This window comes from Cryptomeria japonica, chromosome 10, assembly GCF_030272615.1.
Source record: "Cryptomeria japonica chromosome 10, Sugi_1.0, whole genome shotgun sequence".
Taxonomy (NCBI): domain Eukaryota; kingdom Viridiplantae; phylum Streptophyta; class Pinopsida; order Cupressales; family Cupressaceae; genus Cryptomeria; species Cryptomeria japonica.
Genome location: NC_081414.1, coordinates 802,343,526 through 802,415,614, shown reverse-complemented (window position 1 = coordinate 802,415,614; position 72,089 = coordinate 802,343,526). Strand labels below are relative to the sequence as shown.

Here is a 72,089-nt window from a genome sequence, read left to right as displayed (position 1 = left end):
TTGGATGTACACAAGGATGTAAGGTCAAATATTGCCTACTATATAACTTTCATCTTATTTTTCTATATGAAAGGAGCAAGGTACATGGAAATTGTTCCTACACCAATCTAATGAGAGGAGATAGTGTAATCTTTTCTTAAACCTTTAACAATTACATTAATGAGATGCACGATAGCAATAGATAACATGCAACAAAGCATTATACTATAACACTGAATGTGTCATGGGAAAGCCATTTTGGAATAAAAACCCCACATTTCAAAAGTGTGCTCAATGTATTAGGATAAACAATGGTTTTACAATCACTTGCAAAACAAGTCTTCTTCACAAGAGTTTACAGTGTCACTATTTGGAGCTATTCTAATAACATAACATTACCTGCAAATTACAACATACTAAATCCTCTACAAGGAATCCAATATGTATATAAATGTTGAATATTTGGACAACTAAGAGGGGGGGTGAATCAGTTGACAACTTAAAACAATTACTTTTATCATTTTCACATCTGAATCCAAACCAACAGAATTAAGTAACATAGATATAGCATGAAACAGAAACATACAACAGATCACACAATGAACACCATATATGACATGAAAAACACAAGAAGGGAAGAACCACGGAGAATGTTAGTTCTTAATATAAACACCAATTAAGGTGATTTTAACAAAGGGTGGCTCGCTGCCAGAATGCTCATTGCAAGTGGGCTCACTGCCGAAGAAAGAGAGAAAGAAAGAAAGAATCTACCACAGAAACACAATCTGCACAGACCGGATTGCTTCCAGTACCTCCAAACCAACACACTCGCTAACATCACCAACAACCAGATCATCTTTCCTTTCCAATCTCGCATATCTTCAAAACAATATCACACACTTTTTTTATATCTAACACAATCAAATCATCCTCGTATATACATTGTCTTCCAGGAAGCATAATCTTCCAAGTCGGCCAAAACAAGGATCTAAAATAGGTCAACACTAAACATTCTGATGGTGGGAAGGAATTATTAGTAGACCACACCACAACACACATCAACAATCATATCAACACATTACAATCATTACAAATTCCAAATCCAAAAACTGTGATACATACGCTACACCACAAGCCATTGCTCATCCTTGAATTTTGGACTTAATCTGGACCCAAACACCATCACCCAAAGCAATTTAAAAGATAATAATAGAACCAAGATACACATGAATATCATCGATCAACACCATATCCAATAACTTGAAATATCTAGATAACCAACACATCTTCCAGAGCACCAAAGATTTCAGGAACACCTATTCTAGATCACCAACAGCAAGAACAATAGAGACATCAATGCCAACCAATATGTTGACATCAATGGGAACCACTTAACATCATCACCATCACAACCACAACAATCTCCCCCTTTGTCATTGATGGCAACATCCATCAACAACAAACACAAAACAATCTATGCAACTGAATAACCCGAAACTCAACTAAGAACTCTCAAGATCTCTCCCCCTTTGACAACAATGACAAAGGCAGGCTTAACTCGCCCTATGAAACTTACTCCTTCTCCCCCTAAGAGGAAGCATCCAAGCATTAGTCCAAATTAAAATATGCAATCTGCTCACTGAACCAATGCACATCCAAATGCACATTAGTTCAAACTAGAAAGGGGTAATACCCCTAACTTCTGTCAAAGATACTCAAAAGTATCTTTACACAACGCCTTCATGAAGATATTTGTAATATGTTCCTTTGTAGGTACATACTCAAGCTTTACTTTATTATCCAACACCTTTTCCCTCAAGAAGTAATACCAAATAGATATATGCTTTGTTCTGGATTGTTGTACCGAATTCTTAGAAATGTTTATTGCACTAGTGTTATCACACATAATAGAGATAGGTTCATTGAATGTTACACCAATATCCTTCAAAGTCTACTTCATCCGTATAGTTTGTGTGCAACATGAAGATGTTGCAATATATTTTTCTTTAGCTGTAGATAAAGAGACAGAATCCTACTTCTTACTTGACCAAGCCATTATCCGAGAGCCTAGAAATAATGCTCCACCACTTGTAATTTTCCTATCATCAATACTTCCGGCCCAATTTGCATCAGTATAAGTTGTTAGAATAAAATCTGAACTTCTGCGTACCACAAACCAAATTCCTCTATTCCTTTTAGATATCTAAAAATTCTTTTCACCGCCACAACATGAGACTCTTTCGGCTCTTACTGCAATCTAGCTGCCAAACAAACTGCGTACATGATATCTCATTTGGTAGCAATCAAATATAACAGTCATCTAATCATTGATCTGTACTAAGTTGCATCTTTTGTCAATTTGCATTTGGTGGTCATAGGTGTACACACCAGTTTGGATTTATCTAAGGGTATGTGCACCAAGTTGTGGTACCAAAAGGGGGTCTTAAGATGCCACTTTTTTTTTCTGAAATCAGCAAAGTCTGAACTTCAACGAAAAATTGAAGATAGTTACACTCCAAATTTGAAGATGCAACAAGAACAAGAGTCAGAGTGCTTCGAGTCTACTTTCTAAACTACTTTTTTTTTTTTAAATGGTGGAGATTAAGGGCTTCAAAAAGGGGGGCCACAAAAAGTGGTCCTGTTTTTATGCAAAAAACATAACATAGCGTCTATTGTGGCCCCCCTAAAATGTTAACTTTTTTTTTTGAATTTTTAAAATTGCTTCAGTGAGAAATTAGCTAACACCTTGTAGTTTATGCTAGAATTTTCAGCTAATTTTTTAATGAGTATATGATTTTTTACTAATTTTTGAAGTGGACACATCCTAAAAAACAAAAATTTGAGCGTGCTCCCCCCTAAAATCATTGAAAACAAATCAAAAATCAAAACTTTTTTTTTAAATTGTGTAGAATGGGGTCTAGTTTCTAAAAATGTAATTTTTTCAAAATCTAATGAACGTGTAAAAATCTATACCCAAAATAGTGCATGTTGGTTTTTGACAAAAAAATGGACACACTAACAAAAGAAATTATAGATGAAAGACTTAACGAAATCAAAATTTGAAATAAATTACATTTTTGGATAGCTAAGAAGGAGCTCCAGTTTACCACGGTATTTTTTTTAACTTCATTGAAACACGTGCAAACCTGACAGAGAGCACGACCAAAAATATGTCAAAATTTTCAATGTTCTGACAAAAACATGTCTCTAGCCTGAAATGGTCATCCAAACCTTTGGATTGGATCCCCAAGACAAATCCAAACCATAGGTTTGGTGTTTCCCAAAGCGGGCCATTTGGCACTCGCCAAATATGGCGAGTGCCCTATTTGGCGTGTGCCAAATGTGATGAATGGATATTCCATTTGGCGCGCACCAAATGTGGTCCATATTCCACATTTGGCGCGCTCCAAATAAGGATGAAGGGGGAGATAGCTTGAGGGATAGCAAAATAAGGGAATTGTGAGAGCTAGAAAGGGGAGGGACAAAGGAGAGTATGTATCTATAAGAATGAAGAGCCCGAGAAGAGGTAAGGGGAGAGAGAGAATATGAGATCTAGTTCATAGAGAGAGATGGAACTACGAGGGAAGGGAGATAAAGAAGGGAGAGGTGAGATGGGGGTTTCTATGTACACATTTGGCACTCTCCTTATTTAGCACGTGCCAAATGTGGAATAGATACAAACTCTTATTTGTCCCTCCCCTCTCTAGCTCTCACAATTCCCTTATTCTCCTATCCCTAGAGCTATCTCTCTCTTCATCCTTACACCCATCTAATTCCCTCTCTCACCTCTTTCCCTCAGTTTTTTCCTCACTCCCTCCTCTCTCTAGGTCCTAAGGGGTCATAGGACACCACATGACCCCTTAGGACACAAAATGACCCCTAACGACACCTAAGGGGTCATATGGTGTCCTAAGGGGTCATGGGACACCATATGACCTCTTAGATTACCATAGGACCCATAACGACACCATATTTTGTCCTAAGTGGTCATAGGACACCATATGACCCCTTAGGACACCATACGACCCATAACGGCACCATATGGTGTCTTAATGGGTCATAGGACACCATATGACCTCTTAGGTGTTGTTAGGGGTCATATTGTGTCCTAAGGGGTTATATGGTGTCCTATGACCCCTTAGGACACCATACGACCCATAACAACACCATATTGTGTCCTAAGGGGTCATATGGTGTCCTAAAGAGTCATAGGACACCATATGGCCCCTTACTACACCATACGACCCATAATGACACCATATTATGTCCTAAGGGGTCATATGGTGTCTTAAGGGGTCATAACATACCATATGACCCCTTATGACACCATACAACCCATAACAACACCTAAGGAGTCATATGGTGTCCTATGGCCCCATAGGACACCATATGACCCCTTAGGTGTCCATACAACCCATAAAGACACCATATTGTGTCCTAAGGGGTCATAGGACACCATATGACCCCTTAGGACACCATACGACCCATAACAACACCATATTGTGTCCTAAGGGGTCATATGGTGTCCTAAGGGGTCATAAGACACCACATGACCCCTTAGGACACCATACGACCCATAACGACACCGTATTGTGTCCTAGGGGGTCATATGGTGTCCTAAGGGGTCATAGGACACCATAGGACACCATATGACCCCTTATGACACCATACGACCCATAACGACACCTAAGGGGTCATATGGTGTCCTATGGCCCCATAGGACATCATATGACCCCTTAGGTGTCCATACGACCCATAACAACACCATATTATGTCCTAAGGGGTCATATGGTGTCCTAAGGGGTCATAAAACACCATTCGACCCATAACGACACCATATTATGTCCTAAGGGGTCATATGGTGTCCTATGGCCCCTTAGGACACCATATGACCCCCTAGAACACAATACATTGTCGTTATGGGTCATATGGTGTCCTAAGGGGTCATATACGACCCATAACGACACCATATTGTGTCCTAAGGGGTCATATTGTGTCCTAAAGGGTCATATGGTGTCCTATGGCCCCTTAGGACACAATACGGTGTCGTTATGGGTCGTATGGTGTCCTAAGGGGTCATATGGTGTCCTATGACCCCTTAGGACACCATATGACCCCTTAGGACACAATATGGTGTCGTTATGGGTCGTATGGACACCTAAGGGGTCATATATGGTGTCCTATGACCCCTTAGGATAGAATATGGTGTCGTTATGGGTCGTATGGACACCTAAGGTGTCATATGGTGTCCTATGGGGCCATAGGACACCATATGACCCCTTAGGTGTCCATATGACCCATAACGACACCATATTATGTCCTAAGGGGTCATATGGTGTCCTAAGGGGTCATAGGACACCATATGACCCCTTCGGACACCATACGACCCATAACGACACCGTATTGTGTCCTAGGGGGTCATATGGTGTCCTAAGGGGTCATAGGACACCATATGACCCCTTATGACACCATACGATCCATAACGACACCTAAGGGGTAATATGGTGTCCAATGGCCCCATAGGACACCATAAGACCCCTTAAGTGTCCATACGACCCATAACGACACCATATTATGTCCTAAGGGGTCATATGGTGTCCTAAGGGGTCATAGGACACCATATGACCCCTTAGGACACCATACAACCCATAATGACGCCATATTGTGTCCTAAGGGGTCATAAGACACCATATGACCCCTTAGGATACCATACGACCCATAACGACACCGTATTGTGTCCTAGGGAGTCATATAGTGTCCTAAGGGGTCATAGGACACCATATGACCCCTTACGACACCATACGACCCATAACGATTGTTTATGGTGAAAATGGATAACAATAATAACAAGATTGAAAGGCTAAATGAATTCAACCACAAAACCCTAGCCTAACAATGAACAAAGATCCACCATAACATATGAAGATTACCTAAGACAATGCAAATAACTCAAAATCACAAAGATTATACCATCACATGTCCACTAGGGTTTTGATCTCCATTCTTCCTATCTCCATTGATCTTGCTTGATATATTTGCTCTCAGATTTTAATATGCACAAGAGCTCAACAAAGAACGGAATGTGGTTGCAAGTAGGATCGTAGTGTAGTCAATTGATCAAGTAGTTAGGTCATTAGCATGAGTGATTAGGGCATTAGGGTTTGATAATGAAAGAAGCATCTCCTTAAATAGAAGACACTATAAGAAATGGAGGGATAAGATTAAGAGGTGTAAAAAGAGAGGTCGGCTAGGATTAGAGGGTAGGTAAAAGAAATACCAAAATAATGAAAGAGGTAGGTAGTGTATGAATTAAGAGATGAATGACATGTGTCATAGGTAGAAAAAGCTAATGAATTAATTAAATAAATAAAGATTTATTTAATTAATAGAAGAAATAGGACAATTAAATAAATAAAATATTTATTTAATTTAGGAAAGGGATAATTTAAATAAATAAATGTATTTATTTAAATGAGAAATAAGGCTAGAAGAGGATAAATGAATTAATTAAATAAATAAGGATTTATTTAATTAATAGAAGAATTAGGCTTAGATAATTAAATAAATAAAATATTTATTTAATTAGACATGACAATTTTGAGTGTCTACATTTTGCCCCTCTTTGAGACAATGCGGCTTGTCACGTTGTTTCAAAGAAGATAAGATGAACTGATACAGAGTTGCCCCAGTATGGGAATGATATGCCCCCTCGAGAGATTGGATGAAAATGTCTGAAAAGATTGCAGACAATCTCTCGATAAGAAAGAAAGGCTAGAATGGACTGACCGGATAAAGTGACAAAGTCACAGGAAGAAGAATACTGACTCGGGAAATGAGGGCGAGGGCTAGGGTAGGCTATAAGATAGACCATGGGCAAAAGACATCCTCATTGTCATCCACACCCTTACGAGATCACAGTGCAGAGCGAGAAAAGAGCAGCAGCAGTCAGCAGCGATGGCTTTGGTTCATAGATTTGACCGCGTTTGCCGATTCCAGCGACCAGCAAAGGCAGGAGAGCCAGTAAGTACCGCAAAATCTCCTCGTACTTTCACGCATTTCAAGTTTTGTCATTAATGCATGTTAGGTAGCAATAAATGCGCTAGGAATAGGATAGTTAAAAAATGCAAAAATGCACAACCGCGTCTGTGTCAATGCCAGGCGCGTCTGTGTCCAACAGGCGCCTTTGTGTCGGATCCAGGCGCGTCTATGCCTGGGACCGCGTTTATGTTGAATGCGGATGCGTTTGAGAATTGTAGGGGCGTTTATGTCATGTAGGAACGTCTGTGTTCCCTGGCCGCGTTTGTGAATGGTATAGGCACGCATGTGTTCAGGAAGTGCGTCTGTGTTACAGAAACGCGTTTGTGCAGTCTATAAGCGCGTTTAGGAGTGTAAAGCGCGTTTGTGTGTCAAAATGCATAAGTTTTGGTCTTCGAGGTCAAATCGACAATTCTGAGATGAACATACGCTGTTGATTGGATAAGCTGCTGAGAGGATACACTCAAGCAGGTCCTCTAGGATGACTAGGATAGATCAAGGCACTTTGTGATGAACAGGGAGCACCAAGATAGGCAGCACTTTGTGATGAACAGGCAGTGCGAATGTGAGTAACACTTTGTGATGAACAGGGAATGTCACACACGTAGTACTTTGTGATGAACAGGGAGTACTACTAGGATAGATAGCAACACTTTGTGATGAACAGTGAGTGTCACTAGGGTAGATAACCATATGCATTTAGATAGCAAGTAGCATTTTGTGATAAACAGTGAATGCCATGATAACTGACATGATTGATTGTTTTGACTGCAGGAGTATTTGCCTATGTTGGAGTCACGGGAGAGATTCCCATCGACTCAGAGGTTGCGACCAGAGTTGTCGATTCGGGACATGATTTCTATTGAGGAGATGGGTCTCACACATGTGCTATATGTGCCTGAGTTTCGGGCAAACATGGGTTTGCTGACTGCACTGGCGGAGAGATGGCACTCTGAGACTTGCACGTTCCATTTGCCTATGGGGGAGATGACAGTGACGCTGGAGGATGTCTACAGGATTTTGCATATTCCGATCGATGGAGAGTTGATTCCATACGATCGAGACGGAGACAGAGAGGCACTGAGACGGGTATTTCAGGATCCCGGGTTGGAGATGAGAGCAGGTCACGTGGCATGGGATACCATGACCGCGACAGGGCTAGCGTTGCCGGCTGTTATTGGAGGAGCCATCAGTGGTTTCTTATGTCCAGATAGGGCTACACGGGGATTGGCAGTTGGCTGGGGAGGAGCATTGGAGACACTGATGACAAAGCACACCAGATATGCATGGGGGCCATGTGTCCTGGCACATTTATACTATGAGCTGCATCAGTTTGTTTACCATGGATCAGTGGGCTTGGGCTGCGGAGTGACATTGCTACAGGTGTGGGCTTATGAGCACCTTCCTATCACACGGTCTATCCACTTCAGAGGCAGAGGGCATGGACGGAGTTTTGTGCACCTGTATGATATGATTACGTCACAGCCTCGGATTGGTCGATTGGAGCACTGGAGACGCGTCATAGATGACATTGATATGGTTATTTGGAGGCCGTACCTGGGGTGCGAGGAGTGGGATGACGATGCAGTGGAGCTACCCTATGCATTCAGGAGCAGGTATCTTATTGGGCGGACGCCCTATATTCTGGAGAGGCAGCTTGTTGACAGGGTATGCAGACAGTTCGGCCGGATCCAGAGGATGCCGCGAGGCTCGGGCATGTATGCCCGTACAGTCAGAGATCAGGTACAGTTCGGGCCACTTCTATCATATGATCAGGCCGTGACACAGATGGCCGAGATGATGCCATTACCGTGGGACATGTGGCCGGAGGTAGAGGATGAAGGGATGGACGCAGAGTACTCTGCATATTGGGCAGAGCATCCATTTCCGAGGTTGACAGATCCGGGAGAGCTGCTGGAGGGAGAGGTGGGAGGGGATGATGATGATGGTGGTGGAGGAGATGGAGGCAGGGGCCAATGGAGGCGGAGAGGAGTGGTGGGGGAGAGGCGAGTAGCACCTCGGAGGGAGGGTGGATAGGAGAGAGCAGCCCAGGTGGTGAGGGGTCGAGGTGGATTGCCCCTACATGTACCAGCAGCACAGGGTCCTAGAGCACAGGGACCGAGACAGGTGCAGGGACAGGGACAGGTGCAGAGACAGGTACCTATTCAGGCACCTAGACAGGTACAGGGGGAGGCACAGGTGCAAGCACCTGCAGAGGAGGAGCCACAGGCAGAGGCTGAGGGTGGTGATCCTGAGGAGGATGAGCTGCTAGGGCTGAGAGAGATCTGCTAGAGCCAGGCAGACGAGATTGCGGATTTGGAGCGGGAGAGGGATCGCCTCAGGATCAGGCTCAGGGACACAGAGCGGGAGAGAGACCAGGCCATCCAGCGATATACTAAGGCCGAGACAGCTCTGAGGGCAGGGAGGCGGGCAGCAGAGGATGCAGGGGCAGGCTACGCATATGTGCTGCGAGCCGGAGAGGAGATCGCCTACTGGAGGGATCTGTACTATGGTGCCGTGCCAGCGGATCAGCGGGCGAGGAGTTTCCATAGATCGTCGCGGACAGCGACGACTATGGGAGGGAGTCGGAGGAGGCAGGCATCTAGTGGTGGGGTCATGGGTCCTCCACCACCACCAGATAGGCAGGGTGATCCTAGAGCAGGACCATCTAGAGCTCAGACTCCGTCGAGGCCAGGCGGCTCTGAGGGAGGGAGTTCATCATAGCCATAGAGGGCTCCCCTTTGTATCAGTATATGTACCATTTTTGTATTGTAGACACCTGCGGGTGATTTTGTAGCCATATGATTCTTTTGACATCATTGTATCATGACACATTTTGATTATATATGAGATGATCCATTTTTGCGGTAGCTATATGCATGTGTACCTTATGTGATGAGATGTTCTTATGTGATGCATATTTTATGATATGGATGCTTATATGATGCAATGCAATATATTTTTGTTCTTTTATGTTGTATATGTGATGCATGATGCAAATGTGAATGTATGTAATGCAGATGAATATGATAATGCAAATGATTATTTACATAATGAAAATGTGAGATGTGTTAACATGTGTTGTATGCAGGATGTGATGCAATTGTGATATCTGAAATGCTTATATGTGGTGATGCAGGTGTAACTATATGAAATGCAAATGTTTTTGGTGTGTCATTATACTTAGTCATGTGATAGCGGGCTATGCGGACTCGAGAAGGACGATGGAAGTCAATCAAGAAAGGGGGATGGAAGATAGAAGATATGAAAGTGAAAGAGCTTCTTGTGCGTTATCATCATTGAGCTTTATTATGGCAAAATAGGTTATGACAATCGAGGCATATGTTCGACCCAGAAAGTCATTGTACCTGTTTGCATGGAGATAAGACAGTCACAAACAAGGAATGCCCTAGTTCATGCTAGACTCACAGTGTCCTCATATCCTTGGACAAGTCATAGCATTACTAAAAGACAATCCACAGACAGCAAATGCAAATAGGTGACAATACCCCATCCTCGCCTTTCTAGTCAAAGACATCCTGAAGATAGCATCTCTAGTCAAAGACATCCCGGAAAAGCTAAAAGACATGTCACCAAAAGATAAAATCAATAGAAAACCAAGACTCGACACCAACATCCACTGCAGTCCTCAAGTTTAGTGTCTCTTGTCACTTGTATAAGTCTTATTTGATTGTGGTCACAATGTTCACTTTCACAAAAAGGATAGATAGCACTGAACCATATGTTGTCTGAGTCTGTTGAAAGATTTGATTTTGTTGAAGCTCATTGTTGCTGCTGTGTCTCATTTGAAACTGACTGAATCCATGAAACTGATACTTTATTGCGGAGAAGATGAAACTTTATTGTAGATCTGTGATGCGAATGTTGCTTTATTGCGGATTGTGCGCGGATAGACTTGAAGGAAGCTGGAAGAAACTGTACTCCTCAAAACATGTGGTGTTCTCAGTTCCACACCCATCACTAGACGTAGGATTTTGCCTTAGCCATAGATAGGATCTGATTTATTATGGATGGAAAGGGATGAAAAGGAATGTTTATTATGAATGGCTAACCAATCTTAGGTAGATCAATAACAAGCCATGATGGGAATGGGTAAGTTTATTATGGATGAATAGGTTGTGAGTGTGTGCGAAGTGAAAGGATGAAAGAGAATCCTGAAGGAGAGAGGAGCAAAGTCTCTACGCATGGCGCTGGTGACCCAGTTTTCACCATGGTACTTGCCTAGGGCGCCACCAAAGTGGTTTTCACCGTTGGATGAAATTATTTCTCTTTACTTTTTTGATTTTTCAATTTTTTTGTGTCACAAGGCGCCTGTTTGCCAGGTTTTCACCAAGTAACGATTTTTTTGGTTTATAATTTTTTTTTGCATTTTTGAATAAGGATATTCCAAAGAGCTATGTGTAGAACCTGCGAAGGTGCATGCTGTTGATAGGATCCTCCAAGGGTTCACCTTCTGTAGTTGAGAGCTGATATGCCCCAGATCCATATACCGCTGTGATGATGTAAGGACCAAGCCAGTTTGGTTCGAACTTGCCCTTCTTATCTCTGTCTTGCTGATTCTTGGGGTTCTCTCTAAGTACTAAGTCACCTACCTCAAATGTGTGAGGCTTAACTTTGTGATTGTAACTGCGACTCATTCGTTGTTGATAAGCCTTGAGATGATTAAAAGCAGTGTGCCTTCGTTCCTCCAGCAGTTCTAGTTCTTGTAAGCGAGAGACTCTGTAGTCTTCATCGTTGATTATGTTTCTCAAGGAGACCCGTAGAGAAGGTAACTCGACCTCAATAGGCAAGATGGCTTCAGAGCCGTAGACAAGTGAGTAGGGTGTAGCTCTTGTAGGTGTGCGGACACTTGTACGATAGGCCCAAAGTGCAGGATTGAGTTGGATGTGCCAGTTACGGCCAGCGTCGTCGACTGTCTTTTTAAGGATTTTAAGAATTGTTTTGTTAGACGCCTCAGCTTGGCCATTACCTTGGGGGTAATATGGTGTGGAGAAACGGTGGGCAATATGGAAGTGCTCACAGAGTTCACGAACATCCTGATTTTTGAAAGGACGCCCATTATCAGTAATAATGGAAGTAGGAATCCCGTATCGGCAAATGATGTAGTTCAAGATGAAGGTAGCGATTTGTTTCCCAGTAACTTGTGTGAGAGGCACGGCTTCAATCCACTTTGTAAAATACTCTGTGGCTGTGATAATGAATTTATGTCCATTGGAAGAAGGAGGGTGAATCTTGCCTATGAGATCGAGTCCCCACTGACAAAAGGGCCAAGGAGATGCAAGTGGTTGTAGTTCTTGTGCTGGTGCATGTATGAGGTCTCCATGAATTTGACACTGCTTACACTTCTTGACAAACTGATATGCATCTTTTTCCATAGTAGGCCAGTAGTATCCAGTCCTGATGAGTTTCTTGGCCAAGGTAGGACCACTAGTATGCGGACCACATATCCCTTCATGCACTTCTCGTAACGCAATCTGAGCTTTGTCACTCTCTAAACATCTAAGAAGGGTGCCATCTAGACCTCGTCGGTATAGGATATCTGCTAAAATGACGTATCGAGAGGATTGGCGAATGGAAGTGCGGCGTTGATTGTTCGATAGATCGGGAGGTAAGATATTGTCGCGAAGGTATGTGAATATGGGACCATATAACTGGGATTCAGGACCAACAACACATATCATTTCCTTAGGAGTGATTTCATATGACGGAATCAACAAGTTATCTACCAGGAACTCATAGCAGGTCTCATTTTGTGGTAGATCAATGAGCGAAGCAATTGTAGCCATGGCATCTGCAGCGCGAATCTGTTCTCTTGGTATCTGCTCAAACTCTATCTTTGCAAAATGTTGTTTCAGCTCATCTACCAGTTGTTTGTAAGGCATTAGTTTTTCATCTTTTGTTTGATAATCATCAGTTGCTTGACAGATGACAAGTTGAGAATCCCCAAAAACACGAAGTTCTTGGATCTTCCATTGAACTGCAATTCTTAACCCAGTTAATGCCTCGTATTCCGCTATATTGTTAGTGCACGGAAATGATAAGCGGTATGACTTTGGTATAGAATCGCCTTGGGGAGTTATAAAGAGTATACCCGCTCCTGCCCCATGCTGTGTATATGAGCTGTCAAAATATAATTGCCATGGCTTTGCAGGTGATATTGTTAGAATGGACTCATCTGGAAATTCTGACTGTAGAGGAGCATCATCTATCATGGGAGCATCTGCCAGTTGATCTGCAATTGCTTGTCCTTTTATAGCTTTTCTGTCCACGTACTCGATGTCAAATTCACTCAAAATCATTACCCACTTGGCCAGCCGCCCAGTAAGTGTAGCTTTGCTGAGAAGATATTTTAGTGGATCAATTCTGGCAATCAACTTAGTCTTGTGAGTGAGCATATAATGTCGTAACTTCTGTGAAGCAAAGACCACAACGAGACATGCACGCTCGATTGGTGTGTAGTTTAGCTCATATCCCACCAATGTGCGACTGATATAGTATACTGCTTTTTCCTTGCCGTCAGGTATTTGTTGTGCTAGGAGTGCCCCCAGTGTCGTTGGAGTAGCTGATATGTAAAGTAGCAATGGTTGATCTGGAATTGGTGACATCAAAACTGGCGGGTTCAAAAGATAGTCTTTGAGCACCTGAAAAGCCTGTTGACAGTTCTCATCCCATTTGAACTTGATGTTTTTGTGTAGCAGGTGCTGGAAAGGGTTACACTTATCTGCAAGTTGTGCTATGAATCTTCGTATGGACTGGAGTCTCCCTTGTAAAGATCGAAGTTGACTGATATTCTTGGGTGGCGGCATGTCCAAGATAGCCTTGACCTTCGCTGGATCAGCTTCTATTCCTCTTTTAGACACAATGAATCCTAGAAGCTTCCCGGAGGTTACTCCAAAGACGCATTTCTTTGGATTTAGTCTTACCTTATATTTTTCCAGCCGATCAAAGACAACTGAAAGGATGTTCAAGTGTGTATCTCTGTCTATTGATTTTCCCAAAAGATCGTCAACATAATCTTCCACAGTTATGTGCATGAGATCATGAAAGATAGTAGTCATCGCTCTTTGATAAGTAGCGCCTGCATTTTTCAACCCAAAGGGCATGACGTTCCAACAGAAGGTTCCCCATGGACAGGTGAATGATGTTTTATGTTGATCTTCAGGTGCAATCCTGATCTGATTATATCCAAAAAATCCGTCCATTAAAGATAACATTTCATGGCCTGCTGTGAGGTCAACGATCAAGTCAATGTTTGGTAATGGGAAATCGTCCTTTGGACAAGCCTTGTTGATATCTCTGAAGTTTGTACATATTCGGATGCTGTGATCCGGTTTGCTGACAGGTACTAAATTGGAAATCCATTCGGGATAATCAATTGGGCGTATGAATCCGACATCTAGTAATTTCTCCAGCTCTGCCTTGACTAGCAATGCCACTTGTGGATGCATTTTCCTTAATTTCTGCTTTACTGGTTTTGCCCCCGGTTTGACTGTCAAATGATGCATAACCAAATCCGGATCCAGTCCAGGCATATCAGCGTATGACCATGCGAAGTTGATTTGTCGTCCCTTAAAGAAGCTCATGAATTTTGTCCTCTCGGCCTCTGTCAATGATTGAGCCAAAAATATGTTGTGTGGAACCTCTGCTGTACCAATGTTTGTCTTTATAGTCTCCTCTACCAACATAGATGATTTTTCCTCGTATGATGCTGGGAGAATGTCGAGCCTTCCATCTTCGGGCGCCTCAGAGAGGTTTTCACCCTCAGATACGTCCTTTCTTTTTACTTTTTTGGAGTCAGATAGCGCCACAGTGTGGTTTTCGCCATAAGACCCTTGTTTTGTTTTTATTTTCACATTTTTGCGACTAGAAGGCCCGACACCCTCACCAAAGTATGCTATGTTGTTGAGCTCTATGGCGTATCCTGCTTTGTGGTCTCCAGGGGGAAGATCATCTCGAATGCCAAGGTAGTCGATAATAGCTTCGTCATTTTGAAATGTATCAAATTGTGCTGGTCCTTCATGATCCCAGTCAATGAGTTGGGGATGAACAAGGGGAAGGTCTTTAGTGTTTTCCGAATTTGCTGGACAAAGAGTGAAGATGTGGTTATATTCAGGTATGTCAAGGTAATCGTCGAGGTCATCGATGGCACTCTCCTCATCAGTTTCGACCGTGAGCGAATCCAAATTGTCATCACTAGTAGAGCCTTCTGGGACAGGTGTCCTCATCCTATGTGATTTTGACCTAGGACCTTGAAACGAAGCTTGTGCGGGATCCTTATGGGTTGGTTCTTGACCAACTCTGAACTTTTTGTAAAATTCCTCCTCCTCTGTAGGTTCATCTGGCTCTCTGAATGTCTCGGTGAGCTCATAGTCACTGGAGGATTTGTCTGAACCCCACTCCCACTCATTAGAATCTGTGGAAGGATAATCCTCTTGTTGAACTTCGGCAACTTTGATTCGCCATACCTCTTTTGTTCTTTTATTATGTAGTCTGGGATTCAGAAAACCAAGCCCCTTGGAGCGTTCCCTTCTTGTAGTTAGCTCAGGTTGTAAGGGCTCCATGACACCTTCTTTGCGTAGTCCGAGAGGGCTTTTTCCATCATACCCAAATCTTTGCAAAATTTTGAAGCCTTTGCCATAGTTCTCACAGGGTATAATAATCTGATCATGTGTGTCCTCTTCAACGTCCTTATAGAGCATTTTATATAAATTTTCTTCTTCTAGTTCGCCCCATCTTTGAAAGATGGTAGGATCCCATTTGAGCATCATGATGGAGATTTGCTTGTTAGGATGTGGCCTCCCATATTCTTTTGGAGAGGTCATGACTTGTCGTAAAAACATTGTCTGATTCAGAGTGTATTCTCCCATGCCTTTTTCTTGAAACTTGGCTCTAAGTTCACCTTGTTTGGATGTCGAGGGCTTTAATGACTCAGGATCAATATATGCTGACGAAGGAGTAGCCTCACGATTGCTGGGAATGATAGTCTCAGTATGTGATCTCAAGTTATTACAATATATAAATGGATTTGGATCACCATTGACTGTTACCTCGACTCCATTATGAGGAAACTTAATGCATTGATGGTATGTTGATGGGACTGCCCTCATTTCATGAATCCACGGACGTCCTAGCAATATGTTATACGTGAGATCTAGATCTAGGACTTGACAAACCACATCTTTTGTGACTGGCCCTATTCTTAGCGGTAAGGTGACTGTGCCCTTGGACGAGCGCTCTTCATCATCATAAGCCTTAATGGTGATTTGGTTTGTAGCATTCACAGCCTTGTCAGAATATCCCAATTGTCTGATGGTGCTCAATGTACAAATATTAAGACCTGCTCCTCCATCTATCAGGACTCGCTTTATTCGGTGTTTATGTATGAAGGCCTCAACATGTAGAGGTGCATTATGTGGCTGACTTATGGAGGCGTCATCGGCTTCTGTAAACGTAAGGGAATGTGGAATAGATAGGTATCCCACCATGGCTTGAAACTGGTCCACGTTCAAATCAGTAGGAACAGTAGTGTCTCTCAAGATTTTGTCAAGGATAGCTTTATAAGCGGGGGATATGCGTAAGAGCTCAAGAATAGAGATGAGCGCGGGTGTCTTCCCTAACTGTTCTACAAGGTCGTACTCAGGCTTGGTTGATGAAGGATTGGTATTCTTAGTGGAGGTACCTGGCAATGTAATCTTACCTCGACGGGTTGTAACATGACATTCAGAGGTAGATTCGGACGAAGATCCTACACCTTTTAGGACAATCTTGGGTCTCTGAGAAGGATTCTCAGGATTTTTGTTCTTGATAGTAATAGTAGAGATATGATTGTCCATTGAGATGTGATTGATAGTAGAATCATAATTGTAAGGTGCTCTAGTGTAATTGGCTTGATCATCTGTGACTTTGGCTTTTCCTTTGTCATGTTTTGGGAATGGTTCCTTAAACATCTCATGTTCTTGATTAGATGAATGTCCCTCAATCTCAATATCACCTCTATCAATGAGATCTTGCACAATGTTTTTCAATCGATGGCAATTACTTGTCTTATGACCCTTGCTCTTATGAAACTCACAAAATTCATCATCATTCCACCAATTTGGTTTGACCTTTGGTTCATATGGAGGAAAATCTGGAACTGTGATCACTTTGTTTGCCACAAGCTTTTTGAATACTGATTCAAGTGGTTCCCCCAATGGAGTGTACTTCCTTCGAGGTTTTGAAGTTGTTTGGTTGTTCACCTGATTGTTGGTAGAACTTGATCCAGAAAAGATGAACTTTGGTCTCACTGTATTTGCATTGACAACACCATCATTAACTGTGTTCTTGTTCTTGTTCCAAAATTTTGGTTTGTCCTTTCCTTTAAAGTCCTCTTTGTTTTCTTTGAATAGTTTGATAACTCCTTGTTCAATTAAGACCTTTTCTGTTGCTAGGCCCTTTTCAATAACGTCCTTGAATGTAGACAAACAAGCTTTTCTAAGATCATAGCCAATAGCCTTATTAACATTTTGTGTGAACATCTCCACCATTTGTTTCTGCGGGATTTCACAAGAGCATCTGCTAGCTAAATTTCTCCATCTTTGTAAAAATGTTGCGAAAGATTCTCCTTCCTTTTGTTTAGTATTGCACAAGGTAGTAACTGAGACATCTGTTTCAATGTTGTAAGAGAAATGCTGAATGAATGCCTCTGCTAAGTCGCCCCATGACTTAATACCAGGAGGTAATTGAGAAAACCATTCCATAGCTTGATCTCCTAAGCTCTGTGGGAACAACCTCATTAAGTATGTTTCTTCTGCCGCTACCTCAATGCAAGCTGTGAAGAATTGTCTTATGTGTGCCTTGGGGTCTCCTCTCCCTCTATATTTGTCTAATTTTGGTGTCACAAAGTGTGGAGGAAATGGAGGCATTGGAATGCTCTTATCGAAGGGATAAGGGCATATATCTCTCATAGTGTATGTAGGTTTTGATGTACTCATGTCCTCCACTTTCTTTTGTAAATCTCTTATTTGTTGCTCCAAATTATTTTTGGGAGGAGATTGATTTCTTGTAGCATACCCCATGTTTGAAACACCCATTTGAGGAGGAGCTTGTTGCATATATGGATGATACTGATCGTAGACATGTCCATATGGAGGTCTATATTGTTGCGACATGTATGGAGCACTTGGCATAACTTCTTGTTGGGGAACCCCATATCTGTTTTGTGTGTATAAACCATATTCAATAGGCCTTTCATTTTCCATTGTGTTGCCCCCAATTTTGACATGAGGTCTCCTTGTGTCAAAATTTTGAGGATGTCCTTGAGTATCCACTTGTTTTGATTGATTCATACCTTGAGCATGTGATTGAGCATAAGGCCTCTATGATGGTCCTTGAGTGTAAGTATCATATGTTTGAGCTTGTGTATGTGGGATTGCTGGTTTTTGAAGCAAAACTGATGGTGACTCAGGCATCATATTATTCGGTCCTCTATTTCCTCCACTATTTGGTCTCTTTTGATCCATGTTGGGTTGAATTTGTTGTGAGGGTCGACTTTCCATAAGTTGAGATAAGTCAAAATCATGCGGTATTTTAGCTCCACTATGTGCCATCATGTTTAGAAAGTATTGTCGATCTCTCCTCATTATCTCTTCAACCAATCTATTGAATTGAGGATTCATTATGGATTCTTCTATGTCTGCTGATAATATTGAAGAGTTGTCCACTGTGTCATTGTGTGTAGCATTGTTGTTTATAGTGTTTGCGCTCTCCACATTTGGATTGTGTCTATAAACATTCATGTCTGGTAATGTCGTGTGCTCAGGATTGTAGAATAGATCATTGTCATACTCATAAGAACTCATGTTTACGGATTCTTGAACTTCTTTAGCTATTCTCCTAGATTTTTGAAGGCGGGTTTCAACCATGAACTAGGTGTTAGACCAAGATGTGAGAGACTAGATGAAAAATGACGAGAGTACGGAAGACCAAGAGTTGTATGGAGTGTAAGTGAATCTTGAGGTGTACTTGCAATGTCCAAAGTGTAAGACCAAGTATGTAAGTAGTAGAGTAGGTGTGACTTCCAAAGAGAGGATAGTTTCTCTTGATGAGGTAAGCTGACCTTGACTCTAAGTAAGACCAAATGAGACCCAAAGGTAAGAAACCTTGATGAGGGACCACTTAGCAAAGTGTAGTTGTATGTAGTGTGTTGACAAAGTATGATGAGGACAAGCAAGTGACCTTTTGACTCAAGTTTAGACAAGTATGAATGTAAAATGAGGTATGAAGCAATGATGGACTGTGTGAAACCTTAGAACAGGCTGAATGCTAGATGAAACCTGAAGAGACAACCTAAGAAGCTCAAGTATGCCGAAACTGATTTTCTTTGTTTGATTGACTGTTAAAGTTTTCAAATCCTGACACAGACGCCTTTGTATACTTCACACACGCGATTCCCAGACACAGACGCCTCTCTGTTTGACACAGACGCTGATAAAAACACAGACGCGCTTATCCGACGCAGACGCGGTTTGAACAGACACAGACGCGTTTCTGTAACCTTAGTGCAATTTTTCCTATCTGTGAAGTTGTTTTGTTGTGACCAAATCTAATTTTTCGACTGTTTTTCGTGACAAGAGGACACAATGTTGATGACTCAATGTTTGCAAACTGTTTAGACTCCAAAAGTGTGTTGTTTGATGTAAAAAGTTTTTGCATACACTTGAAGACACAAAAGACACAATGTTTTGCTGTTTTGTCTTGAATGTTTGAGTGTTTAGCATAAGACAAGCACAAATCTTAGGGCTGGCCAAGACAATAGTTGTTGATCCCACATAGGGTTTTACCCCCGAGGCTACGCTATTCAGAGTGGATACTTAGATGCTTGACCTCACTGGCTCCACCCTCGGCACTCACTTCTCGGGTCAGCCAAGCATCAGTCCCCATGAAAACTCCCCATGGCGAACTTTGTATCTCTACTAAGAACCGTATGTGTGTGGGCCGCTACCAGAGGTCCGACCTCCTGCCTCAACAACTAGAAGGATTTGGGCATCTAAAACAAAGAGGTGCTAGTAAGGGCATCCGCTCATGTGGCCATACATGCGGCACTTTCAGCTCTGTAAATACAGAAGGCTCCCAGACGGTAGGGGTTACGCCCTACAAATGATCAAATAAATTTGATCAAACGGGTTTATGGGGAGACATAGTGTCGGTATGAACTAATTAGCACACGTTATTCATAGTTTTCACCATGAATACATTTGATTATAGTGGTTTGGATGAGGTGGGTTTTCCTCGCTACCACTTGGGTCGTTCTCTTCTCACTAGTAGTCCTAATGACCACATGGGAAGACAGACCCTCTAAAGATTAAACAAAAAGAGCCTATTGCTCAAGACACAAAAGACAATGATTCAATTTTAGTGCACCAATTGAAGTGTTTGCTAAGCTATGAAAAACAAGGCACACAACAAAATTACAAAACCCTAGCCAAGGCCCTGCAACCAAATTGTTAGTAGTTTGGGTTGTTTCAAATGATAACCCCTTCCTGCAAGCACACAAGTTAGGTAAATTTTAGAAAACCCAAAAGACTTTGTGAAAAGGGGCCTTCAACAAAAACGTTTTTTTTGCCTCCAAAGCAAGCTGCACAAACCAGGTTAGCTAGATCTGCAAGGGTTAGCCGAAAATAAACCAGATCTGAAACCCTAAGTACAAAATCCGAAAACCTGAATCTCAGAAAAATTGAAATTGCAAAACAGAAAGCACAGACGCCTCTATACCAGACACAGACGCGTCTGTATGACACAGACACGGTTCTGTTATGCACAGACGCGCTCAGAGATCACAGACGCTTTTAAATGACGCAGACGTGGTCCGATGCAGCGCAGACGCGGTTAGGAGTCACAGACGCACCTTTCGGAAACCTGCAAAAATAAAAAAATTGACAGAAACACAGATGCGATTCCCTCTATCGCAGACGCTTCTGAAACACAAAAACGCGATCCGAACACTCGCAGACGCGAAAAAAACCTAAAATATCGTCGAAATTGTCCGATCTGCAACTTCAAAAATGCGAAATCTGCAACAAAAATTGTTAAATGCAAAGGGACAAGAGTCCCACCGGGCGTGCCAAAATGTTTATGGTGAAAATGGATAACAATAATAACAATATTGAAAGGCTAAAATGAATCCAACCACAAAACCCTAGCCTAACAATGAACAAAGATCCACCATAACATATGAAGATTACCTAAGACAATGCAAATAACTCAAAATCACAAAGATTATACCATCACATGTCCACTAGGGTTTTGATCTCCATTCTTCCTATCTCCATTGATCTTGCTTGATATATTTACTCTCAGATTTTAATATGCACAAGAGCTCAACAAAGAACGGAATGTGGTTGCAAGTAGGATCGTAGTGTAGTCAATTGATCAAGTAGTTAGGTCATTAGCATGAGTGATTAGGGCATTAGGGTTTGATAATGAAAGAAGCATCTCCTTAAATAGAAGACACTATAAGAAATGGAGGGATAAGATTGAGAGGTGTAAAAAGAGAGGTCGGCTAGGATTAGAGGGTAGGTAAAAGAAATACCAAAATAATGAAAGAGGTAGGTAGTGTATGAATTAAGAGATGAATGACATGTGTCATAGGTAGAAAAAGCTAATGAATTAATTAAATAAATAAAGATTTATTTAATTAATAGAAGAAATAGGACAATTAAATAAATAAAATATTTATTTAATTTAGGAAAGGGATAATTTAAATAAATAAATGTATTTATTTAAATGAGAAATAAGGCTAGAAGAGGATAAATGAATTAATTAAATAAATAAGGATTTATTTAATTAATAGAAGAATTAGGCTTAGATAATTAAATAAATAAAATATTTATTTAATTAGACATGACAATTTTGAGTGTCTACAACAATACCTAAGGGGTCATATGGTGTCATATGGCCCCATAGGACACCATATGACCCCTTAGGTGTCCATACGACCCATAACGACACCATATTGTGTCCTAAGGGGCCATGTGGTGTCCTAAGGGGTCATAAGACACCATATGACCCCTTATGACACCATACGACCCATAACGATAGCGTATTGTGTCCTAGGGGGTCATATGGTGTCCTAAGGGGTCATAGGACACCATACGACCCATAATGACACCTAAGGGGTCATATGGTGTCCTAAGGGGTCATAGGACACCATATGACCCCTTAGGACACCATACAACCCATAACAACACCATATTGTGTCCTAAGGGGTCATATGGTGTCCTAAGGGGTCATAAGACACCATATGACCCCTTAGGACACCATACAACCCATAATGACAGTGTGTTATGTCCTAGGGGGTCATATGGTGTCCTAAGGGGTCATAGGACACCATATGACCCCTTACGACACCATACGACCCATAACGACACCTAAGGGGTCATACAGTGTCCTATGGCCCCATAGGACACCATATGACCCCTTAGGTGTCCATACGACCCATAATGACACCATATCATGTCCTAAGGGGTCATAGGACACCATATGACCCCTTACGACACCATATGACCCATAACGACACCTAAGGGGTCATATGGTGTCCTATGGTCCCATAGGACACCATATGACCACTTAGGTGTCCATACGACCCATAACGACACCATATTATGTCCTAAGGGGTCATATGGTGTCCTAAGGGGTCATAGGACACCATATGACCCCTTAGGACACCATACGACCCATAATGAAACCATATTGTGTCCTAAGGGGTCATATGGTGTCCTACGAGGTCATAAGACACCATATGACCCCTTAGGACACCATACGACCCATAACGACATTGTATTGTTTCCTAGGGGGTCATATGCTATCCTAAGGGGTCGTAGGACACCATATGACCCCTTATGACACCTACAATCCATAACGACACCTAAGGGGTCATATGGTATCCTATGGCCCCATAGGACACCATATGACCCCTTAGGATAAGACACCCCTTAGGACACCATACGACCCATAACGACACCGTATTGTGTCCTAGGGGGTCATATGGTGTCCTAAGGGGTCATAGGACACCATATGACCCCTTACGACACCATACGACCCATAACGACACCTAAGGGGTCATACAGTGTCCTATGGTCCCATAGGACACCATATGACCCCTTAGGTGTCCATACGACCCATAACGACACCATATTGTGTCCTAAGGGGTCATAGGACACCATAGGATCCATAAAGACACCATATTGTGTCCTAAGGGGTCATATGGTGTTCGAAGACACCATATTGTGTCCTAAAGAGTCCTATGTTTTAATTTATATGGTTGTGGCTACCAAACTATAGGGTATAGAGTAGAAATTTATCAAAGGTTAAAAAATTTCAATGGAAGTCATTTGGCTAGGGCCGAATATGGCTAGTGCCATATTTGGCGCTAGCCAAATGAGCTGCACACAAAAAAGGTTATAGGGTATAGAGTAGAAATTTATCAAAAGTAAAAAATTTCAATGGAAGTCATTTGGCACTAGCCAAATGAGCTGCACTGAAAAATGGTTATATGGGACCCTTGACCCATGTTCCAAGCCCACATTCTCTCATTTTGTCTTCTTTTTGCACATGATCAGACAAAAAAATGCTTTTTGCATGGTGTTGACATTTTATGCAAGGTTATTTTATACATTCCATTAGCTATCCACCACCTTTTTTTTCATTTGGCAACATCAAAGAGGAAGAACATAGTTTTTTTTATCAAATTTGAATAATTGAGGTAATATTTTCTTGTTTTTAGAATTCAAATACTTATTAAGTGTTATTTTGTTTAAACGTTAGAATAAAAGTGTGAGCCAAAATTGATTATAATCCTATTAGATTTACATTAGATTTAACAATGCATTTGAAGGAAGTTGCATAAGAAAATTATTTGTTTAGTGGTTTAAAACAAAATTTGCAATTTCATACATCCTTTTTAAGATATGGATAATTTAAAAAAGGAATACATGGAAAGGAATACTCTAAAAAAGCCTCTCTCAATTTTGGTAGACTCGGATCTAGTTGCTAGTGGCGACTCTTTCTCGATTGCGACAAAAAGCATCAGATGAGTTCAATGAAAAGTTGCACAATGCCCCATATTTCAATCCGATCACTGCAGCACCGAACCATCAGTTCGTACACGTCAGGGTGGTCAGGTTTATGCTAGGAATTCCTTCTTTTTTCTCTCCATCTCGCCCAATCGTTGCGGGAGATACCCTAGCAACGAAATCACCCAAGTGATCAAATTGCTCAAAGTTGTCAATATTCGACATCGCGTTTCTCGACGATTGTTAATCATAAGAATGATCCGTTTGATCCTGCGAGGTCGTGTTATGGCACTTTTAAAAAGTCTCTCTCGGTTTCGGTAGACTCAGATCCAGTTGCTCGTGGTGACTACTTCTCGGTTGCGACAAAAAGCGTCAGATGAGTTCAATGAAAAGTTGCACAATGCCCCATCTTTCAATCCATTTGTCGCGGCACCAAACCATTAGCTCATACACGTCGGGGTGGCTGGGTTTACGCTAGTAATGCCTTCTTTTTTCCCTCCAACTCGCTCGATCGTTGCGGGACACACCCTAGCAGCGAAATCACCCAAGTGCTCAAATTGCTCAAAGTTATCAATATTCGGCATCGCATTTCTCGGTGCCCGTTAATCATAAGAACGATCTTTCTGATCTTGTGGGGTCATTTTATGGCACTTTAAAAAATACTCTCTTGGTTTCGGTAGACTCGGATCCAGTTGCTCGTGGCAACTCTTTCTCGGTTACGACAAAAAGCATCAGATGAGTTCAATGAAAAGTTGCACAATGCCCCATCTTTCAATCCGCTCATTGCGGCACTGAACCGTTAGCTCGTACGCATCGGGGTGGCTGGGTTTATGCTAGGAATGCCTTCTTTTTCTCTCCAACTCGCCTGATCGTTGCGGGACACACCCTAGCAGTGAAATCGTCCAATTGCTCAAATTGCTCAAAGTTGTCAATATTCGGCATCGCGTTTCTTGGTGCCTGTTAATCATAAGAACAATCCATCTAATCCTACGGGGTCGTGTTATGGCACTCTAAAAAATCCTCTCTCGGTTTCAGTAGACTCGGATCCAGTTGCTCGTGGCAACTCTTTCTCGGTTACGACAAAAAGCGTCAAATGAGTTCAATGAAAAGTTGTACAATGACCCATATTTCAATTTGCTTGTTGCGGCACCGAACCATTAGCTCGTACATGTCAGGGTGGTCGAGTGTATGCTAGGAATGCCTTCTTTTTTCTCTCCAACTCGCCCGATCGTTGCGGGACACACCCTAGCAGCGAAATCACCCAAGTGCTCAAATTGCTCAAAGTTGTCAATATTCGGCTTCGTGTTTCTCGGCACCCATTAATCATAAGAATGATTCGTCTGATCCTGCGGGGTCGTATTATGACACTTTAAAAAAGCCTCTCTTGGTTTCGGTAGACTCGAATCCAGTTGCTTGTGGCGACTATTTCTCGGTTGCGACAAAAAACGTTAGATGAGTTCAATGAAAAGTTGCACAATGCCCCATCTTTCAATCCGCTTTTCGCGGCACCGAACTGTCAGCTCGTACGCGTCGGGGTAGTCGGGTTTACGCTAGGAATGCCTTCTTTTTTTCTCTCCAACTCGCTCGATCGTTGCGGGACACACCCTAACAGAGAAATCGCCCAAGTGCTCAAATTGCTCAAAGTTATCAATATTCGGCATCGCGTTTCTCGACGCCCGTTAATCATAAGAATGATCCATCTGATCCTACGGGGTTATATTATGGCACTTTAAAAAAGCCTCTCTCAGTTTCAGTAGACTCGGAGCTAGTTGCTCGTGGCGACTCTTTCTCGGTTGCGACAAAAAGCGTCAAATGAGTTCAATGAAAAGTTGCACAATGCCCCATCTTTCAATCCGCTCATCACAACACCAAACCATCAGCTCGTACACATCAGGGTGGTTGGGTTTATGCTAGGAATTTATTCTTTTTTCTCTCCAACTCGCCTGATCGTTGCTGGACACACCCTAGCAGCGAAATCACCTAATTGCTCAAATTGCTCAAAGTTGTCAATATTCGGCATCGTGTTTCTCGGTTCCCGTTAGTCATAAGAATGATCCATCTAATCCTGTGGGGTCGTGTTATGGCACTCTAAAAAATCCTCTCTCAGTTTCGGTAGACTCGGATCTAGTTGCTCGTGGCGACTCTTTCTTGGTTGCGACAAAAAGCGTCAGATGAGTTCAATGAAAAGTTGCACAATGCCCCATATTTCAATCCACTCGTCGCGGCAATGAACCGTCAGCTCGTACGCATCGGGGTGGCCGGGTTTACTCTAGGAATGCCTTCTTTTTCTCTCCAACTCACCCGATTGTTGCGGGACACACTGTAGCAGCGAAATCGCCCAAGTGCTCAAATTTCTCAAACTTGTCAATATTTAGCATCGCATTTCTCGGCGCTCGTTAATCATAAGAATGATTCATCTAATCCTGCGAGGTCATGTTATGGCACTCTAAAAAATCCTCTCTCGGTTTCGGTTGACTCGGATCCAGTTGCTCGTGGTGACTCTTTTTCAGTTGCGATTAAAAGCGTTAGATGAGTTCAATGAAAAGTTGCACAATGCCCCATCTTTCAATCCGCTCGTCGTGGCACCGAACCGTTAGCTCGTACGCATCAGGGTGGTCGGGTTTATGCTAGGAATGCCTTCTTTTTGCTCTCCAACTCGCTCGATCGTTGCGGGCCACACCCTAGCAGCGAAATCGCCCAAGTGCTCAAATTGCTCAAAGTTATCAATATTTGGCATCGCGTTTCTCGACGCTTGTTAATCATAAGAATGATTTGTCTGATCCTGTGGGGTCGTGTTGCGGCACCGAACCGTCAACTCATACGCGTCGGGGTGGCTAGTGTCTTGGATTACAAACACATATTTAGGTTCAAAGCTTAAGTAACAATAAACTTTGTGCAATTATTCATCTAATCATTTGTACTGCAATTATGGATAACCATGATAAATGATTTGCATTAACCAAAAAGCTACAAATCCATGCAATATTGTATACCGTTAAAACTATCAAATATATCTAATACAAACAAATAGGCTTGCCAAAAGCCATATGGACTTAGAATTTCACATATTCATAAAACAAAACATATGTTCAAAATTGCTATAAAGGCATACAACATGATATCCAATAAAGTCAAATAGGGGCTTGCCAAAAGCCATATGGACATAGAATGTCACATATTCATAATACAAAACATATGTTCAAATTTGCCATATAGGCATACAACATGGTATCCAATAAAGTCAAATAGGAGCTTGCCAAAAGCCATATGGTGATAGAATGTCACATATTCATAATACAAAACATATGTTCAAAATTGCCATATAGGCATACAACATAGGACCCTATTCAATTCATTTCCCTCTAGGGGAAGGAAACAGATCATGAGATATCTTTGCCTATCGAGGGGATGGAGATGTATATGATGCAGGTGTCTTTCAAGTACGTCCACTCGACCTCCTCTCCAGACTTTTTTGTAACTCCACCCGATACAATGAAAAGAATGATGTTAGCATATACAAAAATTGAATTTTATAATGACATATAATAGAATAGTCACTTACCGCATACAAATAATCATGATGTTCATCCACAATAGGTGCACGTTCATGATCTGGAGTGACAAGCCCCTCCTGTAAGCATCACAATATAAATTAAACTAAATACAAGTGTCGTTGAAATTTTCAATAACATATTATTAAGATAACAAATGTAATGCTAAATTTACTAAATTTACAAATATGTCTCATACTTCTGTTAAAGCAGTTGAACTTGCTACTGCTGTAGCAACACCGCACTCCATTGACGCACGGACAGTAGGAGGAGTCTCTGATGTCAACATCTGAAAATTAAACAAAGTATATTGATTAATCACCAAAACTATCTATATTATTTAATAACAACATTAAAGATAAATTGTTTTCCTGGGTGAAAGATTGTCGATGAAATACACTACGAGGTGTTGTTGTTGAAGCTCTAGCATCAAACCATTGGACATCCAAAATGAGTAATTAGAAAATCATTCACATAAGGTTCAACTATCTACATATAATAATTATATTTTTTCACTCGTTGTATACCTATGGAGTCGAAGAAGTAGTGAAAAGGGGTGCTACAGGAATGTTGCTAGTATTGTGAACACTTTGACCCTAATTTTTTATCATAATAATTTACTAATTTAGATATATTCTCAAATTTACATATAAGATTTAATAAAAAGAATGAAATGAACTTGTAATGAAATTCACCTGGGTATTAATGCCAAATGTTTCGTTCAGCAAGGATTTTGTCATGACAATGTTCCATGTAGCAAACTCCGCTCGTGCACGTGCATTCTCAGAACTATTAGGATCATAAGTGCAAAGAGAACCACAAGATCGATAAAAATGAGCTGGAACTCAATGCCTAGAAGAATCAACATCATCACTCACATCACCCTCTGCTAGAGGCCTAGCATACTGTATAAGGGTCTGAGTGAGTGAGCTAATCGAATCTAGAGTTTCGACCTCAATACTCTCCTTCGCAATGGAAGGAATAATAGCATGCTCCCCCATAGGTCTGACCAAGGGTCTTGGTGGGAGATTTGGATCACGTTGTGCACCCTCTCTATCATGTGAGGAACCCCCACCTCTACCTTGGAAATCTAGAAAATAAAAATAGTTTGGGATCTCATTAAGGACAAACTCACAGTACAATTTTCTCAAAAAGTATTGGGGTACCTCATGATTATTGCATGGGGGCTGATCAAATACCATCTACCACCTATCCCAAAAATTGTTCTTAATCCCTTCATGATGACACCAATGAATAGGGAATCTCCTACATTCAGGGTGTAAAGGTTGATTCATTCGGGGGTTCGTAAAAAGAGCACACAAGTCAAATTTATTAATTTTCTTTTTTTTCACTGTCGCATATGATAATTTGTCAGCATAAAATTGTTTTTGTTCTTCCTTCTTACGGGACCAAAAATTTATTTGCCCACTCACAGATTGTATGTGAGATACAATAGATTGCAAAGAACTGGCAAGGTTTGTCCTATGGGAGTTTGTTCCAGTGGGATCTTTTAGCCTTGTGATTAAACCTTCAAGCTCTTTTTGGCTATTTTCTATTTGACCTAATAGGTTTTCTTGTGTACCTATGGGATGTATAGGGATTGTAGGGGGTTCTTGATGTGCTTCTTCTTCAATATGGTCTTCATGAGGAGGTGATTGATGTGCTTCTTCTTCAATATGATCTTCATGAGGAGGTGATTGAGTGTTTTAAACATTTTCTTGTCTAATCTCATTTCCTGATAATGAAAATAAATTTAAATTAATAAACCTAGTTTAATCTTCAAATTAATAAAAAAAATGACAATAAGAAAATAAAAATGCATACCTCTTCGAGCTCTTCGATGGCGTGGCAGCATTTTGATGAGAGATGGACAACTTAGTGCCCAATTTCAAGCTTTTACAAAGGGCGAGCGCAAGAAAATGGCACCCAAAAATGCTAAAATGCGGGTTTGGAATGCAGAATGCATCCAAAATGTGGAGCAGGGTTTTTTTGAAGTTTACAATGCACATAAGGCACACGCCTTATAAGGCGTGCGCACTATAGGGCGCACGCCCTATAGTGCATGCGCCTTATGCGCTTTTAAATTTTTTTTTGAAGTGTGGCACCTTTTTGGTAGCACAACTTCGTGCATATACCCCTAACTCAAACTTCTTCAACAATTCCTTGATGTATTTAGATTGAGAAATGAAAATTCTTTTATCATTCTAATTTACTTGCAAACCAAGGAATAAATTTAACTCACCAATCATGGACATCTCAAATTCCTTCTGCATCTCATTAGCAAATCTTCTACACATACCTCCATTTCCTCCAAAATTTATATCATCAACATACATCACAATAATTAGGATTTTACCTGAATCAGTTTTGAAATATAAGTTGTTGTCAGTCGAACCTTTCTGAAATCTTTGATCAGTCAAGTACTTATATAGCCTTCCATACCAAGCTCTAGGGGCTTGCTTCAGTCCATACAGGGTCTTCTTCAATCTACAAATAATGTTTAGATCATCTTTCAACTTGAATCCTTTTGGTTATTCAATAATATAAACTTTTTCTTTCAACTCTCCATTCAAGAATGTTGATTTCACATCCATCTGATAAACTTTGAAATCCTTAAAAGCTACAAAATCCAAAAACATCTAGATTGCTTCCATCCAAGCAACTAGGGCATATGTCTCATCAAAATCAATGCCTTCAATCTGAGTGTAACCTTTGCAAACCAACATTGCTTTATTTCTCACAACATTTCCATCTTCATCTAGATTGTTCCAGAATAGCCATTTAGTTCCAATCACATTCTTATCTTTCAGTTTGTTAACTAATTCCCATGTTTGATTCTTCTCTATCTGGTCTAGCTCTTCTTTCATTGCCTTCATCTAATTTTGACCACTTTAAGATTCTTCTATTGTTTTTGGTTCAATATCTGAAGTAAACATAATAGAACTTATTCTTGAGTTGCTTTGCTTCTTGTGATGATGTCTTTGTTCTTATCTCCAATAATCTGATCCACTAAGTGATTCTTTTGAACATATCTTGGGGTCTTAGATGTAGATGTCAGAGCTTCTTGAGCTTCCTTTTCGTCTTCTCCTTCTCTAGTCTTCTTTTCCCTTTTACTGTTATCTAATTCATCAAACTCATAACCTGCCAATTTGTCAGACAATTTAGAAGTGTCTTCATCAACCTTCACATTTGCACTTTCAACAATATTGTTCAGCCTTTTGTTGTAACACTGGTATGCCTTACTCTTTGTTGAATATCCTAGAAATATACCTTCATCATCTCTACTATCAAACTTTCCAAGATTATCCTCATATATTTGGATGTATCACTTGCTTCCAAATACCTTGAAATACTTCACTATCACTTGTATCACTTGCTTCCAAATACCTTGAAATACTTCATATACCTTAATTTATTCCTAACACAAGAAAGGGAAAGGAACCTATGTTTCCCAAGTCTAAGTCACAGATCTTCCAACTTCTTGTTCTTCTGACAATCCCTCGTCCTACTTTGTATGGCAAGGGATAACATTATTCTCAGGGTGTTCCTTAATGTGCAGCTTTGATGCAGGAGCATCCTAGATAAGCTAATTGTATTAGCCAAATTTCCTCATACAAATTGGAATGGGGAAAACATGGAAAGTCTACTACAACATACCAAGGTGGTAGCAGTCAAGGACTTATTGTTGAAAAGTTCTATTCACTAGAAGTTTGCCTTGTCGAGAAGTTAGGAATCGAAGCTATAAAAGATATTGTGTAGAATTATTCTTTACCTTATGTAGCCTACATGATACACACAAAATAAATGTGAGGAAAGACAACCCCCAGAAGGAGTCGCACCCCTTTGCATTAAGTTTTGTGGCTTCTTTATCCTCTTTGAGCCAACTTACATGTTTCACTCGAAATGGAACTTGGGACCTAGATGAGGTCAACCCAAATTGTTCCTAATGCTTAGAGATAGAATATAAACATATTCTAAATTCATTGGAAAGTAGCTTTCATAGTCAGGGAGTCAATAGTTAGGGAATTGGGATCTTGAAGATATTTTTTTGCATTTTGTTTGTAATAAGCCTATGTTGGCCTATGTGCATGTATGTGGGGCCAATGAGACTTGATGTAATCTACCTATGGGAGCCCAACTATGGGTATGTATGGACTCTATTATACAATAAACAAAGTTGCATGTTTCTTTTTGGTATTAAGTATTGTGTTGATTTTATTGCAAGGTTAGGCAGTCCATTATGGATCCTCCATCCTTGACTACATCAAGTGGTATCAAAGAGAGATTTGAATCCCTTGGGAGAATTTATTTTGAAAGACCCTAGTATGGACACATCGTCGACCTAAGGTAGACTACAATTGTTCAAGTTCAATTTTTTCTTCCTTGCTTTTGATTGTTCAAGTTCGACTTTCCTTACTTCTTGTTGCTTTTGATTGTTCAAGTTCGACTTTCCTTACTTCTTGTTGCTTTTGAAAAATTATATAATTTTACCAATAAGGATTTTAATTTTCTTGCCCAATCTAAGTGCATTATCATTAAAAGGAATGGACCTCTTTGTAACATTTTCAATGGGTTGCTTTCAAAATTATTTTAAAGAGCCTTGATTGAATAACATTTGTTCATCTTATGTCTCAAAAGATTTAGATATCTTTAATGAACCTTCATTGTGCTCACCTTGCTCATCTTCAACTTCATTAGGTTCCAAAGTTATAGTTTTCTAATTTGTCATATCTTCATAATAATGAATCACCTTAGATATTGGGCAATGGACATGGAGAAGGCATGATTAATAAAATTTCTTCATTTTGGAAATGAATCTACACTCCTATGTTTTATGCTCATTCTTTAACCCAATTTGGTGGAACACACTATGTTTGTAAACTCATGTCATCATGCAAGTCATTTTCATACTGTGTTTGGCTAACATGATTTGGTGAATATGTGCTTTCATTTGGGTCATATGCTTGTTGTGTTTCCATATGTGCCATGCATTGTTCACTTCTACCTATTTATAACAAGCTAACCTTGATATGTTCACAGTATCTGCAACATCATTATCATCTTCTACATTGAACGTGTAGACACTTAAAAATAATTATCTGTTTTCCCCTCTTCAGAATGCATCTCTTCGTTTCATGTCATTATATAGAACATCTTTATCTAGTATCCAAATGTGCCAAATTCTAGCTTCAAAAACTAGCTATGATGTTGTCAGACACAAGGGCAAGTTTGAAAACTTGCTTGCAAGTTAAAACATTATGTTCTCCTTATTTCTATGTGTGGGAATTTTGCCATCCATTTCAACTTTTCATTTTTGAAATTATATGTCTTGAATGGAGAAAATATGTTTACATCTAAAGGTTGTAGTTTATGGCTAGTGTGGATAGGAAATGTAAGAAGATCATTACCTAGAGATCTTGCCTCTTTGATTGTGGTTAACGCCACATGGATTCCATGTCCATCAAATATAAGTAGATGTCCATTTGTGGGTGAAGCCAGACCTAGAATAGATCTTTGGAAAAATGATGCAACCAATTAAAAAACAATTCTTTGGTCATTGAAGCATGTGGTTGTGCTATTATGCAAGCTCCTAATTCATAGTTAGTAATGTAATCTTTTAGTTGTCTTTTTTGGACTTGAAAATATATAATCTTGGCATATCGTGACTTGTTGCATTAATAAAATATAATACAGTTATTCATTCTCTACTTTTAGATAAAACATGTGGCACACTTCTATTGCTCAACTTTGTAATCACTCGCATCCCACAATTTTTGCCTACTTGTACACATGTTTTATCACAATTCCATTTCTTCGTTGGTCCATATTGATTAGAATTATACAATTTCTCCAAATTTTCATAAAAATATGCAATAATGCTTGGTCATAGTATCATCTCTATCCCTATCTAGACTATCTACAGTCCTTATTGTTAATCTTAGATGATGTTTGTAGAAACCCACCTACCATGATCTACTTGGCAAAACAATATCAAGTGGATTTGACCTTGTTTGACAAATGTGAGCCACGTATGAATTCAATTGAATAACCTCCAATCCATGACCAAGTTGATCCAAATATTTGTACCACTCAACTACTTCCAACTCTTCTTCTAAAGTAAGGATTGTTGGTGGTCCCTTTCTTTTTGTTGTTGCCAGCCTTGAAAGACAATATGTTAAACTAGCAGGGATTCCCCACCTTTTTTCTACTACTCTTATGAAAAATTAATTGCCCTCGACATCTTCGATGGCACAGTCCATATCTTCTTTTGTTCACTGACTGATATTGCATTTTTTGTCATGTCGATGATGTTGAGATGATTTTATAGGAACGTCTATATTCTTTCTATACTATTTCTAACAGGATTACAAGTTATGTTATCATGAGGTGGGTTGGCTAAAGTGTCACCATTATCACAGTCAACCACATGCAATTTAACACCCCATGGATAACAGGTCCTCAAATTTCAGGTCATTTTTTCTTCTTCTCTTTCCTTTTGTTATATGCCTAAAAAAATATCAAAAATTAACCTGCATAAAATATATAGATAGACAAGTAATACTAAAGGGAAAAAACATGTATAGAACATATGGTAGAGATGTCACCTAAGAGAATATATGAGGTCAATTTTCTAGCATGGAGGTTATGCCAATAGTTCAAAAATGACATTTAGAAAAGATAAATGAGTCACAAAAACACACAAAAGTAAATAAGATTTGATAGGAGCAATATAAATTAATAGATAAATTATGAGGATGAGTCATTAGAAATATAACCTGCAACAAGAAGTGGAGTTTGTATAATGAGAACGATTTATATGGATTGTTATTTTGGCATTCAATAATGAGTAGTTGTATCAGTTTTAATAAATTAATGATATATGCAATTTAAACTTAAAAGGATTTATTGTATTGTAACCATTAATAAACAAATACCTTAAAATTGATATTTTATTGTCCAATGAATAGGCTACATTTGTTCTATTAATGGATCAAAAAATGTCAACAACACTCACATCAATTGATACATGCTCAAATATTGTGTTTGTTGTCACTGATTTCAGCTGGACTGAATTCGTGAGGCAGCCCTATGAAACTTGTTCATTTCGTACCTCACGTACTCCAAGGTTGGCCGACGTGCCTTGTTTAAGTTTCTTTTTGTTTTTTACGAGTTAGTGTTTATTTTATGTTTTTCATGCAGGTTGGGTTATTTTTCTTGAACTACATGTTTTAGTTCTGAAGCTTGCACATCGAGTTTTAAAACCCGAAGTGCAAGCCTTTTGTTGCCTTTAGGTAGGTCAGGTTTTTTCCTCGACCTGTAGGTCTTCTTGGGTTGCAGGTCGAGTTTTAAAACGCGACCTGCAGGGCGTGTTGGTTGCAGATCGGGAAATTTTTCCCGACCTATAGGTCTTGCCAAGGTTGTAGATCGGGAAATTTTTTCTGACCTGCAGGTCATTTTGGGTTGCAAGTCGAGAATTTCCGATCTACAAATAATGGTTGAGTGCAAGTCGGGAAAATTTTCCCGACCTGCACAACGTGTCAATGTTTTAAGTGCATTTAATGCACTTTGTTTAACCTTTAAATGTGTTTTTTATGTTTTAATTTATCATTTTAATCTTGTATTTGGCATTCTTTGCTTCTGAGGGCGCGTTTCATTTGCAGAGGAGTTCAAAATCATTGCATTCCATTTTTAGCCTCCAATTTCTTTGATTTTCTTTGTTGAATCAATTTTTTTCTTTCGTGTTTCTGTGCTTTCTTAATGGCTAGGGTTTTTTTTTGTTTTTTTTTCCTGCTAGTCTTATTTTGTCTTCCTTCTTTTTCTTTCAAGGCTAGGTTTTGAGTGTCGGGTTTTAAAACCTGACACTGTTTTTGTTGTCTAATCTTTACCCCAGGTCAGGTTTTTAAAAAATACTTGACATTTTACGCATCTGCAAGTCGGATTTCAAAATTTGACCTGCTAAGCAGTTTTTCCAAACCGCATGTTAGGATTTATTTCCTGACATTCGCAAAATGATCTATCCTTAGAGCAGGTCGGGATTTATTTCCCGACCAACCGATTACTTAGTCCTATCCGAATTTGCATGTCGGGCTTTAAAACCCGACATGCCATATGACTTGTCTTAAGGTACACGTCCAGTTTTAAAGCCCAACATGCATTTTGGTTTGCATGAGGATGTAGGTTGGGAAATAAATCCTGACCTGTGAGTTAGTCTGCCCCTATGTGCAGGTCAGGATTTATTTCCTGACCTACAGCCTTCGCTCTTCCCTGTGCAGGTCGAGAATTTTTTCCTGACATGCAGGATGACCTTCCCTCAAGTGTAGGTCAAGATTTAAAACCCACCTTGCGGCTAATATCCTACCCTTGACATGTTGACTTATTTTTCCCGATATGTCAATTTCTTTGCACAAATTGCAGATCGGGTTTTTAAACCCAATATGCAGTTTTAGTCCTTTCAAGTGCAAGTCGAGTTTTAAAACCTTACCTATTGATTTTTGCAGTTTTTGTTCCTAAGGCATTTTTGCCTTCCAGTTCTGATTTTGATCAATGAAGAGATGATTCTGATGATGCTAACTCTGTGAACACTGATCTTGGTGTTGAAATACAGTTCTCTAGAAAATGTTTGAGCCCTCCCCTAGCAAATCCACAGAAAAGAAAATGAAGTACAAGTACGATGAGTACTTGAATATGTTTCCAAAGAGTTTAGTCAAATCAAATATGGATTAAATTCGGGACACATAAAATTGGGCACGTGGACATGGAGGAATTCCTTAAGAGGGTTCAGGAGGCTCCTTCAAGATTATCTCACCTCATAGATACTAAACTCCATAAGTATGCATCCTTTCCTGTAGCAACTCGTGATCTTGATTTTGTGTTAGTTGTAGCAGAGTGGTTTGATCCTATTGCTAGGCATGTAAATGATGCAGATGGAAACATGGTTATTCGTCTTGACAATGAATATTTTAACAGTGTCTTCAAGGGTTCTTATACAAAGGAAGTAGTGGATGTTAATCAAGCGAGGGCACAAAAATGGTATGAATAAAATGAGGATAAATGCAAGAAGACTATCAATAATGTTTTCTTGTCAAGCTCTCGAACATCTACAACTTCCTGGTGGCCAAATATTTTCACAGAAGTGATTTCATTGAAGAATATAATGATATGGTCACCTTGCTATCTCGGGTAAAAGGGCTTCCGAATTCTCACTACTTTCAACCATGGATGTGCTAGTATATGAACATCATTAGGAAAGGGAATGATAAGATTGACTGGGGTGAGCAAATCAATGATGCAATTTGTGATCAATTGAAAGAAGTCATAACCACAGTGAAATTATACATGACTTCTTATCTTGTGTATGCAGCTGCCTCTACGAGGCAATTTCCAGGTTTGTCCACAAAAGGAGATAGAAGACAAACTCCAGTCTCAATTGACTATCATCAATTGGAGAAGTCATTTCCATAGATTTAATGATGCTTTCTTTGCAGTATGGAATTGTTTGTTTGATAAATATTTGCAGAAAAAGAGGCTTTATGTTGTTGCCTGTAACAAAATTTGTGAGTATGGGTGTGTGTTTCCTACAGTTTCCAACTTTTACATACATCTGGGTGGGTTGCTTTATTGGTGAACTGTTTATGCTACTAAGATATCCATCAAAAAAATTTTGTCATGGAGCTATGCAGACAATTAGTGTTTGTACATGAGAGATAGTCTTCTTCACACGAGACTAGTCTCAAATCCTCTCTATCAATTGGTAGGTATTCAGTAATGACTACTCAAAAGGCCAAGAACATGGAGGAGAAAATTCAATAGATAACAATGAGAAGATTCAAAGCGTGCAACAACTTTGATTTCCATGGAATGAAAAATAAAATCCACTGAAACTATGTGCATGTTCATAGGCTTGAGGATGTTTGGGTTGATTGCAAAGATGATGAAGATGTAAGGAAACTTGATTTCATTCACCTAACACTTTAGAAAATTGAGAATTTGTATTTGGCCAAAATTCCAAACACTTGGGAGGATACTGTTAGAGCTATCTTGTATTAGCTAATGATTATTTATTCAATTATTAGTCTATTATACTTTACGCTTAAGCTAAACTTAGGAATTTAATAATATTGTAGGTATTTAAAAATTATTCTAATTATTAAATACTCTTTATCTCTTTAGGGTTGCAAATCTTTAGGGTTTCTAATTCTCCTGTCATAAGGATTGTATTGTAACTTTGTTTTTCATTCCCTCTCTGAATGATAATCTTTTTTTCAGAGCCTTTATTGTTTTTTATGTCTCCAATCTTCTCTTGTGACGGGTATTTTGCTAACAGGTGTTCTTGGGATCTTTGAAGTTGTATTTTCTCAACTTCTTCATGGTATCAGAGCTTACATCTGCTACTGCTTGTTCCTGATTTTTCAGAAGATTTTTTGGAGGAGGGTTTCAAGCTTTTTCAGAGTTTTTTTATTGGATCTGGGGTAGCTGTTTTGTTTTTGATCATTTTTGGCTCAAACAAACCTCATCGTTGAGCTCAATGCCCAAAAACTCCCCATTTCCACATAAAATTTGTCAAATTTCGACAAATTTGGGTTCTTGACATTTTTTTGCATGAATTTCGAGAAATTCATTTGAAAAATCATTAAAAAAAAATCAGAGTAGTTTGGGCCAAAAAAGACCTCACTGTTGGTTTCCAAAGGGATTTTCTAGTCATTTTGATATAGAATTCGACCTATTTTGGTGACAAGGGCATTTGGGCCATGATTTTTTCATTGGCATGTTTTACGAGGCAGAAAATCCGTACAGTTGTACCTGCAAATTCGTCCAAAAAAAAAACCTTCTTTATGCCTTGCAAGAGGGTTTTTTTTTTCTTTTGGCCGTAACTTGGGCAAACAGAGTCTGTTTTTTGAAAATGAATAGGCACCAGAAAGCTCTTTTCGAGCTCTACTTGGATCTAGAGGTTTAAACTTTTGATTTTGCTTTTTTGATGGCATTTTTTCTATCCAAGCCAGAGGTTCTTTTTTGCACTCCAGGAGACATAACTTGAACATCTGAACTTCGTTTTTCGAAAACTTTATATTGTTGGAAAACTTGTTTTGTGTACTTTCTAGTCATATGAGTTTTCTTTCTAGATTTTGCTCCAGGTATATTTTATTCAGTTTTTTTGTTTTTCAGCACTTTGGTAAATATCTTGGATGTTTCAGGTCCTGGGATCTCTTTCTCTAAGAAGGATGTTTCATTTTTTGTCATTCTTTCTGTTTCCAATCTTCTATCTCTTCTTATCATTGTAGCATTTTATTTATGCAAACACACTGAGATAAAGTGCCATCATGCATTGTTTACTTGAGATCTTGCACATCTTGTGCCTTATTGTACATGCACTACTTATAAAGTGCCATGGGGGGTTGATGTTTGCCTTTTGTTTTCCATCTACCTTTGTCCAATGAGTGTTCCTTCCACGATATTTGCCTCATGATGTGTGTCAAGTGAGTGTTCCTTCCATGACACTATGTACTTTTTCTCTGCACCTTCAATGTTCCTGGTTCTTTGTCTTGCAGTTCTTGTTGGTCGTTCTTTTTAGTGTACTTATCCCTCTCCCTTTTCAGCATTATGGGGAGGTTTTTCCTATTGTTTTAATGCTTCCTTGGTTCATTTGATCATCTCTTTAGGCTTTGGTGTCTCATGCCATCTATATCTTATAGTTCAGTTGTTTGCCCTTGTTTGCCATCTGATTCGAGTAGTGTCATTTAAGGGCACTCATGCAGATTACAGTCTTCTCTACCTGGTCATGTTCTATTTCAATGGAGGTTCTTCAGATCAGCAGTTACTCTTCGACAGTGTTTGCAGCTATTTCATGCTTCGGTGGTGTTCTTCGTGATCTTCTCTTGTTCCTATCTTTTTGGAACATTCTTGTTTGAAGGATTTTTTCAGTCCTTCACTTGCTTTTTCCATCTCTTTTTTGGAGTAGAGTTTTTTTCCCATGTGGTTTTCTCTATTTCTCTGATTCATAGAGATTTGGTTGTGATTGGGTACCTCATCAGGCCTTGTTGCCGAAACCCAATTTTTTTTTGCTTCATGCATTTAGTTTTTTAGCTACTCCCTAAGTTCATCTTAAGGGGGGTGTTAGAGTTATCTTGTATTATCTAATAATTATTTATTTTATTATTAGTCTATTATACTCTACGCTTAAGCTAAACTTAGGCATTTAATAATATTGTAGGTATTTAATAAATACTCGTTATCTCTTTAGAGTTGTACATCTTTAGGGTTTCTAATTCTCCTGTCATAAGGATTGTATTGTAACTTTATTTTTCATTCCCTCTCTGAATGATAATTTTTTTTTCAGAGCCTTTATTGTTTTTCTGTCTCCAATCTTCTCTTGTGATAGGTATTTTGCTAACAGGTGTTCTTGGGATCTCTGAAGTTGTATTTTCTCAACTTCTTCATGGTTTTTGTCCTGTTGTTTTAATGCTTCCTTGGTTCGATTGATCAACTCTTCAGACTTTGGTTTCTCATGCCATTTGTATCTTTGAGTTCAGTTGTTTGCCTTTGTTTGTCTTCTGATTCGAGTAGTGTAATTTGAGGACACTCATACAGATTACAGTCTTCTCTACCTAGTCATGTTCTACCACAGTGGAGGTTCTTCAAATCAATGGTTATTCTTCGACAGTGTTTACAGGTTCTTCATGCTTCAATGATTCTTCTGATCTTCTCTTGTTCCTATATTTTTGGAACATTCTTGTTTGGATTCTTTTTCAGTCCCTCTTCTTGCCTTTTCCATCTCTATTTGGAGTAGAGTTTTTTCCCACGCGGTTTTCTCTATTTCTCTAGTTCATAGAGATTTGGTTGTATTTGGGTACCTGATTAGGCCTTGTTGTTGGGACCCATCTTTCCTGCTTTCAGTAGATGTTCTAGGTTTTAGCTTCTCCCTAAGTCTAGCTTAAGGGGGGGTGTTAGAGTATTCAGGCATTTACTTGATTAATCAAACAATATTTGTTTAATTATTTAAGTTCCCTTTATCTCTTTTACACTTAAGCTAACTTTAGGTGCATAATAATTAATTCTTTTATTAATTATTATGTGCAAGCCTAGGTTTTCCTTTTTAGGGTTTCTTGACCTATTAGAGGTTGGATTCTTTTCATTGTATTGTAAGGATTATCACATTACACATTTTGTGAATATTGAGCTCTCATCTTTTTGAGCATATTTTCTGTGTATTGCTTTTTCTGTTATTTGCTTCCTTGCTTCTCCTTGTAACAGGTTATTCAACTTGCAGAGATCTTTAGGCTCTTATGATGTTGTATTTCTCAACTCTCACAGATACCATTGATGATATTGTGGATCCTATTTATTTTAATAATAATATTGCTAATACTTCTCTCCCTTCCATTTAGTGGTCAAAGAAAGAAACTAAATTTATTTCTGCAAGGTTTGCACCTATTATGACAAACACAAATGCTTGGCTACTAAAGAAAGGTATTAGGATGAAGCAACTTCCTACAAGCTCTGGTGATGATCAAGATGATGAAGGTCCTGTGGGGAAAACATCAGAAATGAGAACTAAAAGCAAATAGGATCCATAGGAGCTACCACCAATTTAATCTCCTAGATCAAAGAGAAAGAAGCCCACTTACAAATGTGCAGTCAAAGGGCTAAAGAAAGGAGAGTCCACATCTCAAGTTGCACAAAAGGATGTTTCTGAGGAATTGACATTGCAGAAGTCAGAGAAGGGACAAGATTATGGTGAGATACAACAGGAAGAAGAAATACAATACATGGAAGAATCTCATCCACCAACAATTACAACCACTTCTACCATAACACTGGTTCTTGCTCCAACACTAGTAACCATTCATTCCATTGAATCTAATTTAGATGAAGAATATGAGGAATGATAAAACGAGGGCTTAGATATTGAAGAGGATGATGAAGAATTTGTAATTTTGCCTAGCCTTTTGAGTTTTGATGATGTACCCATGTCTATTATTGAATCTTCAATCTTAGACTTTTCAAAAGCAATGGCTCAGATCTCTCAAGAGCAACAAACAGTGACGCTTCCTCCAGGCGTTGTTACTACAGATGCTCAATTACTTGTTTCTACCATTGTGACTACGATAGCTCCTCTATTGGTTTCTACCACAGTAGTGCCAGTATCTTCTTCTCAAATTCCCGATGTTACTGATGCAACTTCACTTGTACTAGTGTCCCAAGTTACTGTAACTTCAAGTCAGGATACAATACAAGTATTTGCGCCTACACCAATTGATACCACAACCCCAACGACAAAATAAGCTCTTCCTCCATGGTTGGACATTGTGGCACCTAAAAGAAAAAAGCAAGTAATTTCACCAGATGATTTTGATTTTGGTCAACTGGGTCTTGTTAAGCAAAAGGTTACCAAAAATGCTTAGATTGTGTCCAGAATATTGGTTGACCCTTTAAGTACAAGGAAATATGTTGAGGTCATGGTGCCTTCTTCAGATAAAGACAAGTACAATATCCAACTTGTAGATTATACTATGCAAACTGTAGAACTTGATGTAGAAACACATGAGAGTGTCAAGCTAGACTCTCAAATTGCTTTCAATTCTCTTGTGCGTAGGTTTGATCAAGAAAGGGATGAGAAGAATGAATGGAAGTAGAAATGTGAATAGCTGACAAGTGTGCTACATAAAATAACGCAGTCATCACAAGAGGTTCATCCAATTGTCTCTTCAGTCGACACAAAAGCACTAAAAAAGGTGGATCGACTAGGTACAAGAGGCAGGGTAGTGGAAGAATGGATCAATCACTTGAAGTCAGAAGGAACTCACCTCATTGATTCTACAGTCAAGCTTTTGATAGATTTTGGAAATGCCCAAGCAGAGGTTCAAGATGTGCAATCTCTATTATCCCATGAAATAATAGAACTTGAGAAAGATTTGGGGCTTTGGGATAAAATGAGGGAGTATAGAGTAGACATTCTTGTTGATAACAACATAGTATTGAATCATGGCGAGTACATCCAAACCCGATCAATATTGGCACACAAGGATGAGCTAATGAAAATGTTGGTAAAGGATATGAATCAGGACAAGAAAACATGTACTGATGCAATCACCGATATTTCATCAGGAATATCAGAATTTCCTTGCTAGTTACTTGATATAGAACAAAAGGTTTTACCCAACGAGACCATCAAACATGAATTTCTTACCATGATTGACCGGTTGATAGATGATCAATTTTCTCTGGCGTTATTTGATAAGTTGATCGAAATCCAAATCAACTTAGATGATCTTGCATGAGTTTTGAAGAAAGCAAAAAGGATTTATGTAGAAGTCGAAGATTCCATATCTTGTATTCATGCCATTTCCAATGCGACTTCTGGGCTAGACAAATCTGAAATGCAACTAACGCTGGCAAGGTTCGAGGAATTCCAAAAAATCAATGAGGGGGGAAAGTAAAGAATAAAGTGTCATTGACACTATCTTTTCATATAGTTGCATTTTTAGTTATTGTAAATTTTCTTGCAGTTGCATTTTTATTTTATGCAATAGTTGTATTCAAGTGGGACTGTGTAGTTGAATTAGTCAATTGTGCCCACCTTTTCCTCAACTTCTTTTCTTATATAAGAAGGACCTCATTTGTAAATATTTATCTTTTATTATGCTAAGCAAAACTTTGCCTAATTTTTGCCTCAACTAAGACTTTGAGCTTTTTGTTGTGAAGATTCAATCAAGAAAATAAAGAGAGCAATTCCATTTGATTCCAAACTTTGTGTTGGGTCGAAGATTGTTTATATGAGTTGATGTTCCTTTGTTCATTGCTTATACATGTTCTTTAATTCCTTGATATTGGTGGCATTTTTGTTCATGTGATTAAGGTAGCACCTAAATTATGACAAATAGACTTTGAGCTATTTTCATATTTAGTAATTAGTATTGTGATGTAGTGATTAGATAATAGGCTTTGTACTATTGTTGGTTGCTTTAGATTGTCGAATGTTTCATATATATCTTGAAGACTTTGAGCTACAAGCTATATTAGTTATAATTGTAATTGATTTGAAAGTTAGATGGTAATCACATAAGACTTTGTGCTTATGTAGTTTTAGGGATAATTTAGTCATTGTTTGCAAGTTTTTTTAGTTGGTTATTTTGTAAGAAGTTTCATCAAGTAAGGGGATATATGTGAATTTAAAAAAGAAGAGAGAATTCTACACCCTAAGCTTACCCCCAAGTTTATTTTCAAAGTTGTTGAAATACCCAAACTCTACCAGTGAACCTCCCCTTGGTGAGAGGAGAGACTTTGTCTCAACATAGCTATGTGTGAAATACACATTTTGGCATTGGTACGCTAGTGACAAAATATTCAGCCAACAATGTCCTCTCCCCTAGCTGTTCTTCATACAAATGATACTTTTTATAGATTGTGTTTAAGAAAGTGAAATGAGGAGGAAAGCTTCCCTCCTCTTTTAAGTGTGAGAATGATGCCAATCTATATTAGCTCTATCTCATCACTATTTGCATACTTGCATTATTACGTTTTCAAAGGTTATTACCTTTTTAGGTCTATTTAATTATTAATATAAATTATTGATAGTTCAATATTAATCATTATTTAAAAATAATTTTAAAATAAAAGATAACATTGGACTTATGCATTACTATTATAGTAAATATTAGAGAAACCAATCTTCAAATAAATTATATTGTAGAACATCTCAATAAATAATATAATTTAGCTTTTTAGTAAATTAGATTGTTGAATCTTTCAAAAGTTATATGGTGATTTATTGAAATTAAATTGCATTGTTTTGTCTCAACTTTTATAAAATAGTGGTTCACAATAATTCATCATTCACAACCATGAATAGTACATTTAACTCTCATTGCAATGAGTCAATGATGATATTGCCATTATAATTCAACTATGTAGATTTCGTGTCAAACTCATTGACCCATGTATAATGAGTAGTGGTTCACAAGAACCCATCTCTCATGAGAATGAATGGTACACTTAGCCCTCATTGCATCTAGGTGATGCTCACACAAGTGAATCATTGGACTTTAGTCTTCGTGTCAAAATCATTGACCCATATATAATGAGCAGTGGTTCACAAGAACCCATCTTTCATGAGAATGAATGATACACTTAGCCCTCATTGCATCTAAATGATGCTCACATAGGTGAAACATTGGGCTTTCCCTTCCTCAGAGATAACCCATCCTAGTACTATTCCAATTCAAGTACGCTTAAATCCATATTTTATGAGTATTGGTTCACATGATCATGAATATTGTACTTAACACTCATTGTATGGACCATAGTAAATTTTTGAAAATCTATGAGATATCACTTGTTATTTATGAATAACAATTCACATGATCATGAATATTGTACTTAACGCTCATTGAATAGACTATAGTAAAATTTTGAAAATCTATAAAATATCACTTGTTAAACACCCTTGTTAGATTTGCACCATAGATTAAGTAGACTCCTAAAATTGACATCTCTCTATATCTACACTTAAATAAATTTTCTAATTTTTCAAATTGTATAGTAAATTCTAGAAATATCAGCAAATAGATACGCAAGACGTTGCGAACGGACGGTCGCGATTGTCCACGGTTTAAGGTCTCTTGCAGTTTCCTCCTTTGCCCTAGCTCTCTCTAATGTACCCCTGGAACCCTAACCCTAAATGATCAAACCCTACAAATCCACTCTTCGACAATCGATAACGAAATATGCGTTGTGAAGAGAGCATTTGCCCTGTACAAGTTTGTTCCACGACTGGAGGGGCAGATTCGTTAGATTTAGATCTCTGAGCTGTGAAGTTTCTCTGTCAAAGCGACAATGTGCGGTACATATAAATTGAGTCTTGTTGTTTGAGTATCCGTTTTTTAAACTTGTTGCATTCGATTTCCTTTTTGTTTCTGTTGTGGTTTGTTTTAGGTGGAATCTGATTGATTTTTGAAAGAAATAGAATGTTGTATTGATCTTTGAGAGGCAGCTGGTAAGATTTCTTAGAATGTTTATATGGAGTTTGAATGACGGATTTTTATCGTTTGAGAGGTTTTTTAAAGGCAGGCAGCTGATGAAAATTCTTATAATGGGTAATTTGCGGCTGAAATCTGTGATGCCAACACCTTGGAGACCTGATGCCCTGTTCCTTTATCGATTTATTTGATTGGAATCATATTTTTTTGTTGATCTCTGTTTATAGATTTATGATGTGAACTGGCTCATCTCTCACATATCGGGATTTTATATGAAGGACTTTTAATTTTCGTTTCCTGCCTTGCACCTCTTCCTTTAGTTGTTTTGATTTTATGAGTAGTGAGTTTACCATTGTTGTTCTGTTTCATTTGTCGGTATTTTTCGGCTCTGGTATTCGGCGGCCAATCTTCAAATTTGATGAGGGTCTTTCAGGAAGCGACGAGTATTAGAAATGCTCGGTCAATATTGAATATTGCTCCCATCCAGGAAGCCGTTTTGTGCGATTTAACTACTTTCATAGATTGAGTTGAGAAATACCAACAGATGAAGCATAACAACCACACTCACAGTAAACACTATTAAAATCAAATAGTAAACACTGTTGAAACCAAGTAAAGAAAAGAGCGGTGCAAGGCTGGAAAGGGAGAGATGATGACAGCCTAATTACCAGGCTAGGACATAATTTGTGTTTATAGAGAGTGAAATGAGGAGGAAAGATTCCCTATTGGTTTGAGTGCCGGAATGATGGCATTCTGTATTAGCTCTATCTGATCACTCTCTTGGCATTTTTTAATTGTTCTTAATCTCTGTTTGATTTTAACACTGTGTTGAGTTTGCGGTACATCGTCTAATGTCCAGAATGCTGCTTTCTGTAGAAATGCCCGAGTCTTGTCATTATTGTATTCTTGAATCGCAGTCTTTCTCAGAACAAGGATTAGGGGACATGTTTGGAACTACTTCTGTGATAGATTAGGCGGCATTTTTTAGAACTATTAATCTATAGGAATTCTTTCCAAATCACTTCCTTCGATCTTTATTTGTTTAAGTGGTTATGCTTTGTTTTAAGAAGTCAAGGTCGTGTTTGATTGCAGTGTAGGAATTGAGTGAGGTTAAATTGCTCTGGGATTTCCCTTATTTGGTCAGTCTCTGCACTTCTTAAAGTTGTTTGTGCATGCTCATATTCACTTTCATCTGATTTGCTTCAATTTGATTACATCAAATCATAATCTATCTATGCATCTAGTGCAAATATTGCTAAAAGACTAGATAATACATTTTAGCTGGCATCATGCAATGTACAGCTTTTTTAAACGAGATCAAATGCTCTTTATCGCTGAGCCGCCTCTCTCTGTATTCATCATGCTGGAAAATTTATGTAGACACCGTTGCAGTGAGAGAAACAGTAGCTGGAGAAGCATGATCTATGTGCCTATATTAAATTTAGATCCTAGAAGCACTCTGTGAGACACAGAAAATTGTTGAACATTAATAATGTTATGGCAGAAGCAAAACACGAAAAGATAAATCAGAAAATAGGACTTCAAATTTATCCCCATCAAGAGAAGCCAAGAATTTAGATCGCCGTTGGACAACCATAAATAAAGTTGCCTGGCATTGTAACATTTAGATCCCAGATCATGTATGTGTACCGAGATCAAATGAATATAATCCTGCATCTTCGGTTTTTTTTGCATTATGTGTTGGTTGGGTGAAAGTAGATGTGGTCTTTCAGTCAATTTTAACACACTTTATCGTGTCTGTAGGTAAATACCTTAAGAAATAGTGTTTAATTCAATTTGAATGCCTCGTCATGTTATTAGTAACGAGTTCTACAGCAAATACTAGATTATTTAAGAAGTGAATACAATCATGTTGAGTTTTTTATTTTATCATTTCTTAAGGATTTGAACCATGCTTCATCATAAAAGCTACAATTTTGTGTTCTCTTTTTTTTTTTTGATGCTTTATGAATATGCTATGTGGAAAAAATTATATATAAGAACCCAATTCTAATCAAGCAAAATGTTTAATGTCTCTGAGTAACCTGATGTTAATCTAGCAAAATGTTGAATTCTCAAGTCTGTATAACCCAATGCTCATCTAGCAAAATGTTTAATTTTCTCAATTCTGAGTAACCCAATGCTAATCTAGTAAAATGTTTAATTTTCTCAAGTCTGAGTAATCCAATGCCAATCTAGCAAAAATGATCTAGCAAAAATGTTTAATTTCCTGGTTATATAGATATTTGCATGAATAAAGGGAGAGAAAATATCACAAGATATTATATGATTGGAATGAATAGTTACAATCTAAGGATTATCTTACTTGTCTAATTTCCTGGTTATATAGATATTTGCATGATCACAAGATATTATATGATTGGAATGAATAGTTACAATTTAAGGATTATACATAAGTAAGAAATGTGTGTTTTTAATGAACATTTGTAATCTTAGTATTTCCCAAAATTTCTTAAGGTTATATATTCCTTATTAATCAGCCTGCTAGAATAAGTGATTAGTTTAGTGATATATGATGCAAGTTTATTCCTCCACCTTCTATAATACCTGTACCTAATAAACCATGACCTTTACTATAATTCAAGTTGCATTATGTTTAATACTATTTTCTTTACTATAATTCAAGTTGCATTATGTTTAATACAACCACCTGTTGTGGCTTACAAAATGCTTTCAAAAAAATTCCAATATTCTAGCTAACAAAAAAGTCAAGAGTATCATTCATAGCAATAAATGTGATTAGGAGAATCAACAATACTATCAAAAGTTCATATAATGCTCATGGAGACATTCACCTAGATACAATATTTGCACATTAGACTTGTTACTTGGGGATTTAAAAAAGGCACATTATGGTAGATAGGATGAAACCTATAATATTATATTAAAAATATTCTTGGCATGTTGCAAGACATCAAAACAATAATCTACAACCCTTTACTTTTGTTATCGGACCTTTCCATTATGAATCTATTAACTGCGAAATATGTTGTCGTCAGATAAATGAAGGATCAAGGAATCTATGAATGCTTTTATTTTTTATGAAATTAAAAGGTAAATTAAGATTTAAAAAATCTATGAATGCTTATTTTTAAAAATTTAGAAGGATAAATTCTTACAGGCAAAAATTTAACTATGTAATAAGAATAGGATTGATTTTATATAATGAAAAGATAATACATAATGTGCTGTCATAGAATCAGCAACAAATGCTGTTCTTTGTTATCTGCATAGAGGCCTAAAAAATATGTCAAATTTGTCATCCATTGGAAGTTTGGAATGTAAGATCTTTTAGGCTAAAACTTGAGCATTAGCTTCCACTTTAGACTACCAAATTTGTGCGTTTTTCCAAGCTTTATTTTGAAATTTCCATTTCCATTTACATTTCCATTTTTGATTCAATTTAAATGTAAGATAGGCATAAGTTCTAAATATATTTCTTTTAATGGGAAAAAGACAAACTGATGCTTTGACAACCAACCACCAATACTTGAAACAATTACATTTCAATAGAGTGCAAAGCTTCATGAGCAGATAAGAGTACCAAGGATATCAAAAAAATAATAAAATCCTTTGAGCCTATTACTTAAAAACAAACTTTCTTCACAAATTTGACCAATTATCCCATTCCAGAGTAGCAAAATCCCATGTATCTCCAAATTGACGGACTCCTTTCTTAAATAAATGTAAGCTTGCCTTTTAAAAGAAACAATAAGAGGCTGTCCTTGATATTTGGATCAATCTAGTCCAATATAAGTTTCACCAAGATTTTCCATGGTTTATCTCTTACAATAACCTGAACTATCCATTTGTTGTTAGGCAAACTCCTTGTGTTTTGGGATCCAATATGCCTAACCCACCTTTAGATCACGAGGTGTATTTGAAACCAACAGAGGTGTATTTGAAACCAACATAAGCCAAAGCTAACGACACACAAGTTTGATAAGGTCATCATAACCTTGTTTTGCGGGCATCCAACAAAATGGGGATGCTCAACTAACGAGAGATTTGACCATGTTTTGTTTGCTTCCATTCTGAGGGGATCTAAGGAGGTTTATCAATTTGTGTCGAGGTTTATCAATTTGTGTCATGAGGAATTCAATTTTCTGATGTTATCAATTTGTGTCATGAGGAATTCAATTTTCCGATGTGCTAATTTAGACCTTGAAATTGAGCAATAAAGGTTAATAACGTCCATAGCATTTGAAATCTCCTCTTTTGAATTTTGAAGAAAGAGCATGTAATCACCAATAAAATGTGAATTCATGATCACAACATTACAAGGAAGAGAGCTACCCTTGATTAAGCTCATCTGATTATATTTTTGTAGCAAATAACCAAGTGCACCAACAACCAAAACATAAAGAAAAGGAGACAAAGGGCAGCCCTGTTGGATTGAGTGTTGAAGTGGGAAGGTGCCATATATCTCATTATTAACTATTAGTTTTTCAACATGTTTACATAACTTGGAGCCAAACCTCAATGGTTGCAACATTTTGAGGATAAATCTCCAGTGCATTTGATCTTGATTATGATAGCATTTTGACCTGATTCTTGAGCCCATTCTAAAGTTCCCCATGCAAGAATAAGGTTATTAAGAATATATCTCCCTCCAAGGAACCATGTTTTCTCAGCTATAACAATACCTTTAGCTAATCCTTGTAGCAAGTGCTTTGACAATAATTTTGTAAGAAGTATTAAGCAAGGTAATAGGGCGCCATCCAACAATCGTATCTTCATTCTTTCCTTTGGAAATTAATTTGATGAGTCCCCTATTAATATTTGGCCCTAATGAGCCTAACTCCAATAATTTTGTAAGAAGTATTAAGCAAGGTAATAGGATGCCATCCAACAATCGTATTTTCATTCTTTCCTTTAGAAATTTATTTAATGAGTCCCTTATTAATATTTGGCCCTAATGAGCCTAACTCCAATAATTTTGTAAGAAGTATTAAGCAAGGTAATAGGACGCCATCCAACAATTGTATCTTCATTCTTTCCTTTAGAAATTTATTTGATGAGTCCCCTATTAATATTTGGCCCTAACAACATGCTCTAGATCTTCAATGGAGAGATTATGATCTAAAAAGTGGCTATAGTCAACATCTAATTTTTTGGGATATGATCTTTTATAATATCTTCCAAAACTGTTTGAACATTCGCCAATGCTTATCTTCTTTACCCTCCTCGACCCAATGTAATCTAGCTCTGATTTTTGCACCTATCTTGAGTGACAATTTATTGAATGCACAAAACCTTCTACAACTACATTTTGACACCGTTTTATAATTCAAAAGCATGTAAAACGATGAGATTGATTCCATCAAAATATTAATTATATTGTATTTAGTTGTATGCTTCTGGATTAGGATTAGACTGTGCTTGATAAAAAAACTCAAACACAGTCTAATTTAGAAGCATACAACAACCAATAATATATTTTAAAATAATAGATAAAGTAATATTCAAGTAAAATTTGGAACTTTGTTATTGTTCATTGCAGGTGTAGAGAATCCAATAATTACTAATTTCTAAAGATGGAAACTTAAAAGTAAATTAAAAAAGGTATATACAATGTAGTCACTAATAAATACATGATCAAACAATGGCTCTATAAATTTAATTATTTTAGCTTCTCTCCCTTTTCATTGATAGTTGTTTTTTCAACATTTATATTATTGTTTGTATAAATATAGTAATTTAAAATTTATAATATTTTTTTTTATCAATAATTTTATAATATTACTATTTTATTATTTTCAAGAAAAAATCAAATTATATATTGTCTATAAAAAATTATATGAAGTCATTTATATTTAAAAAATTATGTTGTAACATATGGAGAAATACCGACTTTTGGAGTTATTTTGCAAATTTTATCACCCAAATTTTTAGTATTGATTAAAAAAATTGTGTTTGGACTACCTTCCATTCAAAAATCAAACTAAAAAGAGCTTACTAAAAATAAAAATTAAAATAAACTGTTTGGATTACCTTACATTTAAAAATCTCAAAGTAAAAAAGGCTTAACAAAAATCTCAAATTTTCAACACAAAGGAAATTGCAACCTCGTCAAGCTCATCTTAAATGGTGAGGTAGATATCTTAAGGCCAGATTAACAAATATAACCAATGACCACATCAAGAGGTTAAAAATAGTGTAGACACCAACAATTAATATTTTCTCTATTCATCATTTTTAATCATTTGCCTTCGTCATCTTACTAATTTTCCCTCTTTTTCAAATGCTTAATCTTTCATTTCCCTTAAAAAATAATCAATTCATTATCCTCTTTCATATTTATCTATCCTTTATAACTAAATAATTTTAATTATTTAATTATTTAACATTTCCTCTATAGTCGAATAAATTTAATTTGTTCCTCTATTCACCTTTTTCTTTTAGATGAAATATTTATTTACCTTTACCCCCTTGCTCATGAAACTAAATAATTTTATCTTTTACTTTCCATATTTTCCCACTCAAATCCCCACTCTCTTACAGTCGTCACCACTTGTCTTTTGATGCTTTTCTATAAATTCCCACTCCTCTCCTATCTTTGGCAAATTTTCTCCTATACAATCCTAATCATCCATCTCTTCTAGAAAAAATCAAATAGAGGCGTTGATCGATCTCCTCCAAATCTATAAATTTGAATCTTTGCCTCCATTTTTCCTTTAACCACTATCACTTGAGCTCTTCTTTTGTCTAACTTTTATGCTTGCAAAGTTTTGATGAGGACAACTATACCAAATTTCTCAGAAGACTTGATGACTATGGAGATTTTTAGGGGAGTTATTGTTTCATGTTTATGATTTGATGTTATCATACTTATGGCTTTGTTGTTGTATGCTCATTTGCTCTTGTTCATCGCGCTCATGATTTTGGTGTTATTATGCTTAGTGCGTTGATAATATTATGCTTAGTGCTTTGATGCTATTATACTTGTTGCTTTGAGACTCTTATATTCGTTTGCTCTCGTTCTAATATTCTCTATAGGATAGATTATATTTGGCTTTGATTTAAAGGTTTAGTAGTTTCCTTAGGAGAATCATTGTGTTCAAATTTCTAGGCTATATATTTGGCACACTCGTCGAGACCCCATGTCTCGAATTTGATCATTTTCATGAGTTTTTGTTGATTTTGCAAGTGATTTTTTTGAAGATATGCATTTTTGAGTTGCCTGGATAAAAAAATGCACTTCTGACTATTGGATCTGCACATATGATAGGCAAAAAGTTACGCGTTTGATAGAGACCTATGCTTTTGAGGGTCAAAATTGCACATCTAATCACCACAATTGTGCATTTGATCACCAATGCTACGCTTTTGAAGTTATATCTTTCCTTTTAGTTTCATTTTTGCATTCTAAGTTTCATCTTTTGGGATTTGATTTGTTGGTTCATTTTGGTATGTTCTTCATGTTGAATCTATCCCTAACAAGTTTGTATAACCCCTATCTCATTTGATGAAGAAACCCTCAACTTATTAGCAATCTTCTTGTAGGAAAAGGGGGTAGAAATCAAAACTTCTAATGTATGTTCTTTGTAGGATTTTGCAGGTGATTTTTTGAAGATTTGCATTTCTAAGCCGCTTGGATAAAAAGTTGAACTTTGGACACATAGTGGTGCTTCTAACTACCGAATCTATGCATTTGATAGGACGACCTATGCTTTTAATATGGTCAAAATTGTGCATCTAATCACTAGAACCGTGCATTTGATCACCAGTGTTGTGCTTTTAAAGGTATATCTATCCTTTTGGTTTCATTTTTGTATTCTAAGTTTTGTCTTTTGGGATTTGATTTGTTGGTTCATTTTGATCTATTCTTCATGTTGAATTTGTCCGTAAAAAGTTTGTACAACCCCTATCTCATTTGACAAAGACCCCCTCAACTTATTAACAATATTCTTATAGGAAAAGGGGATCATAACTTCTAACATGTAGTCTTGTAGGGTTTTGTTGATTTTGTAGATGATTTTTTGAAGATCTACATTTTTGAGCTGCTTGGATAAAAAAATGTGCTTCTGACTACTAGATCTAGGCATCTAATAGGTAGACGTATGCTTTTAATTGTGAGTTTTGCACATCTAATCGCCAGAACTATGCATCTGATCATGTGTGTTGTGCTTTTGAAGGTATATTTGTCCTTTTGGTTTTGTTTTTGCATTCTAAGTTTTGACTTTTGGGATTTGATTTGTTGGTTCATTTTGATCTGTTCTTTGTGTTGAATGTATCCATAACAAGTTTGTGCAACCCATATCTTGTTTGACGAAGACCCCCTCAATTTATTAACAATCTTTTTGCAGGAAAAGGGGGTAGAAAAAATAAATTATAACATGCGGTTTTGTAGGGTTTTCATTGCTTTCATTGTCTTTTCTTTCTGGAATAGAGCACATTTCAATTCGATGCACTAAAAATAACCCTATTTTCCATGTCTTGCGTGCTTACACTTCTGTTTGAGTGGATCCGATTGTTATGTACATATCCTTTGCCCTTGCCTTCATAGATCTGAAGTGCACGTGAAACACATAACGACACCCACTTTTTTTTAGTAGGAGGCCTGCTTAGGGATTTCATTACCTTAGGGTTTGATCTCGAGAACACAATCTCTAGTGGGCTATATCAAGGGATGAAAGCGAAATCTTGAGTACAATCTAAGCATGTATCAGTGGGTGTCCATATATTCTGTAGTGATGCAGGACATATTGGGGTGAGGACTTGGGTTTGGTTATGGAAATCAAATGCATACTAGATCTCCACATCTGGCTTCTGATGTTGGTGTTCTTGGAGCCATTATTACGAGCCTTTATGTAATTCAAAAACCAATCTTTGTAATGCTTTATTAGTTCAAGGTGTGCATATCGTACCCCATGTTAGGAATTGCATGCAGAAAATATCAATTATATGCAGATAAATATTAGACACTGGAATGAAAAACATAGAAATAACAATAGAGAGGAGACAATATTTAACATGGTTCACACAAACTCAAGCTACATCCACCAAACAGAGAGTCCAATATTATTATCAGGTAAATCAAACCGATTACAACCAACAATCCCCTTGCAACTCAATACTGTTGCAAAATGCTACAAATTCTCTATAGAAAACCCCTAACCCTTAGCCTTTTTATCAAGACTTATGTCGGTTACAAAATTAGGGTTACAACATGTCAGCCAATAGAAAAATAACACCTCACACCTTTATAAAATAATAAGTCTTTTTGGTCTCGCGGGGCGTTGCCCCCAAACCCCCATAAAAAAATATGGGGGGAAACTGCGTCGATAGAAGTAGGGAAAATTTAACCTTCGAGTCTGATTAGGCTCCATATAACAACACTCCACATATACTCCTCATGTACCCCCTTGGTAAAATAGGAATCCCTCATTGGTTTTCAAACCTTTGAGGTAATAGGAAAGATGGGCCAATATTATTTGAGCTTATGCTACTAAGCTCGTGCCACTTGACCTCTATCTATCTGCCTTGGATGGGTATTTCATTACAACATGAGCTTTGCGAGTCAAAGTTAAACAACCCAATCTATCTTTTGTGCTTGTCAAGTATCTTCTATCTTGAGAAAAACCTCAAAACACTTCAATCAATTTTAAAAATTTATCAATAGTGACCCTAAACCTGGACCAAAATTGAAACTACACTCAAATTGCGCTTTTGTCATAGTTTTGCATTTTTGTAGGTTACAACGATGCATCTAATACCTAAAACTACACATTTTTAGAGAATCTGCACAATTGATCACAAAAGTTCTGCTTTTGATCACGAGACCCTCACTTTTGATCACCAAAACTGCTCTTTTGAAACTAAAACTAAGATAAAAAACTTTTGTGTTTGCGTGAAATTGAAACTAAAACTAGGGAGCTTAGGATTCACATTGATTCGAATATGAGATTTAAACTGAAACCAACACAATTACATCTTTCTTCTTCCTACATTTTCTTTGCATCCTTAGAACCAATCAAAATCTTCTTGCATCTAGATTAGTTTTCTTTAGCTAAATCTAGGATCAATCATTCATTGTTAAAAATCAAATCTTACACTTCACTGATTTGGCCTTCATCTTAGGTCAAATTAGTCTATCCTCTTATTCGTTGGGCTTGTACTCATTAGTCTAGTGCAATTTTGACTTATCAATCACCATCATGTCTTCACCATTCAAGGTCTAGGCACTCCTTTGACGATCTGAGGTTCCCTTTGGATTTCCATCCTTATAATCTTGTTATCCTCAATTATATCTTGTTATCATCGTGAGCATGTTTTTTCCTTGTTTGTCCCTTTTTCACTGGTGTGAAATTTAGGTGCAAATTGGGTTTGTAAACCCGGTTTACACCAAGTATGGTTTTTAGGTGCAAATTGGGTTTGTAAACCCGATTTACACCAAGTATGGTTTTTAGGTGCAAATTGGGTTTATAAACCCAATTTACACCTTAGCAAGTCCAAATCGAGTTTATAAACCCGATTTGAACCTATTTATGACACTGAAGTTTTTAAATGCCCAGTTGTGCAAATTGAAATAGGAGTCTATTTCCTTTGTTTTTAAGTCTTTTTCATCATTTTAGTTTTCATTTTATCTATTTGAGTTCGCTTGAAGTCGAGAGCGAATGACTTCTTTGAATTTCCATTCAGGTTTGTGTTTCTATCTCTGGTTATTTAGGGTTTCAATACTCATTTTATTTTTTGAATGCAAATCTTTTTATCATTCAATTTGACTGAAGTATTAGCATGCGATGTTGCTCAGGATCATTGACCTGAATGACATCACATTTTTTATGTCATTCGGGTTGATAGTTCTAGGCGACATAACTGGTTTGACTTATCACACTTCCTATTTTTTGTGGTGTTGGGTGGGACCAGAGGCTCGCTACACACCACAATTCATTATGGTGTGTAGCAGGTTTGCGACCCCACCTTGCATTGAGTTTAAGCCTTTCCTTTTATGCACTATATACTGCCATTATTTTATGGTGTGTGGCAGGGCTGTAGGCTCGCCATGCACCATGACACAGTGCGTGGTGGGTTTGGAACCCCAACACACACAATTTTCATTATTAACCTTTGCACTTCATGTAATGGCTTTGTGGTGTGTGGTGGGGCCGTAGGCCCACCATGCACCATACATTGACATGGTGCGTGGTGGGTTTGCGACCCCACCCAACACCGTGCTTGTTGTTTTACCCTTCGCTATGTTATGTAAGTGTTTGATGCATGATAGGACCATAGGCCCGCCTTGCACCAAAATGAGTTGTATAGCAAGTCTACAACCCTACCGAAACCATTTTTCTCCCATGTCCTTTCCTTGGTATGAGGCGGGGTTATAAATCCACTCTTCACCGAAGATGTCTTTCTCATGGTGTATGGCTGGGTTACCAATCTGCTTTACACCTTGATGTTTTTTGCTTTTAACTAAGTGTAATTCGGGTTTCTAAACCCCAATTACACCTTATTTTTGTATCTCCCCAAGTGCAATTCTAAACCTAGCCAAAATAACCTTGGACACAATAACCTGGTCACAATAACCCAAGGACAAAATATCTTGGGGTCATAATAATCCAAGGCAAAAATAACCTATGGTAAAAATAACCCATGGATAAAATATCCCCATAAAAATATAGAGGAAGGAAAACAAAATTTACAAATTACATGTACTTTGCTGAAAAAACTTTATTATTCAAATTTGCAATTACAGTGCCAAATTATGAGCAACACCTGTTACATAATCTAAAATGTTACGATTGTCATAATCATCAACTAGCGTTTTTAGTCTTTCTTTGAGTTCACGGTATTTTTTCTTCCTTGGTTGCCCAATGCATCCAACCATATATTTCTCTATTTTATTCTCTTGGAGACCTTGTTCTTTTTTCACTGCTTTGATGAATTTCCAAACCAAGCTGTGCGATGCTTGAAGCAATTCACTAAATCCTCTGTGCAATCCCTTAATAGTATTTTTGGTTTTGGGAAGATCATCTTAAATAGCCTAATAGCTATTCCACATTGCGATTGGAAACTTGGGCGATTGTTTGTTGCCTCTTCTGGTTAGTCTACCAATCTAGGTGTCTTCAAAATAATCAATTATGCCTTGAAATCCTCATGTTTTGTATACTAAGGAGATTGTATAAGTGTTTCAAATGTATCAATTACGTCTATCTGAGGCACGAAAGCTAATGCAACAAGTTTCTTGATCTCAAATGCAAAGACTTCATCGACACTATAACATGTTTGTAGACCTTCTTCTTGAACTTTCCTCCCCAAGCATTGAGAGAAATGAAAAAAACATCCCTGGATATTGACATTTGGAAATTTTTCAGACATAGCTCCCATGAAACCTAATTCAAAATCAATAAGTATATATTTTGGGTTTTGATCAAGTTGAAGCTGTTGTAATTCTGCAAGTACTTGTGTATAACCTATTCTTGTTTTATTATTCATAAGAATATAAATGAGTGGAAATATTGCATCAGTTTTTAAGCCATGGATCCTATACAACTGTTGAAAAATACTTGGCACTGTTTTGAATGTACCATCACCAAACCAATTTTCAGATTCTTTAAGTAATTACAAATTCTGTGTGGTGGTGAATATTAGAAAACGATTCTCATCATTACTATCATGAAAAAAAAACTTTCCCCCTCTATCAGTAATTGTATATTCAACTGGTAAGATATGATCTATCGATGTCTGAGGATTTGGTGGCAGTGCTTCAAATCTTAATCTTTTTCTTTGAATCATTTTGGACAATGCATTGGTAGACAATAATGCTCCCGCTACAAGTAATACTAGTATATATATATATATATATAAAATACGTCGAGAGATATCTTTTTATATTTTTAATCAAATTTCCACATAGAAGTTGAATAATCCCATCTAGAAAGATATCTGTGGACGTATTTTATATATAATACTATATATACTATTTCATATTCCAATAGAAGTTAAAAAGAATTGAACTATTTATCTATGGAAAGAAAAATAAATGAGAACTTAAAAGTAAAAATGAATACTTAAATTCAATTTCTTCATCAAATAATTAACATGTACAAATAAAGTTTTTTTAATAAAATTTGGTGACATAATTTGATTTTGGTACGTTTTATTTGTATTTGTATTTGTATTTTCTTTTAGTGTTTAGATAATATTCTTAATTTATCTATTGTTTTTTTTTGATAAGGTTCATATTTGTTAAAGTAATATAGATCACTACCATAAATATGAAAATGATTTTTTTCTTAAAATATTAATTAAAAATTATAAAGTTATATAAAAATAAAAAATAAATAATAATAACACATAAATGTAAAAGTAAAATAAAATTGAAGCATTTATCAAACAAAATAGAAATAAATTTGCATTTTTCAAATTAATGTGATCTTGCAAATTATTAAATACCTTGTCTAAATATGAATTCAAATATTAACTATTGAGAGAACTTGTACATTCAATATCGATTTTCATGTTAAATACAAATTTAAAATATATAATCTTGAAAACATAAATAATAATTGTCTAAATTAAATAAAAAGAGTGCTTAACATTTTCTTTGTTTGATTTTTTATATAAAAAATTAAGATTACATAAGATTGTACATAAAATTTAATGATTATTAATTTCAAGTAAAAATTTTGACTAAATTTTTATTTCATTTTATTTGGATATTTAAAATGTGTTGGTAAAAATAAATTAAAGTTCAATAATTAAAGAATTAAAGAATTAAAGAATTAAAGTACTTATTCAAAAAGAAGTTTTTGTTCTTCTTCTTGAATTGATATATCTAATTATTGAATTATTCTAATTTTAAACAAAAAAAATTCATCAGTTTTAATTTAATTGGATACAAGTACGTTCTATTGTAAGTTGCTATATTTGACTAACTCTCAAACAATCAAGTATAATTGATAAACAAAAAAATTTCATATCAATTCTAATTTCATTGGATACAAATTGAGATGGAGTAAATTTTTTTTTACCTCTTTTTATTCCCCTTATATCTATGTATTATTTTTATAATTTTAAAATGTAATATAATTGACAAATGTTACAAATCAGCAGCTACATCTTTAAACGAAATGAATAAAATAAAGAAAAAAATTAGCCTTTAAACTTTCATTGTTAAAAAAATATAATTGAAATCAGCTTTGTAAATTATGCAAACTTAAAAAAAATATAAAAAATAGAACTCATTCCATACATGTTCCAAAATGAGATCCTATAAAAATAGTCTCAAATCCAGTACTATCAGGGACTTCCATATTCACAAAAAGGGAAAGCAAATGTGAATTAGCTTATTCACATGAAATAGTCAAATTGTTATCTATAACTTGATTAAAACCGCTTAAACAAAATGCATATAGAAAAACCAAAAAAGCTTGCTGCTGAGAATAGAGAGGACTAATGAGAATTGATAGGCAACCTATACTGCTGCCTTCAATAAACAAAAAGTGTCTTCCTATTGGCAATTGACACTCATCTGGTGGCTTTTGATGGTTTATTATTGATTTAGGGTTGTCATTGATGACAACTCTTCATGGAGATTCGATCCGGTAGGCATAATTCTTCCTAATCGGAAGCAGGTGTTAATCGATATTTCAAGATTGGTCAGAACAGTTTTTGTTTAGAAGCATTCCGGTGATTTTGGTGATTGGTAGATGTGTTTAGAAGTTATGTAGGACCTATATGAAGAATATGTTCCAATGTTTTTGGTCTGGTGCTAAGTTTTGATTTGGATTCAAGTCGACTTGCAATGTCATGTTACATATTTTCATATCTTTGAAAGCCGACTTGTAAAAGATTGCTTTTGGTGTGTGCGGATATATAAAATCAGTTTGGATAACAGTTTTTGGTGTGTAGAAGATGTGGTGAGCTATTTTGTGTTGGTTGAGTGCAGTTTCACTTCCACACTTTTGATCTTTACTGATCCAGTGAACAAAACAAAGCTGAGCTGAGCAAAAAGACAATTTGAAGACATCAGATCATCAAGACTTAACCAAAACTCATCCAAGCATAGATTGGTGCTATTTCAGAGTTCATTCACTGTAATTAATCTTTGTATATGCTTTGTAAGACAGTGAGACTTCCGAGGTTGTAGCCCTTATGTATTTGAGCAGTGAGCTCTAGGTAGTGTGCCGGAATGCCTTTGCATTCCCCATATTGTAATATTGTTTTTCTACTAGCCATAGTAGAATAATATTGTGAGTTAAAATCCCACGGTGGTTTTTCCCATTTGGGTTTCCACGTAAAAATATTGGTGTTATGATCTTGTGGTTGATTTCTTTATGCTTATGCATCTCAGTTTCATGTTTATGTTTCTAGTGGTATAAAGTAGAAAATTTAATTACCGGTAGATCACTGATTCACCTCCCTTCTTAGTGGTCCCTGATTCCAACCATTGGTATCTAAGCTTGGTTCCTTGGAGGAAGCTTAACCACTTAAGGAAGGTCCGGGAGATTGACTCAATGGATTCCGATTTTCAAAGACAACTCAGAGTGGCTCTTGAGGATCTTGATACAACAAGAAATGAGACTAGTTCCTTGAAAAGAAACTTGAATGATGTTGATGACTTCATTAATGACTTGAAGGATCAAGTGAGCACTTCAAGAGATAAGAGAAAATAATTGATGGACAAGATGAAGGAGAAAGAAGATCTAATCATTGAAAATCAGGGTAAAGCAAATGAATGTGACAAGCTTGAAAGAGAGAATACTGCATCGAAGAATGAGATGCAATCCATTATGATGAGGTTGACTAAGGAGATTGAGGACCAGTAGAAAAATGAATAAAATCTGGCACAATCATTGATGGAAAGAGCTGATGAACGCTTTAGACTTACCTATGAGAATGATTAGTTGAAGCCTAAGTTGACACAGTCAAGGAATAATGGTCAAGAACTTGAAAGATATATTGTTGCCTTAAGGGATGAACTTGCTACTGCTAATGATTAAAAAGATAAATTCAAAGCTAGCTCAACAAGGCTCAATCAGATGCTAGAAAGTCAAAGACATGGGAAGGACATGCGAGGACTTGGATTTGAGAAAGGTGAATCCTCTAAATCTGGACAAAGCAATGCGATGAAAAGAAGAGCAAGAATCCTCCGATAAGATAGCCTAATGCCCATAAATTCAATGGTAGATTCTTTACTTGCAATAAATTTGGTCATATGGCGAATCACTGCAAAAATAGGATGAATAATGGAAAGATGAACAACAACAACATGATGAGCAATATGAATAATGTTCCTACCTTTACCGGTCAGTGTTTCATATGCAATAATTTTGGTCACAAGTCAAACATGTGTAGAGAACTAATGAATAACTTTCAAAACAAGAGGTTCTATGCTTGTGGAATGTTTGGACATATCTCTAACCAGTGCAGGATAAGATCAAATCAGATGAACTTTAGACTTATGTAGAGAAATATTGTTTGTCGTGCATGCAACAAAATTGGTCACACTGTAAAGTACTGCAGAAGCAAGAATAGTGCTCTGGTAGACAAGAACAAATCAGATGAAAAGGGAAAGGCAAAGGTGGAGGAGATCAAAGACAAACATGAGAAGATGTGGGTGAGAAAAGATGAATCTAAAGCAGTTAGTGAATCTGTACCTAAATCCGGTGCAGAGCCCTCATCCAGTAACTAAGGCATTCAACCTTAGGGGGTGTCATCTTCATGCAAAATCTTGTAGAACCCCCCTTGGAGAGATCTGTAATCGATCATGGTAGATTACAGATGCTTAAAGTTGATTATCCAGATCTCTAGATCATCTAGTGAGTCGATTGATACTGGACAAGGCATCCGGTTGAACTTTGCCAGTGCATTTATGGGTGAACTCACAATAATGGTTCCCACTTTTTTGCCACTTTTGACACTGAGATGAACATTTTAAAAATAATCTTCAAATTCCGACAACTATAACTTTTAAACTATTAAGAATTTGAAGATGATGTAAATTAATGGTTTGTAGCATTCTGTCTATAGATATATATATATATATATATATATATATATATATATTCAATTTTTTTTGATGATTTTTTAAAAAATATTTCCATCTCCCTCGAAAAGTAGTTTTTTTTATAGAAAACTACATTTTTTAAGAGTGACATGCCTCCCAAAATGCATAACTTTTTTTCTATAAATGAATAAAACTCAATTCTTTTGAATTTTGGTTTGTAACATCAATATAGGGCTTGCAGTTGGTTTGATAGTGATATGTTGATTATTTTTTATTTTATTATGTTTTGAAGTCCTACTAATTATATTTTAGACATATGTGTACGTTTGAACACATAACTTGTTCTATATATATTAAAATTAATTTTTTTTTTGTTAGAAAGAAGACATCAATACCTAGGGCATAGATATTTTTTCAATCTTTTTTGGAATTAGTTTCCTATTTTTTCCAATGCGTTGAATAGAGAAGTTCATGTTCGGTGAAAAACCAATATTTCGTAAAATTAAAAAAAACAAGATCTTATATTTGGTGAAAGATTGCTCCAAGCACTACCATATTATATTTTTGGGTTATCAAGATTATTTCATTTGAGCCTTGAACTAGAGGTTTGAAGGCCGAAATTTCTCAGAATTATGAAGAATTTGGGGAGATGTGTCAAAAAAGGGTAGTTCGTACAAACAGGGGTTCGAATGAAGGGGGTTAGAATGAAACCCTTGAATATAATTAAAAATCGACAAAAAAACCATTAAAGGGGGTTCGAATGAAAGAGTGGGTTTGAGAGAAGTGGGGGGTTCACTCGAATCCCAAAGGGTAGTTTGTACAAACACCCCCAATTTGAACAAACACCCTTCAATTTTTTTTCTCACTATCACATTTTTCCTTTGTGGGTGAAAGTGGGAACCATTATTGTGAACTCACCCTTATGTCAACTGAAAATTAGGGTTTGTAAAGATAAAAAGGGGAAATGTGAATCATTTCTCACATTGCAAGTGAAGAATTTGAGTAGGAGATGACGACGAACTAGTTATCAAGGCATTCTAAGAGCTTGAAGTGATCAGACAAGAGTACTTGTGCATTCGTCAAAACAAAAGTTATTTACAAAATAACCCTTTATAACTCTAGAATTTCCAAAATGGCATCATCTTTTGTTAATACTTCGCTAGTAGTCGAGGTTTCGGAAAGAGCAAGGCTTGAATTTAAAAGACATCCATTCAAATCCATGGAAGATGACCCAATGGGTGCATTCTTGTCTGTGCCCTACGATGTCTTGCATGTCAATGATGTTTGGATGTACATTCACTGCAACATTGAGGAAACTGGTAATGAAGCAATCCTTGCACTATACAAGGCATATTAGAAATAAGGATGGAAATCCTATACTTGAATATGCAGAATTGGAGAGAAAGGGTTTCACACAATTTGTACACATCCTAATGTTCAAAGAAGCTGAATTAATAAGGTATGTTCTTAGTCACAAACATGATGAATTCATATGGCTTGATAAACCATATAAAATCATCAAGGAATCCATTTGTGCTGTGACTTGTTTACCTCAAAGTGGTGAGAAGCCGAATTTGAGAAAAGTTTCAAACACAACCATGACGAAGGTAATCGATGCATAGTTTGACAATTGGTCTATGACTATAGATGACATCTTGGAACATGATGTGAGATTCACATCTATGGTTGTTGGCTATGAGGTCTATGTGCCAATCAGACTGAATTTTGTCTCTGACACAACCATATATGCCACATATCAAATACTGAAGGAAGACAAGCAATACAATCTCTGTTCAGTTCTTCTTGAAGAACTTTTGACCAACCTAAAGAAGATCAAATATGACAAGAAAAACGTGTTCAAATTCAGTTCTCTTATTGTGTGTTTGGCTTTGTACTTCATGAACTGGATTCATGAACTAGATTCCTGGTACAGACAGAGTGCAATGGGCCTTTGATCTTCTGGTGTCAATGCAAATCAAACAAGGTTTGTGGAGGTTGGGTAGCAGAGAAGATCAAACTACAACCCTGTGGAGTTTCTTTAAGACTTTTCAAAGTCGGATGAAGGAAAGAATGATAATTCCCAAGGAGATAGTTGAGAAGTATGAAAACACTATTTGCTTCATGGTAGACAAAGATTAGTGTCATATGAAAGCTATTGATCCAAGGACAATCTGGATATTGCTAATGGGATATGAGGTGGATGGTCAGACTCTCGAGGTATATGCTCAACATCTTTTGAGTAAACTGGTGGATCCTAAGGAACCCCGATTTTGTACTTTCAGAGAAAAGGACCTGGAGCTTCATAAGAAATTTACTGCACTTGCAAGGAAAAAGAAAGTTACAAAGATGGCTGAGGAAGTGACAGCGCAGATGGGATTCACCTAGGAGGCGTTGAAGCAGAATAGGGAGGAAAATGCAAGGATGGAGGCTGAAGAGGAAACCAAAAAGCCTAAGGTCAATCTGAGCCCCTCCAAAAAAGGTGTCATGAAACAAAAAGAAAAGCCTAAGAGGACATATGTCGTAATATCTCCGATTGCTTCTGACACTGAGTCAGAAGGAGCAGTCAAGGCTAAGTCAAAGGGACAATTTATGAGAGTTCTCAGAAAACCACAATCCGGTAGTGCTGAACCAAGCAAGAAGGCTAAATCTGAACCAACACCAACTGGTAGACCTAAGAGAGGGAGGAAGGTGAGAGTAGAGCTTGATGAAGCTATTGAATCTAGAAAGGTGAAAGGTACACATACTGTTGTTCCTCCTATATCAATAAAAAAATTAGTTGATCAGATAGTTGTTGATGGTAACTTGAAAAATACTAGTACATATTTTGAAAATTTGGATAAGGATGAGCAAAGAAACGTTAAGGATGTGTTGTTTTGCATTTGCATAACTTCAGTAAATCTCTGATTGAGCTTGAGAGCAATATTCTAAAATTCTTGTACAACATCATTGATGCAAGGAGACTGGCGGCTCAAAAGGCAGATAGAGAAATGAAGGAGAGAGAGCTAATCAATTCTTGCATCTGTATTACCCAGGATGAGGCTCATAGGCTCATTGAAGAAGCTAACAAAAAAGAGTTTAGGAGTTGGAATAGGGTATATAGGTTGATGATTGGCCATGTGGAAGAGGTAAGGAAGGAAACAAAGAATATATAGAAGAAGATCATCACGAGTAACCCTCTATACAAGAATGATTCTTAGAAAGACGAGACTTCTCATTTGACAACTCAGGAAGGAGTCTCCAATGATATGAAGGATGAAACTCAGACTGAGGGACATCTAAGAGATCAATGAAATTGTTAATATAGTTCATGAGGATCGAGTGGTCAAAGTTGCACCAAGTGGCAAAATTGGTGCAATAGAGGGAGAAAAAGGAGAATCTATGCAGGCCCCAGTGCATGAGAAGATAGATGAGGTAGACAAGGGTAATAAAGTTGTTGATGCTCCCACAATTGACACTCCTTAGAATAAGACCCTACCCCAGATATCAATAAATTTTGATGGGCCATTGGATATTGGGAAGATGTCTCTCATAGAAAAGCTAATGCTAGCTGCAGCAGTTCAGGTCCAAGCCAGTCAGGACCTAGTTAAGTCAAAGAGAGGACATAAAGCTTATTCAAATGACTGTTGAAGTTTTGCAGAAAGTTGTTTCGGAAGTAAATCTAGATTCAAGTACTAACCCCTCCGGTAAATTGTTTCAATTAGTTAACAATGTAAATACAAATTTTGAGTCATTAGAAAAGTCCGCTACGAAGTGAGTCTTGGTTAGGTTCAAATAGGCTAGAATGCAAACCTTCTAGAAGATGATTGAGGATGACCGAGTTAGATTGAATCAAGGCTTGCAGACTATCTTTGAGACTCTAACAAAGGGTGGTAAATTGTATAAGTCTTGTCTAGTTTTTTCAAAGTTCACTACTAACATATACAAGTAAATTAGTATTTGTCCTGGTAAGCTAGCTAACATTTCATAGTCTTTTGATTCAAACACAACTCTTACTAGCAACATTGAAGGATAGATAATAGCTCTAACTTCTCAAATATCAAGTTTGAATGCAAAGAAGAATAAGATTTTTAGGAGAATTGGTGAAATCCGGAACTTAATTGCCCCCTGGTTGGACACCATGCTAAGCAATAAGGTAGATTGCATGAAGGCAATGTCACAAATTGTTCTTACTAAATTGAAGGAGGTGGAAATTCATGCCTATGTTTTTAGTGCATTTATTACTATCTTGGATAACTTGAAGAGCAGTTGGGATACTCACCTAAGATCTTTGAAGACCATTTATGCTGACATCTTTAAGTATTTGTAAAGTATCTGTATATATATTTTGGACATCACTCCATCTTTGGCATTGCTGTCAAAGGGGGAGAGAAGGTGAAAAATGTATTGTTGAGTGAGAATGGAGCATACAGAATTCAAATGCAGTTTTTGGGTTTTTGGTCTAAGGGGGAGCCTTATAATTTTATTTTGATCTAAGGGAGCCTTATAATTTTGATCCGGTGTACAAGTTTCAACACTTAGCTATTTTTCACGAGTGTTGCCATCAATGCCAAAGGAGGAGATTGTTGGAAATTGACACTCATCCGGTGGCTTCTGATGGTTTATTATCGCTAAATAGGGTTGTCATTGATGGAAACTCTTCATGGATATTGGATCCCGTAAGCATAATTCTTCCTAACTGGAATCAGGTGTTAATCGGTAGCCAGTGAACTGGTATATAGGATTGGTCAGAACAATTTTTATCCGGAAGCATTCCGGTGATTTTGGTGATTGGTAGATGCGTTTAGAAGTTATGTAGGACCTATATGAAGCATATGTTCAAATATTTTTAGTCCGGTGCTAAGTTTTGATTTGGATTCAAGCCAACTTGCAGTGTCACATTGCATATTTTTATATCTTTGAAAGACAACTTGTAAAAGATTTCTTTTGGTGCATGCAGATATATAAGATCAGTTTGGATAATAGTTTTTGGTGTGTAGAAGATGTGGTGAGCTATTTTGTGTTGGTTGAGCACAATTTCACTTGCACACTTATGATCTTTGCTGATCCAGTGAACATAACAGAGCAGAGCTAAGCATAAAGACAATTTGAAGACAACGGATCATCAACACTTAACTGAAACTCATCCAAGCATAGATTGGTACTATTTCAGAGTTCATTCACTATAATTCATCTTTGTATATGTTTTGTAAGGCAATGATCCTTCTGAGGTTGTAGCTCTTATGTATTTGAGCAGTGAGCCCTAGGTAGTATGCCTGAATGGCTGTGCATTCCTCATATTTTAATATTGTTTTGTAACTGGCCATAGTAGAATAATATTGTGGGTTCAAATCCCACTTTGGTTTTTTCCATTTGGGTTTCCACGTAAAAATCTTGGTGTTATGATCTTGTGGTTGATATCTTTGTGTTTATGCATCTCAGTTTCATGTTTATGTTTCCGGTGGTATAAAGCAAAAAATTTAATTACTAGTAGATCACCGATTCACCCTCCCCTCTCAGTGATCCCTGATTCCAACACTTCCCTTACTGCAAAAGACCCATGAAATTGTGACAAAGTAAAATAAAGGTAGGAGGCAAAAAACGTAAATTCAAACCAATGACTGCTTTTACATTACTAACATAAATCTCCTAATCTGCATGATTCTCCCTTCTAAGTGAAAACACCTAAATGTTTTATAAAAATTAAATGAACTTTTTCTATTTTCAGAAAATAGAAAGATGGAACGTGTGCATTGAACCATGTTATATTTAATGAACTAATAATATATATGATATTGTAAAATAAAATATATATCTAAAATATTGTGAAGAAATATGCAACGATTATCATACTATATTGAAACTAAAAATGCATATGTAGAACTAATACCTGGGACCCATATGCATGCAAAGACCAAATAGACCTAACATAGACAATGCTTCAACACCTATAATATAAGCCAAAGCTATTGAACAACCAAAGGTACACTAATGAGTTAATTATTATAAATGTCCAACAATCAATACCTTTACAACAACAAATGTATATAGAGCACTGGAAGAAAAGGGTGTTCATTAATAGAATACTAAAGTAGATAGAACACCCATTTCCCAACTCCAGCTTACATTATCCCTAATGTACGTTAGGAAATCAGAAGTCATCAAAGCATATATGAATACTGTAGACACCCAAAATTGTCATGTCTAATTAAATAAATATTTTATTTATTTAATTATCTAAGCCTAATTCTTCTATTAATTAAATAAATCTTTATTTATTTAATTAATTCATTTATCCTCTTCTAGCCTTATTTCTTATTTAAATAAATACATTTATTTATTTAAATTATCCCTTTCCTAAATTAAATAAATATTTTATTTATTTAATTGTCCTGCTTCTTCTATTAATTAAATAAATCTTTATTTATTTAATTAATTCATTAGCTTTTTCTACACATGACACATGTCATTCATCTCTTAATTCATACACTACCTACCCCTTTCATTATTTTGGTATTTCTTATACCTACCCTCTAATCCTAGCCGACCTCTCTTTTTACACCTCTCAATCTTATCCCTCCATTTCATATTGTGTCTTCTATTTAAGGAGATGCTTTCTTCATTGTCAAACCCTAACTACTTGATCAATTGACTACACTATGATCCTACTTGCAACCACATTCCGTTCTTTGTTGAGCTCTTGTGCATATAAAAATCTGAGAGCAAATATATCAAGCAAGATCAATGGAGATAGGAAGAATGGAGATCAAAACCCTATTGGACATGTGATGGTATAATCTTTGTGATTTTGAGTTATTTCGCATTGTCTTAGGTTATCTTCATATGTTATGGTGGATCTTTGTTCATTGATAGGCTAGGGTTTAGTGGTTGGATTCATTTTAGCCTTTCAATATTGTTGTTTATTGTTATCCATTTTCACCATATACAAATACTAATCTAGCTCAATCACAAAAACTAAAATGCAATGATCTATCCTAAAACACACTCAATAGAGACATGAAATCAAAACATTCAATACTAAAGATTATGCAAACTAAATGTAGATTTGAATGTTCCTTCATTCGGCTCCATTGTCCTTCTTTCTTCTCCAAATAGCCTTTGTTTGTGGATCTCACCTTCAAGTGCATACACCTAATGTGAAAGCAAGATTGACATTGGCACAAGAGTACTTGAAGCGTGATTGACTCGAAAAAGTGATTATCTGATTATCTGATTCTGTGATTAGATTGAGATTGAAGAAATTCATCCAACTTATAGAGAAATTGGAGAAAAAGACCAAATTAACATGATTCAATTCGAATGGAAATTGCAAATCAAACATGTCAATTATGACAAATTATGACAAATTATACACCTTCTATGCAAAATTTGATTGATTGATAATTCATGACAATTTATGACAAATTTCTATGTCAAAATTGATTGATTGTCAATTATGACAAATGATGACAAATTGAAATGTCATTCCCATGGAATTAGGAGATGAAATAGGAGGGAATAGAAATTAGAAATTAAGAAATTAGAAAATTAGAAAAAGAGGAAAATTAGGAATTAAGAATTAGGTAAATTAATTAATAATTTGTCATTTATTAATTAATTCACAAAAAGAGGAATAATTAGCCAACATTTAATTGAACATTTAATTGTGACGAGAAGACTTAGGATAAATAAATAAATTATTTAACCTAGAGGGAGAAATGACAAACAAGATTAGATGAATAAATCATGAAACCCTAGAAAATGAATTAGCAATGCGAGAATGATAATTAGGTCTTGATTGAAGATAATTGATATCGATCATGATTTTGAATTGATAAATGACCAATGTGATAAATGATTTGATTGATTGACAAACTAACCGAGATTGATAAAGAGACCAAATTGATAGGCGCCAATTGACGAGGAACAATGACTAATTGATCCAAATTGACATGATTGAGAAGGATGACGACGATCGATGAAAAATCAATTGCAAAATTGAAGAGATTGACAAGGACAACGATCGATGACAAATCGATCGCAAAATGACAAGATCGATAAGAGGACAACGATTGACGACAAATCGATCGCATGATGATAAGATTGATTAGAGGACAAAACCCTAATTAGGATTGACGATGTCCAAAATGATGACAAATGAACACGCACATTGATGCGACAGGATAAGATTGACCAAAATCATGACTGGAGATTTGTTGTCGACAAGACCAAATTTGAGAATGAGATGATTGAAGAATGTAGAAGAATGACTCGATGCTCGCAAATGATAAAGATCAAGTGTGAATCATAGGAGAAATGTTAATGCGACGCAAAAACCTAAAATGAGGCAATGTGCAAATGTTAAAGTATGACTCCGCAAGCGTTGACCATTTTTAGGTGCCTACATTTTGCCCCTCTTTGAGACAATGTGATTCTAAGCGTTGTTTCAAAGAACAATAATGAAAATGCCCCAGACAACTGACAATGACATATGCATGCCCCCTCAAGGAATTGGCCGGAAACATGCAAAAAAGAGGCCAATTGATCGATAAAAATGATAGGATCGAACGGACTGACAATTGGAGATCGGATGCACTAATGACAAGCAATTTAAGGTGCAAAAGACCGCGACCAACATAAGATGGAGAGGGTGCACGTCCATCTATGCACTGACAAAGATCTATAAATGAGACCAAGAGGGTAAAAAGAGCTCATTTGCACTAGCCAAAGAGGAGGATTTGTTGCTCTGGACAAGGACACTTGCAGAGAGATGGTGAACATTCCAATGGCGGATCACCTTAGAGAATGTGTACGCACTTACAGGCAACCGGACGATGCAGGAGCAGCGGTATGGATCTCAAAAACCCATATTTTCAATTTCATGAATTTTGATTGCTTGCGGGACATTGCGAGGCCCACAGGGGATGCAGAAACTGACTTTTGCGCTTGTGTAGGTGAATCCTGCGCTTGTGTCATGTCTTCTGCACTTGTGTAGGGGTACACAGGCGCAAGATATGTGACACAGGCATAGGATACACAACATAGGCGCAGTTGTGCCCTGGATACTCAATTTAGGTCAAAAACAACATGCCAATGATCCGGAAAGGGGGGGTAAGGGTAGGATAGGTCAGAATAGATAAAGAACACCCTGATTTGGCCATGAAACAAAGAAATGTAGCCCGTAGGAGCAAACCTTAATACTAACAAAATTGTGCCCCAATTGTGATGCAAAGTCGATAGTATCCGTTGATCATGCGGGAGAACCGACCAGACTGTTTCATGCTACGACATAGACTCAGGAGCACGGACAGAGATATCCTAGCGGGACTTGGGATATATTACATCACACTCATGCCTGAGATTAGGGAAAACACAGGATTGCTTACCGCATTGGTAGAGCGATGGCATTCGGAGACCTCCTCATTCCATTTGGCGACTGGCGAGGCAACGGTGACACTAGAGGACGTATGGCACATCCTCCGCATTCCGATACATGGAGAGATGGTAGAGTATGACCCAGTGA

At 37.3% G+C, this 72,089-nt stretch overlaps 2 non-coding genes across 2 annotated transcripts; both read left to right on the top strand.

Moving 5' to 3' along the window:
* The first annotated feature begins 45,695 nt into the window (after positions 1 to 45,695).
* LOC131072270 (small nucleolar RNA Z101) lies at positions 45,696 to 45,781 on the top strand. Its single transcript, XR_009112680.2, has one exon. It is a non-coding gene; the product is annotated as a small nucleolar RNA Z101 (small nucleolar RNA).
* Positions 45,782 to 46,306: 525 nt separating this feature from the next.
* On the top strand, positions 46,307 to 46,387 carry LOC131072272 (small nucleolar RNA Z102/R77). The gene has a single exon (XR_009112681.1). It is a non-coding gene; the product is annotated as a small nucleolar RNA Z102/R77 (small nucleolar RNA).
* The last annotated feature ends 25,702 nt before the right edge of the window (positions 46,388 to 72,089 follow it).